Here is a 72089-nt window from a genome sequence, read left to right on the forward strand (position 1 = left end):
GCCACTGGTGGAACAGGTATCCCCGCTTCTTTCGAAGGAGGGTGGATGCTGGATTCCGGAGCCGCATCATTCTCCAGATTTGAGTCTGGTTGAGGGCCGAATTGTATACGGCCCTCCCCGCCAGTCTTCGTGGGGGTTGGTTCCCCTTGGTGTCCGGCGACGGGGGTTACGCCTTCGGGCGCCTCCTGAGCCTCTCCCCCGTCGGGAAAAGTCCTTCGGGACAACACCTCCGCATCATCCCTGTTCTTGGGGGAGTGTGCAGCTGGCGGGGAGTCGGTGGCCATCGCCTTGGAATCCGGCGAGCCTCCTGATGAGGATCGCGGAGGGCTGTTGTGGGCCGGACTACAATAACATAATCAATCGTCTCAGCACAATAAAGAGGGGAATCTTCATGGGCAGATAATGTGTTAGTACTTACAATGCGGCCCGAGACTTAGCGCGGGGGCGTTTCTCCGGACTGTCCTCGGCGTCCCATGCGGAGTTATCTGTGAGGGAGCCCTTCCCCTTTTGGGTGCCTCCGCCTCCAGAGGCGGAGGCCGCCCTCTTCTTCCTCCCCCCATCAGGGGGAGAGTCGCTCTCCTCCTCCTCATCCGCGTTGTCTTCGGCGTCAGGGGAATTGGCCTTGTCTTCAGACGTCGCGTCCGAGGTACCCTTGCGGCGGAGGCCACTCCAGGCCCCCTTGGCCTTCCCTATGGACTTCTTCTCTGGTGCCTTATAAGGTGCCGGCTCCAGCATCTTTGCTAAGTGCGGGACGACTGGCTCCTCGGGTAAGGGAGCCGAACACTGGATCTACTTCGCCTTCTTCAACCAGTACTGAAAAAGCAATGGTGATGGAAGCTTAGATATCATCCTTCAAACAAGCAAGTAAGGGATGTGTTGAAAACAACATACCTCGTTGGGAGGGTGATTTATGTCGTGACCCCGGTCCAAGCCAGTGACCGGTGGTATCTCATTGCCCTTGAAAAGCAACTTCCAGGCATCTTCGTGAGTCGTTTAGAAAAGCCTCACCATGGTATGGTGTTTCACTGGGTTGAAATCCCATAGAGGACGGCTTCGGCTCTGGCAGGGAAGGAATCGGCTCACCAACATCACTTGGATTATGTCGACAAGCTTGATGTCCTTATTGATCATACTTTGGACACGCGTTTGCAGTGCAATCAGCTCGTCTGATGAACACCAGTTTGGGCTCTTCGTGACCCAGGAGGTGAGCCGCATGGGGGCGCCGGAATTGAATTCGGCAGCCGCGGCGCAGGTGGCATCGCGGGGTTCGGTGACGTAGAACCATGGCTTCTTCCATTCCTTGACAGATTCCACGAATGTGCCAGGAGACATTGGTGAGCTTGCTCACCGTGGCAGCCCCGCACTCTATGTGATGTCCGTCCACCACCTTGGGCTTCACGGTGAAGGTTTTAAGCCATAGCCCGAAGTGGGGGTGGATGCGGAGGAAGGCCTCTCACACGACGATCAATGTCGAGATATTGAGGAAGGAGTTTAGGGATAGATCGTGGAAGTATATCCCGTAGTAGAACATTATCCCACGGACGAAGGGGTGGAGTGGAAACCCTAGCCCATGGAGGAAATGAGGGATGCACACTACCCTCTCGTTGGGCTTTGGTGTGGGGATGATTTGTCCCCCGGCTGGAAGATGATGGGCGATTTCGTTCGCCAGGTAACCGGCCGCCTGAAGCTCGGCGATGTCCTCCTCCATAACTGAAGAGGCCATCCATTTGCCTTGACCTCTGGATCCGGACATGGTTGAGTGATTTCTCGAGACCGGGAAATGAGAGCTTGGGCGTTGGAGATCAAGAACGGAGAGGCAGGAAGAAAGCGTGGGAGAAGGAATTGGAACCTTATCTCCTTATAAGGGCGGTGAATATTGAACGCCCCCCCATTCGCCTTAAAATTCGCCTGCTCCCAAGGGCTGTGTAAACGGCGTGCTTGGGTTACCCATGCCCGTATTGATGAGAATCCCGTAATAAGGGGATAAAATCTCTGCTTTGACCAGACGTGCCAATGACAACCGTGTCTCGAAACGTGGGGCGAAAAACGGTTCAAAATTATGACCAGGCAGGTCTGACGTCGCATTACTAAAGTTGTCAGCAGATTGGACTTGTGTGTTATTATATTCTCTCCGCGGTTGTGGGCGGTATGTGTTACAGGTCCGGACATGATCAATTCGTCTGGAGACTATTCGGGAGTTCGGAAGGAGGAACCCTCCTTGCAATGCCGAAGACAACACTACGCGCCGGATACCTTGTCATTGAAGCCGGGTTCAGGGGCTACTGAGGGAGTCCTGGACTAAGGGGTCCCCGGGCGTTCGGCATGTTATCTGTGGGCCGGACTAATGGGTTGTGAAGATATGAAGACCGAATACTACACCCGTGTCCAGATGGGACTCTCCTTGGCGTGGAAGGCAAGATTGGCGAACAACTATGAAGATTACATCTTATGTAACCGACTCTATGTAACCCTAGATCCCCCCGGTGCCTATATAAACCAGAGGGTGTAGTTCTAAAAGGATATACTCAATACCTTAGTCATAGACGCTAGATTTCTAGGGTTTAGCCATTACGATCTCGTGGTAGATCAACTCTTGTAATACTCGTATTCATCAATATCAATCAAGCAGGACGTAGGGTATTACCTCCATCAAGAGGGCCCGAACCTGGGTAAAACTTCGTGTCCAATATCTCCTATTACCATCAACCTTAGACGCACAGTTCGGGACCCCCTACCCGAGATCCGCCGGTTTTGACACCGACACCCACCGCTCTCTTGGATGCAACTGCACTAGTAACCAAGTGTGAATCCTGCCAGTTCCATTCAAAGAAGCTTCATCTCCCAGCCCAAGCCGTTCTAACAATGCCTCTTTCCTGGACATTTTTGGTCTGGGGGCTTGATATACTGGGCCCCTTTCCCCGCGCTATCGAGGGCTTTGAGTGCTTGTACGTCACGATCGACAAGTTCACAAAGTGGACGGAAGTGGAACCAGTGAGAAAGGTGACAGCACAATCAGCCGTCAAGTTCTTCAAGGGAATAGTCTGTTGTTTTGGTGTGCCGAATAGAGTCATCACCGACAACGACACGCAGTTCATGATCCGGACCTTCATGCAGTATATCCAAGACCTCGGTGACAAGGTTTGTTTTGCTTCTGTTGCTCATCCCAGGAGTAACGGCCAGGCTGAGAGGGCGAATGCAGAAGTGTTGCAGGGCCTCAAGACAAGAACTTTTGACAGGCTACACAAGTGCGGGAGGCGCTGGATTGATGAGTTGCCAACGGTTCTTTGGTTGATCAGAATGATACCAAATCGAGCCACTGCGCCCGACACTCTTTGCCCTGGTATATGGGGAAGAAGCAGTTCTCCCCATGGAACTCATATACAGGTAACCTCGAGTGCTCGCTTATGATGAGCTTGAGCAAGAGAAGTTGCGCCAAGATGATGCGACGCTCCTTAAGGAAGATCGTCTTCAGGATGCTGTGCGAGCTACTCACTACCAGCAAGCCTTGCGCCGCTACCATAGCCACAAGGTTCAAGCCCGAAGCCTTGAGGAAGGTGACCTTGTTCTTCGGCGAATTCAATCTGCCAAGAATTCAAACAAGTTGACACCAAAGTGGGAACACCCTTATCGGGTAATACGAGTCACCAGGCCCGGCGCAGTCCGCCAGGAGACCGAAGATGGCATTCCGGTCAGCAATTCCTGGAATATCAAACATCTTCGCAAGTTTTACCCATAAGGCGCGGTTGCCAGGAGCCCTGGCAACCCCCCTTTTGTACTAGCCTTGCTAGTGATACGTCTCCAACGTATCTACTTTTCCAAACACTTTTGCCCTTGTTTCGGACTCTTACTTGCATGATTTGAATGGAACTAACCCGGACTGATGCTGTTTTCAGTAGAATTACCATGGTGTTATTTATGTGAAGGAGCAAACATTCTCAGAATGACCTGAAACTTCACGGAGACACTTTTCAGAAAATAAGAAAAATACCTGCCAAAGATGAAGGCCAGGGGGGCCACCACCTTGCCACGAGGGTGGAGGGCGCGCCTACCCCCCTAGGGCGCCCCCTACCTCGTGGGCCCCCTGTTGCCTCTCTGAATCCAACTCCACCTCCATATATTGAGTTTCGGGGAGAAAAAAAATCAGAGAGAAGAAATCATCGCGTTTTACGATACGGAGCCACCGCCAAGCCGTAAAACCTCTTGGGAGGGCTGATCTGGAGTCCGTTCGGGGCTCCGGAGAGGGGAATCCATCACCATCATCATCATCAACCATCCTCCATCACCAATTTCATGATGCTCACCGCCGTGCGTGAGTAATTCCATTGTAGGCTTGCTGGACGATGATGGGTTGGATGGGATCGATCATGTAATTGAGTTGGTTTTGTTAGGGTTTGATCCCTAGTGTCCACTATGTTCTGAGATTGATGTTGCTATGACATTGCTATGCTTAATGCTTGTCACTAGGGCCCAAGTGCCATGATTTCAGATCTGAAACTATTATATTTTCATCAGTATATGAGTGTTCTTGATCCTATCTTGCAAGTCTATAGTCACCTATTATGTGTTATGATCCGTTAACCCCGAAGTGACAATAATCGGGATACTTACCGGTGATGACCGTAGTTTGAGGATTTCATGTATTCACTATGTGTTAATGCTTTGTTTCGGTTCTCTATTAAAAGGAGACCTTAATATCCCTTAGTTTTCATAAGGACCCCGCTGCCACGGGAGGGTAGAACAAAAGATGTCATTCAAGTTCTTTTCCATAAGCACGTATGACTATATTCGGAATACATGCCCACATTATATCAATGAACTTGAGCTAGTTCTGTGTCACCCTAGGTTATGACTGTTACATGATGAACCGCATCCGGCATAATTCTCCATCACCGATCCATTGCCTACGAGCTTTCCATATATTGTTCTTCGCTTATTTACTTTTCCGTTGCTATTGCTATCATCACTACAAAATACCAAAAACATTGCTTTTACTACTGTCACCTTTTGCTACCGTTACCACTACTATCATATTACTTTGCTACTAAACACTTTGCTGCAGATATTAAGTTTCCAGGTGTGGTTGAATTGACAGCTCAGCTGCTAATACTTGAGAATATTCTTTGGCTCCCCTTGTGTCGAATCAATAAATTTGGGTTGAATAGTCTACCCTCGAAAACTGTTGCGATCCCCTATACTTGTGGGTTATCAGCCAACAAGGCATGTAACCCTATGTACAAAGCCAGGCGTAGACCCTACGCAGTCAGGGAAAGAAAACCCTTAGTATGTACGGTTTCCCGTTGATTTCCATGTTTATGTGTATACGTATATGCATGCTTGTCCAGGATATTGTACTACTTTTTGATACCAACAAATGTTAATGGACCGCCAAGGTTCCATGCTCTCGCCCTCTCTTCTTTCCAGCCGCGGCAAGGACGCTTGATCCCGCCAAGGACCCGGCTCCAGCAAGAAGTTGAGAAGACAGCCCGGCATGACGACCCCCGGCAAACCAAACAGATAAAGTTCTCCTCTTTCCCATTCCTGTTCGTAACATGTGACTTGTGTGTTAGAAAATCTCGCCACTCTCTTTTAAACTTAGGTGCTCCCATCCCTGGCCTGAACGCTGCTTCGGTCAGAATGGTCGCAGTAGCCTTTGCTAAAAGGAGATTAATGACGGGCTGGACCCTTTGTTTGTAACCCCGCAGATGTGATTCTCCGGCAGGCGCAGAAGGCACCGGCAGGCGCAGAGGGCACCGGCAGGACAGCTTGCCGAAAGGACTCGTTTATTTGCATTAAGGGGGCATCTCACCTCTGCATGGACGTATACATGCGCGTGTTCCCATCAAGGCTAGTCTTTTTCATTGACATGCTGATACAAGTACAGATGTTACAGGACACAAGCATGGGCTCGAGAGATTACATTACTTAGAAATTAAGATTTGGCAAGTTAAAAAGAAAGATATGGTCCCCGTGATCTTCATTCTTGCCCCTATCCTCCCAGGTGTGGCAGGTGAAGGGAAAGAAGGGGCAACAGGGAATGCATCAATGTAGAGCATGGCGGGGATGACCCTCGGCAAGGCGCGTGGCCGAGGGTGGAGGGCGATGCAGATGACGATGTTGCCGCCGACGATCACCCGGAGTCGGAATCGGCATCCTCCCATCCACTACCCTCGTCGTCGCTGTCGCTGTCCTCCATGTCACTGTCGCCCGAGGAGGATGTTTCGTTGTCGGTGGAGCTCTCCGCGCAGCAACCTAAGCTGGTTCCCAAGTGCCCGAAGACCTTGACGGAGAGTAGACCTTTCTCCATTAATTTGAAATGGAGAATGATCCCCCCCACCCCCAACAGGCTATGGTCCCGGGAAAATGTCTTCCACCTACGGCGGAGATACATCACCTGAGGGGCAGGGACGTCGACGTCGACCCGCATGCCGCCATTCCCGCAGCCCCTCATGTGCAGCCTCAAGGCTTGTGGCGGGTTGAGCTCCATCTCCCGGGCGAACGGGGTGGGGAGGCGGAGGTGACCGCACACTAGCTTGTACAGCCTGATGAAGAACTTGTGTGGCTGGTCTCCGGCATGGCCCACCATTGGGGGGAGCCACCGGTGGAAGCACGGCCGGTGTGCCACCACGTCCTCCTCTCCCCCGAGTGCCACGGCGGCCTCGGCCACGCCCCCTCCATCTTTCTCTCGTAACGGGATCCGCTGTCGTGACCTCCGGAGGAGAAGGGACACGCTGTCGAGTATAAGCCCTCATCGCGGCCATTGGAGTGCCGGCGCACCCTCTCACGAAGGCGAATGGAAGAAAGGGGCCAAGCAGGAAGGATATGAATGCAGAAGGACGATGTCCCTCTCCCCTTTTTATAGAGGGGCGGGGCCGGGGCTCGGCCTCCCAACCTAAGGGTGGCTGACCCACTCGACCAATCCGGCCGATAGAGGCACAGGGAATCAGGACCGACCTGTTGCTACAATCAGCAACACCCGGCTTCCTGCCTCGGTGTTATGGCCCGTGCCCTCCGTATCTGCCACCTACCCTCCCTGAGGCATGGGGGACACATGGCGGGTAGGCCAGAAATAAGAAGACAAGTGGGGCGACTATTTTCCACCCCGTGATCATGGGGCGCGGGCGACATGAAGGCCACGACCCGAGTCCCCTTTGTAAAGGAGCTGTGCCCCTGCGGCTCCCTCTTTTCATGGGGAAGGTGCTGGCCGCCTCTTTACTATTCACCATAGGGTGACGCAAGCGTCTTGAGACCATTCCATGCATGACCACCACATCACGCACTCAATACGGTCATGGGGTAGCACAACCGGCGAAGGAGTTACTGCGGTTAAAACTCTGCCACGCGTGCCCGCGCACCATTCTGGGCCTGGCCCAACAACGCTTCGTGCTTATGTGTGGCCCAGGCCGGGGGCTCCTATCGGTGTACAAAAGTAGGGGCATTTCTGTACCCCTCTACTTGTGTACGGGCAGACGTAGCCACACCTGCGACCATGCTTGGCATGCCGAGGAAGGAAAGATACTAGGCTACAAAGGCAACATTCAAATCACAGGCATGAAGAGCAAAGGGGCAAGATGGATCTCCCCCGGCAACACCCTTGCCAGGGCAATTCGCCCCACACCAGCAAGGCCGCCACCCTTGAGCCTAAGAGCTCTGACAACACCGATAACGTCAAGACCAAGACTCGGGGGCGCCCGCGTGGTGGCAGGCAGTCTTTGTGAAGACCAAGGGCCTATGAGCCTAGATAAGAACTAGAAGACGAAGACCCCCGGATAGATCCTTGCAGGGGCCCCCGGCAAGATCCTTGCCGGTGATAGTCTTGCCAGGGATGGCCACGAGGCCCCGGCAAGACCCTTTCCAAGGGCATCTGCGGGGCAATGGCTAGGGGCGCACCCACCAACGTCTCTCTACCCCGAGGCCGTTCTGACGTGGCAACCAGCCTGCCAACTAGGCAAGCGCCTGCGTGGCAGCATGCAGCTTCTAGGCCAACTAGTCAAGCACATGCGTGGTGGCATGCATATCTTCGTGAAGACCCTGTCACCGCACCAGCTCAGCAACCAGCCAGCCAGCATGGTGCTACATGCCTCATCAGCTTGGACGCGCATTAAAGCAAGGCAAGGCAGTGACGAACGGGATGAGCTTCGTTGTCGTCCCTGATAAAGCAAGAGGGCACATCAGCAGCGCTTTAAATGCGTTTGCCCTACGGTGCCAGGTGATAAACTTGTACACTGTAGATACTTTCCACCTCCTGTGTGCCACTGTGGCGGCTCCTTTGCCATATAAAAGGAGGCCCAAGGCGTACTGGGGAAGGATTCAAACTTTGGGTGCTAGGCCTGCACCGCAGCTAGTTCAAGAGCTCAAGAACACCAAATATACACAAAAGCATGACTAGGGTTTTACGCATTGTTTGCGGCCCGAACCTGGGTAAAAATCCCGTCGCGCTAATCTTTTAGACCTGCTCTTTGCGGAGCTCCACGCCCCGCCAACCGTAGAAAGGGATTCCCTGGGATCCCATAGGTGTTGTTTCCCCCGACACTAGGTGTCTTGTGGGATCCCCATAATTCGGTTGGGGATTTTCTTCAGGCGCAATAAAGATAATTTATGGAAAAAAATCTTGTAAAAATTTCAGCGTGATCGGAGTTACGATCTTCGGGAATTTAAGAAACGGTGAAGGGCGAGAAAACAGAAACGTGAAACAGAAGAGAACAGAGAGAGACAGATGAAATCTCAGAGGGCTCTCGCCCCTCCGCCACCATGGAGGCCATGGAATAGAGGGGGAACCCACCACCCATCTAGGGTGGGGGCCAAGGAGGAATAAGAAGAAGGAGGGGGGCTCTCTCCCCCACTCTCCAGGTGGCGCCGAAATGCCGCCGGGGCAATCATCGTGTAACGACGATCTACTCCAACAACTCCATCACCTTCCCCCATCTATATTCAGCATCCACTCTCCTGCAACCGGCTGTACCCTCTACTTGAACATGGTGATTTATGCTTCATATTATTATCGAACGATGTGTTGCCATCTATGATGCTTGAGTAGATTTTTGTTGTCCAGTATTGGTGAATTGCTATCATTGGTTTAATTTGCTTGTGGTTATGTTGCTATCCTTTGCTGCCTATAATATGAGCACGCGTGTGGATCACATCATAGGGTTAGTTGTATGTTGATAGGACTATGCATTGGACGACAAGTGTGACAGAAGCTTCTTCCTCAACATAGAAATTGATGCATACGGGATTGAAGGGGGACCAATATATATCTTAATGCTATGGTTGGGTTTTACCTTAATGAACGTTAGTAGTTTTGGATGCTTGCTAATAGTTCCAATCATAAGTGCATAGAATGCCAAGTAAGGGACGACATGCTAGCTGTGGCCTCTCCCACATAAAAACTTGTTGTTTGTCTAATAACGTAGTCAATTCCTTAGGGACAATTCCGCAAATCCTACCACTATTAATCCACACTCACTATACTAATTTAATTGTACTTTAATTAGGAGAGCACCTACTTTTATTTTTATGTTATTTATTATCTTGCAAACTTATCCCTTCATACCTACAAAGTACTTCTAGTTTTATTCTTGTTCTAGGTAAAGCAAATGTTAAGTGTGCGTAGAGTTGTATCGGTGGTTGATAGAACTTGAGTAATATTTGTTCTACCGTTAGCTCCTTGTTAGGTTCGACACTCTTATTTATCAAAAAAGGCTACAAACGATCTCCTATAGTTGTGGGTTATCAGTGCCCTACCCCCAAGGTGCCCCATGTGAGCTCGTGACTCCCCCATGGACTTTCCCGACTCTGTTTTCTTCCAGATTACTTTTCGTGCATGGGAAAATTTAATTATATATACTCCTTGCTGTTTTAACCATCGCAACGCAAGTTTTCCCTCTATTCTTGTTTCGGGCTACTTTTCTAACAGATCTAGATCACCATGGCGACCCAAGTTTGTCCAAGGAAAAGTTCTACAAGAAGGTCATCAACCCTTGCCTTCCGTAGGTGATGAAACACCCTCAGACCATTGAGATGCGTGAGGGAGTGGTTCACATCGAGGACGTTCAAGGGCCCAAGAAGGACGGAAGTGAGAAGGCCAGGCTCGAAGTTGTGGAGTAGGAAATCTTAGGCTGTCAAGGGATGGAGGAGCACAGTCCTAACGCCAATCACTCCATATTACCGAGTTCGTTCACGACCACAAGTGGGACCACAAGGAAATTGGAGATGCTATTTGCAAACTCAATGTCCGAATTGATCATCTTCATGTCACAGCCCTAGAATTTGTTTGTCATTAGTTGCATTAAGGCATTCATGCATCATGTTTAAAGTTCATGAAACATGAACTGGGGATGACAAACCCTAGCACTAAATAAAATGCAATTAGGATCAAAATAAAAATATTTTCAATAAACCCAGAATGCCCTTTAGGAAAGTTCATTATTTTTGTTAAAGGTGAAAACCCCTGCCAACAATGATGCACATATTTCTAGGCCATTCTGGATTTTTGAATTAAATCCTATTGTATTTGACCTTGGGCATTTAAATACTATAAATAATTTAAATGTTCAAATAAATGTTGGAAATTGTTAAGGGTCACTGAAATAATTCAGAAAGCACCCATAATTGTTTCCAGGATTTTATAAAATGATTTGATATTTTTAAAACAAATCAAAACAAACTACAGAAAATAGAAAAACAGAATTAAATAGAAATAAGAGAGAGAGAGCAGAAGATCTACCTGGCGCCTACCTGTGCGGCCTGCTGCAGAAGCCGGCCCAGCCCACCAGGGGCTCCCCTCCTGTCGTCTTCCCCGCGCCAGTAGGCAGCGCGCGTGGCCGACGGGCGCCGCCGCTGCCTCGGCCACCTCCTGCTTGCCGCTCTCCTTCCTCGAGGCTCTAGACGCCTTCCCCGAGCGCCACGCACCTCCCTGCCTCTCTCCCTCACTCTCCCGCGCTCTCACCCCCTTCCCTGGATATCTCCCTCTCTCACCCGAGAGTCGCCGCCGACGTCGCTCGCAACCACCGCGGCCACAGCCGCTTCCTCGCTCCCTCTCTGCGTACCCGAGCTCAGCCCGGACCCCAAGCCCCTCTACGTCGACCCACCGAAGCCCGGATGCCCCAAGACGATGCCGCGGCGTTTCTTCCTGACCACGGCCGCCGGATGCCGCCGTCCGATTCATCCTCTCCGCCATCCTCCCGAGCACGCCGACCTGCTCTTCGAACTCACTGTGAGCTCCTACGCCTCCCCTCTCTCTTCCCCGCCTCGATTGCGCCCTGTAGCCTCGATCCCACCGGAGCCGGAGCTTGCTTGCCGCCGGCCATGTCGCCGCCGTAGCCACCGTTAGCTAGAGCTGCAACCGAGCACGCGGTCGTGCTCAGTGCAACCCCAGGAGGTCGTAACACCCCTCTTTGCCTCCTGTCGTGCTCCCTAACCCCGAAACCCAGTTCACCCGAACGCCGGCGCCGCCACGAGCTCCATTCCGGCGAACCCCGGCCACCCCCGCACCTCCCGTTGGTCCCCCTAGATGCGCACGGGCACGGGCTACCTCCTGGTGCCCTTGGCGCGTCGATCCGTCGCCTCTGGCGTAACTCCGGCGAGCCACCGCCACTCTGGGTCGTCGCCGTCGTCCAACCGCCGGTGAATCCGACGTGGCCGGTCATTAGGGCCTAACCACCCTGCTAACCCACGCCTAGGGCCACTGACAGGTGGGCCCTACCGTTTAATTAACCCGGCTAACAATTTAGTTAAGTTAATTAAACTCTGTTAAATCACTGTGCAGCTGACATGTGGGTCCCACAGGTCAGATTTCACCTGGACAACGCCGTTGACTTGCTGACGTCACTGTGAAGTCATGCTGACGCAGTAATAGGTTTTCTGGATTATTTTTTATTCAGGAATTTCAGAAAATGCCCTAAACTTCAATAAATCATAGAAATTCAACCGTAACTCCAAATTAAATAATTTATATATGAAAAATTATCAGAAAAATTCAAGGAATCCATCTGTACCATTTTCATGCATGTTAGAACAACTTATAGCTGCTATTTAGGACAAATAAATTAAATGGCATTTGAATAATCACATATGGAGTTTGAATTTGAATCTTGTATTCAAACCAACTTCATTTAATCTGTTGCTAGTTGCATTAGCTCAAAACACATTCATATTGCCATGTCATGAGCATGCATCATATTGTGCATTGCATTGATTGTATTTCTTCTTTGTTGCCGGTATCTGTTCCCTCCCGGTAGACGATGTTCCGACGTTGTGATCGTTGACACTGATGAAGACTCAATGTTATCTTCAGAAGTGCCAGGCAAGCAAAACCCCCTTGTTCATTCCGATACAATCCTACTCTCTCGCCCTACTCTCTTTTACTGCATTAAGACAACAACGATTCAACTGTTACTTGCTGCGGTAGCTGAACCCCTTTATCCTTTGCATGACCTGTCATTCCACAATAAATAGATGAAACCCACTAGCATGAGTAGGAGTTGTTTGGGCCCTGTTGTGCCTACTCATTCTTGCTTGTTTGTCATGCCTGCTACTGCTTAGAGTTGAGTCAGGTCTGATTCATCGGGGATGAATCAGAGGTGTGTGAACATGTCCTACTGTGTGTGAGCTAAGTGTGTGAATACGATTTGGTAAAGGTAGCGGTGAGAGGCCATGTAGGAGTACATGGTGGGTTGTCTCATTGCAGCCATCCTCAGGAACTGAGTTCTGTGTTTTTGATCCATGATTCAGCTACTACCATGCATTGGGCCCGAAACCAATGGACCCTCTCGGCTTCTTGATCACCCTTGTCCTCTGTCCAGGAGTTGCAAGTAGTTTCTGGTGTTTGTAGTATGCTGGAGGCCATGCGCAGCGCTGACCGTAGGGGTGGGCTGTGATGCGGTAGGCATGTGGCACGGTGTACCGGGCGCCCGTTTGGTGTCTCGGGAACCCTGTTCACATCGTTTGGGGCTGTGAGCGAAACTCCGGCCGGATCTCCTCATGGATGGAACCCGAATAGGCGATAAACCTGGACTAGAGACTTGAGTGTTTAGGCAGGCCGTGGCCGACACCCACGTTGGGCTTCCGCTTGAAGGTTGCCGAGTACATGTCGTGTAAACGGCGGTAAGTGGTGAGAGCGTGTGTGAAGAAGTACACCCCTGCAGGGTTAACATCATCTATTCGAATAGCCGTGTCCGCGGAAAAGGACTTCTGGGTTGCTTATATCAGTTCATAGACAAGTGAAAGTGGATACTCTAAAATACGCAAGATAAGCGTGAGTGCTATGGATGGCGTTCTCGTAGGGAGACGGGAGCGGATCCATAGTGGTGTATTGATATGGTGAATATGTGGACTCGTGTGCGCCACCTCAAAAGAGTTACTTGCAGTCGTAGTTCAGGATAGCCACCGAGTCAAAGCTGGCTTGCTGCAGTTAAACCCCACCATCCCCTTGTTGAAAATGATGCATATGTAGTTAGTTCTGATGTAAGTCTTGCTGGGTACATTTGTACTCACGTTTGCCTATTTTATGTTTTTGCAGAGAGACCTCAGTCTCGCTAGTAGTTCCATATGGTCTTCGACGTTTAGCTTGTTACCTCAGCTACGATCTTGTGCCCCCGGCAGGATCTGGTAGATAGTCAGGCTTCTCAGCCATTTTCATTTATAGATGTCTGTACTCAGACATGATAGCTTCCGCTTGTGCTTTGATTTGTATGCTCTGAATGTTGGGTCATGAGACTCATGTTTGTAATATCTCGCTCCTCAGAGCCTATTGAATAAATACTTGAGTCATAGAGTCATGTTGTGATGCCATGTTGTATTTGCACATATCGAGCATATTGTGTGTATGTTATTGAAATGCTTGGTATGTGTGGGATCTGGCTATCTAGTTGTTTATCTTTAGTAGCCTCTCTTACCGGGAAATGTCTCCTAGTGTTTCCACCGAGCCATGGTAGCTTGCTACTGCTCCAGAACACTTAGGCTGGCTGGCATGTGTCCTTCTTCGTTCCTGTGTCTGTCCCTTCGGGGAAATGTCACACGATGAATACCGGAGTCCTGTTAGCCCGCTACAGCCCGGTTCACCGGAGTCCTGTTAGCCCAGTGCTACAGCCTAGATTCACTCGCTGATGACCGACACGTTCGATGCTGGGTCATGGATGCCTGTCCCTGTAAGTTAGTGCCACTTTGGGTTTACGACTAGCCATGTCAGCCCGGGCTCCTTATCATATGGATGCTAGCGACACTATCATATACGTGTGCCAAAAGGCGCAAACGGTCCCGGGCAAAGGTAAGGCGACACCCGTGGGAATACCGTGTGTGAGGCCGCAAAGTGATATGAGGTGTTACATGCTAGATCGATGTGGCATTGAGTCAGGGTCCTGACAGCGTTGGTATCAGAGCTTGACTGCCTGTAGGATTACCAAGCCAAACTGGTCGAAGTTGAGTCTAGAAATTCTTAGTTATATAAGGGAATTGATTGTGGGATGGAACGTAAGGCTCTTTTTACTCCTTATACCTTATGCCCTTCTGATCTGAGTCATCTTATCTTTTCTACGGGGTTAAGGAACTAGGCTATCTCTTCTTTCTATCAGGATCACGTGTTACTAATCCGTAGACTTATAAGATTGTTGGATTTAAGCCTCGGTTCAGTTTATACTACCTCTGTATGTTAACTGTTGATCTCGAAACCTTGATATTGTGCTTCTGAGTGGTTATGCCACCATTTTTGTGAATGTCTCAAATCTTTTTGAGCATTTATAGCCGTTATGCTGTCCGAGTCATCCCAGGTTTCTAAATAGTCTGATGCATTTGCAAAATCCTTTCCCTCTGGTTTCGATGTTCCTTTATGCCAGCTCAATCACACTAATTGTTGAGTTGAGGTATTCTATTGCCTTGACATTTATGTTGGAGTTACTATTATGACCCTAGGTGTCTCAGGGGATCATCTAGTAGTCTAGCCATGTTTTGTGTCCTAGTGTGATGATTCTGGCCTTTATTCTCGAAAGCATTCCATGATGCTACTTAGTAGTAGGTATTCTACTCCTGGGTTTTGAACCCGAGATTCACTCCACTTACTTCATGTTGATAGTGTTTGCTAGTTCCTTTAGGATATTAGTAACCTTTGCGATAATCCTCGAGGTTCATGATACATCCTTTTTCCAATTACCATGAACCATTCTTGGCAGGAGTTCTTCTGAACCAAAAGATGACAACAAGAGTGCTCTCGATGAGTTCTCCATGCTATGTTGTGACTCTGCCAGCTCAACCTTTCTGCATGGGTTATCCGGAAGAATTATGTTGAACTTGGTTCGACATACTAATCTATGCATCCACAACTCAAAAAGTTATATGTTCCTTTGAGTTGTCCCTCTTTAGTTGTCTACTGACCTTCGTCTATCAATTGATAGTCAAGAGTATGCGTGCGTTCGTTTATCGATGCCTACTACTCTTGTGGTCCGTCAAGCCATTCTATTGCGGAATGACTAGGAGAAAGAAACTCCAGTACCTCTTCCATATCTAGGATTGGGTCGAAACAATTGTACTCCGCAGATCAAAATGCCAATCCAGCTTTTGCTCTGTTCTACCTTGGAGTATTACCATCTTTTATATCGGGATTGTTATACGAATTGCACACCATCCTATGAACTCTTGGTACAGTGATACTTCTTGCCATCATTGTTCATTCCTCGGTTCCTGTGTTATTGTAACCAGAATGCCGACAAGTGAATCGTGGCGTGTGAAATCAATACTGCTAGCAACTCTGTTGCTTGGTAGTTAAATGGACGATAACCTCATTCTTAGCGTGTTGATTATTGAATCGTCACCCTAAGACTGATTGTGCTACCTAGTCCTTGTTCTCGGTGCACTCCTCGATCGATGAGTTAGGATTATTTCAAATCTTCGCTCTATTGATCATATCGTCTTGCCTCAAAAAGCAAGATTGTTCTCGAGCTTAGTAACATACCGGTGGTTCGTGATTTTCCGAATATTTTCTCGGAAGTATTACCAGGTTGTCCCCTGACTGCTATGTTGAGCTCGTGATCAAGTCAGTTTCTTGTGAACCACCCTTTCTCCAAGAATCTGTGTTGGATATCCCGGAGCTAGTTGGTTAAGCTAGACAACAACTTGGAGAATTGGAAGATAAAAGCTTGCCTAACTTAGTTCGTTCCAAAGGGATATTCTTGTGTAGTGTGTGCTGAAGAAAGATGATATCTTCATCGATTGGTCCCTGTGATCAGTTGCTGGACCTATTGTCTTATCAATCCTTTGATTTGAGTGTGGGCTATCGTCAAATCAAACCAGAACCAACGATGCTCGTAATGCTGTCTTATTCATGGTTGATCCCTCGAGCATACACCATTACATCTTTGGTCTGACCAATGCTATCACCGTGTTCACTTAACTATGGAATTCCTTTTAAAAGGAAACCTAGATGAATTGTTGTTGAGCCCATTGACAACATCCTTATCTCCTCCATGATTTTGTTGAACATTAAGCTAGTGTTGGAAACTTTTGAAAGCATTTGTTCATGCTAGCTCATGAAGCATATGTTTGGATGAAGGTAGTGACTTCCTTTAATTCATGTGCATCTGATGCAAGTTGCCGCCGTGGATTCGAGAAAGTCAATGTTGCTTTCTTTGGAATCATTCCAAATCAGTCATGCACACGTGCGAAGAATTCTGTAGTTTGAAGACTTGCAACATTCAATCTATATGTATCCCTAGCACACGAAGCCACTGATTGATTTGTTCAAGGAGAAGGAGTTCCTTGATAAGAGCTAATCCGGACTTATGTAAGGACTTCGATACCCTCGTTGATGGTTCCCCCTCCTGAACTCGGTAGTGTTTTATTATAAGACTACTTTGTGGTCATGCTTGTCTTGGACAACGTGTTCACATGTTTGTAGCAGAACCAGCTCATGTTTTGGAGCTTACTATCGTAGTTCATTTCCCGAGAATCTCGCAACGTTATCTCGTCGAATTGTGTTGCAAACTTTCATTTATCTTTCTAGACTTGATGAGTCTAGAATATTCTGACACCAACCAGATCTGAATCTCAGGCAGATGTGATGGTTGGAACATTTTCCAAGAACTATAATATTGGTCTCGCGATAACCGGTAAAGTGGATGTCGTGGCCAACACACCCCGCCGGAAGACCTGTTATTATAATATCTTGATTGAGGAAGTTGGCCACCTCCCCATAAGGATTTCGTAGGGTTTTACTCCAATAAGCTACTCCTTATGGATTTTTGTGTTCCCGAAGTCCGACCTTTTTACTTGATGTTTTAGATATCAAACCATATCTATGAATGGGTTACACTAGCATGTCAAGGAGAACATTAGAAGCCGAGTGCTAAATGTCTCTCGGTCGATCATGCAGATTTTGGTTCCTTGGCCTCGCTAAGGTGAAATCTGAGAAAGTGTTATCCTCCTTTGCATCTGCATCGTCCATCGCTATTCATCATGGTAGTATGTTGTGTTGTCAGCACCCTTGACACGGATGTTGGTAAAATCTTGATGATTATGGAAATGCTCAAGTTCTTGAGAGCACGCACAAGCGCTAGGTGTTATCATCGACACTAACTGGAGTGCTCTCAGTTTCCTCGGCAATGCTATAACCATTCCAATAGTGGAATAACTCTCTATTGTTGAGCCTCTCCCCAGTTACCAGAATCATTCCCAGCATTTGCATTTTGTTCCCAGCTTGCACCGCCAATGTGCCATTCTACCATGGGTCTCATCCATTTCCGATGATAAACAAAATCATCTATGACGTTGTCTTCAACAAGGTAATCCACATCATCCAAGTCCGAGTATGCCATTCTACCAACCCCCTCCAAACGATCGCTCGAGAATTGCCTTAGGCTGGTATAAAGAGTTTCAATGATCTCTGAATCAAAGGTAATTCTTTTTGCCATTTAAGGGGATGATTCTACGAGTCACCTTCCCTAAGGTGCATCATTATGGTATCATGGCAACTCAACTCCTCGCAACGTTGGCAATCGTTTACCACCTTCTTAGGTGTGGAATTGTTGTCTACCTAGTGAACCTTCGTCATCTGCTTCACTCCATTCCTCTAGATGTGTGCTTCGTCTCTTAGCTCGAGAGATGTTGCTATGTCTCATTCCGTGGATTAATTCCGAGTTGTTTGACCTTCGGGAAGAACAATTCTTTTAGGGTCTTTCCTTTCCTCTCGTTGTCATGTTAGTTGGAGTTCTTGGAGCAAGACATCAAGATAATGATGGTGATCGAATCAACGCTTTGATAAAGTGCACCCTGGATCGTGAAGATTGTGCTAGTTTGCGTTCCCCCTTCACCTTACCCTACGCTTGAATCTCGGGACGAGATTTTTTGTTTAGTGGGGGTGAGTTGTCACAGCCCTAGAATTTGTTTGTCATTAGTTGCATTAAGGCATTCATGCATCATGTTTAAAGTTCATGAAACTTGAACTGGGGATGACAAACCCTAGCAATAAATAAAATGCAATTAGGATCAAAATAAAAATATTTTCAATAAACCCAGAATGCCCTTTAGGAAAGTTCATTATTTTTGTTAAAGGTGAAAACCCCTGCCAACAATGATGCACATATTTCTAGGCCATTCTGGATTTTTGAATTAAATCCTATTGTATTTGACCTTGGGCATTTAAATACTATAAATAATTTAAATGTTCAAATAAATGTTGGAAATTGTTAAGGGTCACTGAAATAATTCAGAAAGCACCCATAATTGTTTCCAGGATTTTATAAAATGATTTGATATTTTTAAATCGAATCAAAACAAACTACAGAAAATAGAAAAACAGAATTAAATAGAAATAAGAGAGAGAGAGAGCAGAAGATCTACCTGGTGCCTACCTGTGCGGCCTGCTGCAGAAGCCGGCCCAGCCCACCAGGGGCTCCCCTCCTGTCGTCTTCCCCGCGCCAGTAGGCAGCGCGCGTGGCCGACGGGCGCCGACGCTGCCTCGGCCACCTCCTGCTTGCCGCTCTCCTTCCTCGACGCTCTGGACGCCTTCCCCGAGCGCCACGCACCTCCCTGCCTCTCTCCCTCACTCTCCCGCGCTCTCACCCCCTTCCCTGGATCTCTCCCTCTCTCACCCGAGAGTCGCCGCCGACGTCGCTCGCAACCACCGCGGCCACATCCACTTCCTCGCTCCCTCTCTGCGTACCCGAGCTCAGCCCAGACCCCAAGCCCCTCTACGTCGACCCACCGAAGCCCGGATGCCCCAAGACGATGCCGCGGCGTTTCTTCCCGACCACGGCCGCCGGATGCCGTCGTCCGATTCATCCTCTCCGCCATCCCCCCGAGCACGCCGACCTGCTCTTCGAACTCACTGTGAGCTCCTACGCCTCCCCTCTCTCTTCCCCGCCTCGATTGCGCCCTGTAGCCTCGATCCCACCGGAGCCGGAGCTTGCTTGCCGCCGGCCATGTCGCCGCCGTAGCCACCGTTAGCTAGAGCTGCAACCGAGCACGCGGTCGTGCTCAGTGCAACCCCAGGAGGTCGTAACACCCCTCTTTGCCTCCTGTCGTGCTCCCTAACCCCGAAACCCAGTTCACCCGAACGCCGGCGCCGCCGCGAACTCCATTCCGGCGAACCCCAGCCACCCCCGCACCTCCCGTTGGTCCCCCTAGATGCGCACGGGCACGGGCTACCTCCTGGTGCCCTTGGCGCGTCGATCCGTCGCCTCTGGCGTAACTCCGGCGAGCCACCGCCGCTCTGGGTCGTCGCCGTCGTCCAACCGCCGGCGAATCCGACGTGGCCGGTCATTAGGGCCTAACCACCCTGCTAACCCACGCCTAGGGCCACTGACAGGTGGGCCCTACCGTTTAATTAACCCGGCTAACAATTTAGTTAAGTTAATTAAACTCTGTTAAATCACTGTGCAGCTGACATGTGGGTCCCACAGGTCAGATTTGACCTGGACAACGCCGTTGACTTGCTGACGTCACTGTGAAGTCATGCTGACGCAGTAATAGGTTTTCTGGATTATTTTTATTCAGGAATTTCAGAAAATGCCCTAAACTTCAATAAATCATAGAAATTCAACCGTAACTCCAAATTAAATAATTTATATATGAAAAATTATCAGAAAAATTCAAGGAATCCATCTGTACCATTTTCATGCATGTTAGAACAACTTATAGCTGCTGTTTAGCACAAATCAATTAAATGGCATTTGAATAATCACATATGGAGTTTGAATTTGAATCTTGTATTCAAACCAACTTCATTTAATCTGTTGCTAGTTGCATTAGCTCAAAACACATTCATATTGCCATGTCATGAGCATGCATCATATTGTGCATTGCATTGATTGTATTTCTTCTTTGTTGCCAGTATATGTTCCCTCCCGGTAGACGATGTTCCGACGTTGTGATTGTTGACACTGATGAAGACTCAATGTTATCTTCACAAGTGCCAGGCAAGCAAAACCCCCTTGTTCATTCCGATACAATCCTACTCTCTCGCCCTGCTCTCTTTTACTGCATTAAGACAACAACGATTCAACTGTTACTTGTTGCGGTAGCTGAACCCCTTTATCCTTTGCATGACCTGTCATTCCACAGTAAATAGATGAAACCCACTAGCATGAGTAGGAGTTGTTTGAGCCCTGTTGTGCCTACTCATTCTTGCTTGTTTGTCATGCCTGCTACTGCTTAGAGTTGAGTCAGGTCTGATTCATCGGGGATGAATCAGAGGTGTGTGAACATGTCCTACTGTGTGTGAGCTAAGTGTGTGAATACGATTTGGTAAAGGTAGCGGTGAGAGGCCATGTAGGAGTACATGGTGGGTTGTCTCATTGCAGCCGTCCTCAGGAACTGAGTTCTGTGTTTGTGATCCATGATTCAGCTACTACCATGCATTGGGCCCGAAACCAATGGACCCTCTCGGCTTCTTGATCACCCTTGTCCTCTGTCCAGGAGTTGCAAGTAGTTTCTGGTGTTTGTAGTATGCTGGAGGCCGTGCGCAGCGCTGATCGTAGGGGTGGGCTGTGATGCGATAGGCACGTGGCACAGTGTACCGGGCGCCCGTTTGGTGTCTCGAGAACCCTGTTCACATCGTTTGGGGCTGTGAGCGAAACTCTGGCCGGATCTCCTCATGGATGGAACCCGAATAGGCGATAAACCTGGACTAGAGACTTGAGTGTTTAGGCAGGCCGTGGCCGACACCCACGTTGGGCTTCCGCTTGAAGGTTGCCGAGTACATGTCGTGTAAACGGCGGTAAGTGGTGAGAGCGTGTGTGAAGAAGTACACCCCTGCAGGGTTAACATCATCTATTCGAATAGCCGTGTCCGCGGAAAAGGACTTCTGGGTTGTTTATATCAGTTCATAGACAAGTGAAAGTGGATACTCTAAAATACGCAAGATAAGCGTGAGTGCTATGGATGGCGTTCTCGTAGGGAGACGGGAGCGGATCCATAGTGGTGTATTGATATGGTGAATATGTGGACTCGTGTGCGCCACCTCAAAAGAGTTACTTGCAGTCGTAGTTCAGGATAGCCACCAAGTCAAAGCTGGCTTGCTGCAGTTAAACCCCACCATCCCCTTGATGAAAATGATGCATATGTAGTTAGTTCTGATGTAAGTCTTGCTGGGTACATTTGTACTCATGTTTGCCTATTTTATGTTTTTGCAGAGAGACCTCAGTCTCGCTAGTAGTTCCGTATGGTCTTCGACGTTTAGCTTGTTACCTCAGCTACGATCTTGTGCCCCCGGCAGGATCTGGTAGATAGTCAGGCTTCTCAGCCCTTTTCATTTATAGATGTCTGTACTCAGACATGATAGCTTCCGCCTGTGCTTTGATTTGTATGCTCTGAATGTTGGGTCATGAGACTCATGTTTGTAATATCTCGCTCCTCAGAGCCTATTGAATAAATACTTGAGTCATAGAGTCATGTTGTGATGCCATGTTGTATTTTCACATATCGAGCATATTGTGTGTATGTTATTGAAATGCTTGGTATGTGTGGGATCTGGCTATCTAGTTGTTTATCTTTAGTAGCCTCTCTTACCGGGAAATGTCTCCTAGTGTTTCCACCGAGCCATGGTAGCTTGCTACTGCTCCGGAACACTTAGGCTGGCCGGCATGTGTCCTTCTTCTTTCCTGTGTCTGTCCCTTCGGGGAAATGTCATGCGATGAATACCGGAGTCCTGTTAGCCCGCTACAGCCCGGTTCACCGGAGTCCTGTTAGCCCAGTGCTACAGCCTGGATTCACTCGCTGATGACCGACACGTTCGATGCTGGGTCATGGATGCCTGTCCCTGTAAGTTAGTGCCACTTTGGGTTTACGACTAGCCATGTCAGCCCGGGCTCCTTATCATATGGATGCTAGCGACACTATCATATACGTGTGCCAAAAGGCGCAAACGGTCCCGGGCAAAGGTAAGGCGACACCCGTGGGAATACCGTGCGTGAGGCTGCAAAGTGATATGAGGTGTTACATGCTAGATCGATGTGGCATTGAGTCGGGGTCCTGACACTTCAGGCCCAAGTTTTTGACCTACAAAACTAAAATTGTGAGTATGAGTCTAGATTTAAAGTCGTGAGCTTGGATGCAACTGTTAGGATCCCAGAGACGCATTCATCCTTTGATGATGGGGAGAATATGCCTTCAAAGACAGAGGACAAGCCTACTACCTCATCACCGAAGAAAGACACTTGAGTACACGGGTATGTGCACCACCCTTGGCTTGTTCCAAGATTGGGGGAGGTGCCCCAATATCGTATCACCATCACTTTTACCATCGTTATCTATCTTACTTTGGTCCTTAGTTATTTCGTGATTTCGAAGAATAAAGTTTTAGTATGATTTAGTTTGAGTGCTTGCTTCATGATCTATCTATGTAATCGAGTGTCAGAGTTATATAATAAAGAGTAGTTTGAGTTTGTTGCTTTAGTTTCTTTATTCTTGCAATGAAAACAATAGAAAGTCATACACTAATGCCATGGGGAGTAATGACTTCCAATAAAATAAGTATAGTTGATAAAATTTGTTGGGAGTTAACAAACATAGCATTGGTTGTTGATGCATGAAAGTGCTAGTTATCGACTACAGGGGGGTGAATAGGCAATTTTTATGAAAGTCTTCAAAACACGAGGTCTTTGAAGACAAACAGTAGAAATGAACCTATTGATATGCAACGGAACGTAGACTACACTAGACAAGCCATAGTCAAGTAAGTAATGTAGTGAAAGCAAGAAGACTATCATCAGCTAGGTAGTATGGATCAAGATGGAAGATAGTATGAAGCCAATAGTAAATAGTCTTCACTTAGTGAAGTCAATCAGATCAGACAAGTAGGCAATGACTTCACGAAGACAAACTTGAAAGTAAAGGGAAGTGGAAGATAGAACCAGTTGCTTGGTGAAGACAAGGATTTGGTAGACCAGTTCCAGTTGCTGTGACAACTGTGCATCTGGTTAGGGAGGTTGAGATTTAACTCAGAAGACCGCGTCTTCACTTTATTCCCCTTGAGATAAGGACACCCAGTCCTCACCTAATCACTCTGGTAAGTCTTCAAGGTAGACTTCCAAACCTTCACACAATTCGTTCATCGGCGATCCACAATGACTCTTGGATGCTCAGAACGCGACGCCTAACTAGCTGGAGGATTCACAGTACCCAAGTGTAACAAGTCTTCTGGTCACGCAGACAGAAAGACTTCAGTGATGCCTAACACTCTTTGGCTCTGGGTGTTTTGGGCTTTGTCCCCGCAAGGATCTCTTTCTCAAATGCTTCGAAGGTGGGTTGCCCTCAAATGATAAAAGTCCTGCACCAACTCTGGGTAGCCACCAATTTATGGTGTAGGGATTGGGCTATTTATAGCCAGGAGGCAACCCGACCTAATTTGTCCAAAATGACCCTGGGTCACTAAGGAAACGACACGTGTCCAATGGTCGGATCTTAAACACATGCGACAGCTTGACTTCTGCTACAAGTAAAGCTGACTCATCTAGCACTAGATAAGGTTTGCTCTCATTGTCTTCTCTCGAAGACATAGGATTTTAGTTGAGCATCACATTAGTCAATCTGACTTTGTTCACTTGGACCCCACTTAACAGTAAGGTGGTTCCTATGACTCAACAAAGAAGAAAAGGAAACTACGAAACAACTATGTCTTCGCACTCCATAGTGTTCAAGTGAATGTCTTCACATGTCATAATCTTCATCATGAATGTCTTCACGAACCACCATTGTCTTCAATGTCTTCACACATTTTTAGTGGTCATCTCTAGTAGGTAAACCGAATCAATAAGGGACTACTACCTTTGTTATCCTGCAATTCTCACAAACACATTAGTCCCAGAACCAAGTTTGTCGTCAATACTCCAAAACCAACTAGGGGTGGCACTAGATGCACTTACATTGCAATTCATTAAAAGTGATAAAGAAAGAGAGGTCTCAGATATAAATATACCATCTTGGAATATTTTATGATTGTAAGCCCCAACAAATATTTTATGCTAGATCAAATAGTTGGCGTTGGACAAGGAAGACAATGTAATGAGTTATGTTTGCTTATATTCACATAGAAGTTATACTGTCATGGATCCTCTAACATGTGGTGCTTGCCTATAATCCTTTGCTAGCCAAAATTCGTACTAAGTAGAGATACTACTTGTGCGTCCAAAAACCCTTGAACCTAGTTTCTTGCCATGAGAGTCCACCATATCTACCTATGGATTGAATAAGATCCTTAAAGTAAGTTGTCATCGATGCATAAAGCAATAAAAATTGCTCCTAAATATGTATGATCGTTTATTGTAAGGGGAAATAAGCTTTAGACAAACTTTTGATGGTAAAGAAATAAAAGCGACAGACTACATAATAAAGGTTGCTATCACAAGGGGCAATATAAAGTGACGTTCCTTTCCATTAAGAGCTTACACGTCCAAAAATAAAAAGCGCATGAAAAATGCTGCTTCCCTCCACGGAGGGTGTATATTTTACTTTTTGGTATTTAATTTTATGCAAGAGTCAATAATGTTCATCCTTATTGCATTCTTAATTATTTTGTACTTGGCAAGTGATACGTCTCCAATGTATATATAATTTTTGATTGTTCCATGCTATTATATTATCTGTTTTGGATGATAACGGGCTTTATTTTACACTTTTATATTATTTTTGGGACTAACATATTAACCGGAGGCCCGGCCCAAATTGATTTTTTTTGCCTATTTCAGTGTTACGTAGAAAAGGAATATCAAACAGAGTCCAAACGGAATGAAACCTTCGGGAACATGATCTTAGGGAAACATGATCCAGAGGACTTGGAGTGGACGTCAAGCAATCAATGAGGCGGCCACGAGGCAGGGGGCGCACCTACCCCCTGGGCGCGCCCTCCACCCTCGTGGGCCCCTAGTTGCTCCACCGACCTACTGCTTCCTCCTATATATATTGACATACCCCGAAAACATCCAGGAGCACCATGAAACCCTATTTCCACTGCCTCAACCTTCTGTACCCAAGAGATCCCATCTTGGGGCCTTTTTCGAAGCTCCGCCGGAGGGGGCATCGATCACGGAGGGCCTCTACATCAACTCCATGGCCTCTCCGGTGATGTATGAGTAGTTTACCTTAGACCTTCGGGTCCATAGCTAGTAGCTATATGGCTTCTTCTCTCTCTTGGGATCTTCTTTTTGCGGCGTGTTTGTCGAGATCCGATGAATTGTGGGTTTATGATCAAGTTTATCTATGAACAATATTTGAATCTTCTCTGAATTATTTTATGTATGATTGGTTTATCTTTGCAAGTCTCTTCGAATTATCAGTTTGGTTTGGCCTACTAGATTGGTCTTTCTAGCAATGGGAGAAGTGCTTAGCTTTGGGTTCAATCTTGCGGTGCTCGATCCTAGTGACAGAAAGGGAAACAACATGTATTGTATTGTTGCCATCGAGGATAAAAAGATGGGGTTTACATCATATTGCATGATTTTATCCCTCTACATCATGTCATCTTGCTTAAGGCGTTACTATGTTCTTATGAACTTAATACAATAGATGCATGTTGGATAGAAGTCGATGTGTGGAGTAATAGTAGTAGATGCAGAATCGTTTCGGTCTACTTGTCACGGACGTGATGCCTATATACATGATCACACCTAGATATTCTCATAATTATTCGGTTTTATATCAATTGCTCGACAGTAATTTGTTCACCCACCGTAATACTTATGCTATCTTGAGAGAAGCCACTAGTGAAACCTATGGCCCTCGGGTCTATCTTCCATCATATTAATCTACCGTTATTTTCATTACTGTTTATTTTGCACTCTTTACTTTCAATCTATATCATAAAAATACCAAAAATACTTATCTTATTATTATCATCTCTATCAGATCTCACTCTTGCAAGTGGCCGTGAAGGGATTGACAACCCCTTTATCGCGTTGGTTGCGAGGTTCTTTTTTGTTTGTGTAGGTACGAGGTGACTCATGCGTGGTCTCCTACTGGATTGATACCTTGCTTCTCGAAAACTGAGGGAAATACTTACGCTGCTTTACTACACCACCCTTTCCTCTTCAAGGGAAAACCAACACAGTGCTCAAGAGGTAGCAAGAAGGATTTCTGGCGCCGTTGCCGGGGAGATCTACGCCAAGTCAAGACATACCAAGTACCCATCACAACTCTTATCCTTCGCATTACATTATTTGCCATTTGCCTCTCGTTTTCCTCTCCCCCACTTCACCCTTGCCATTTTATTCGCCCTCTTTTTCCGTTCCCCTTCTCTTTTCCAATTTGCCTTTTTTGCTTTTTCGCTTGTTTGCTTGTGTGTTGGGTTGCTTGCTTGTCACGATGGCTCAAGATAATACTAAATTGTGTGACTTTGTCAATACCAACAATAATGATTTTATTAGCACTCCGATTGCTCCTCTTACCAATGCTGAATCTTGTGAAATAAATACTGCTTTGCTGAATCTTGTCATGAAAGATCTGTTTTCTGGCCTTCCTATTGAAGATGCCGCTACCCATCCAAACAACTTTGTTGGTTTGTGTGATATAAAAAAGAAGAAATGTGTGGACAACGATATCAAACTTAAGCTATTTCCGTTTTCGCTTAGAGATCGCGCTAAAGCTTGGTTTTCGTCTTTGCCTAAAAATAGTATTGATTCATGGATTAAGTGCAAAGATGCTTTTATCTCTAAGGATTTTCCTCCCGCTAAGATCATCTCTCCTAGAAACGATATTATGAATTTTAAGCAACTTGATCATGAACATGTTGCACAATCTTGGGAGAGGATGAAATTAATGATACGTAATTGCCCAACACATGGTTTGAATTTATGGATGATTATACAAAAAATTTATGCCGGATTGAATTTTGCTTCTAGAAATCTTTTAGATTCGGTCGCGGGAGGCACTTTTATGTAGATCACTTTAGGAGAAGCTACCAAACTCTTAGATAATATTATGGTTAATTATTCACAATGGCACACTGAAAGATCTACTAGTAAAAAGGCGCATGCAATTGAAGAGATTAATGTTTTGAGTGGAAAGATGGATGAACTTATGAAATTGTTTGCTAATAAGAGTGCTCCTACTGATCCTAATGATATGCCTTTGTCTACTTTGATTGAGAATAATAATGAATCTATAGATGTGAATTTTGTTGGTAGGAACAATTTTGGTAATAACGCGTATAGAGGTAATTTTAATTCTAGGCCGTTTCCTAGTAATTCCTCTAATAATTATGGTAATTCCGAGAAAAATTATTATGGAAATTATAATAAGATGCCCTCTTATTTTGAATCTAGTATTAAATAATTTATTACCTTGCAAAAGAGTTTCAATGCTTTGATTGAAGAAAAATTGCTTAAGATTGACGAGTTAGCTAGGAACGTGGATATAATTTCTCTTGATGTTGATTCTTTGAAACTTAGATCTATTCCACCTAAGCATGATATCAATGAGTCTCTCAAAGCCATGAGAATTTCCATTGATGAGTGCAAAGAAAGAACCGCTAGGATGCGTGCTAAGAAAGATTGCTTTGTGAAAGCATGTTCTTCTAGTTTTCATGACAATAAAGATGAAGATCTAAGAGTAATTGATGTGTCCCCTATTAAATATTTGTTTTGCAATATGAATCTTGATAATGATGGGACTAGAGATGAGTCAACTTTAGTTAGAAGGCGTCCCAAAAATTCAGAGTTTTTAGATCTTGATGCAAAAGTTGATAAAAGTGGGATTGAAGAGGTCAAAACTTTAAATAGCAATGAACCCACTATCTTAGATTTCAAGGAATTTAATTATGATAATTGCTCTTTGATAGATTGTATTTCCTTGTTGCAATCCGTGCTAAATTCTCCTCATTCTTATGTCAAAATAAAGCTTTTACTAAACATATTGTTGATGCTTTGACGCAATCTTATGAAGAAAAACTTGATTTGGAAGTTTCTATCCCTACAAAACTTTATGATGAGTGGGAACCTACAATAAAAAATAAAATTAAAGATCATGAATGCTATGCTCTGTGTGATTTGGGTGCAAGTGTTTTCACGATTCCAAAAACTTTGTGTGATTTGCTAGGTTTTCGTGAATTTGATGATTGTTCTCTAAACTTGCACCTTGCGGATTCCACCATTAAGAAACCTATGGGAAGAATTAATGATGTTCTTATTGTTGCAAATAGGAACTATGTGCCTATAGATTTCATTGTTCTTGATATAGATTGCAATCCTTCATGTCCTATTATTCTTGGTAGACCTTTCCTTAGAATGATTGGTGCAATTATTGATATGAAGGAAGGGAATATTAGATTCCAATTTCCGTTAAGGAAGGGCATGGAACACTTTCCTATAAATAAAATTAAATTACCTTATGAATCTATTATGAGAGCCACTTATGGATTGCATACCAAAGATGACAATACCTAGATCTATCCTCGTTTTTATGCCTAGCTAGGGGCGTTAAACAATAGCTCTTATTGGGACGCAACCCAATTTTATTTTTATTCCTTGATTTTTGATCCTGTTTAGTAATATATAATTTATCTAGCCTCTGTTTTTGTTGTGTTTTTGTGTTTAATTAGTGTTTGTGCAAAGTATAACCGCTGGGAAGACTTGGGGAAAGTCTTTTTGATCTTGCTGTAAAAAACAGAAACTTTAGCGCTCACGAGAATCACTGCCATGTTTTATTGGAGAGTAGTATTTAGTTCATTCGTTTTGCAGATGATTAATAAATAAATTCCTAAAGTGCTAAAATTATTTTAGAATTTTTAGAGTTCCAGAAGTGGTCGAAACCTACAGATTACTACAGACTGTTCTGTTTTTGACGGATTCTGTTTTTCGTGTGTTGTTTGCTTATTTTGATGAATCTATGGTTAGAAGTAGAGTTTATAAACCATAGAAAAGCTGGAATACAGTAGGTTTAACACCAATATAAATAAATAAGGATTTCATTACTGTACCTTGAAGTGGTGGTTTGTTTTTTACTAACTGAGCTCACGAAGATTTTCTTTTAAGTTTTGTGTTGTGAAGTTTTCAAGTTTTGGGTAAAGATTTGATGGATTATGGAACAAGGAGTGGCAAGAGCCTAAGCTTGGGGATTACCATGGCACCCCAAGGTAAAATACAAGGACACCAAAAAGGCTAAGCTTGGGGATGCCCCAGAAGGCATCCCCTCTTTTGTCTTTGTTCATCGGTAACTTTACTTGGAGCTATATTTTTATTCGCCAAATGATATGTGTTTTGCTTGGAGCGTCTTGTATGATTTGAGTATTTGCTTTTTAGTTTACCACAATCATCCTTGCTGTACACACCTTTTGAGAGGGATACACATGAATTGGAATTTATTAGAATACTCTATGTGCTTCACTTGTATCTTTTGAGCTATATAGTTTTTTGCTCTAGTACTTCACTTATATCTTTTAGAGCACGGTGGTGGTTTTATTTTATAGAAATAATTGATCTCTCATGCCTCACTTATATTATTTTGAGAGTCCTTTAGAACAACATGGCAATTTGCTTTTAGGCATAATGAAAAACCTTCATAAAAGTGCATTGAATACTAAGAGAAGTTTGATACTTGATGATTGTTTTGAGATATGGAGATAGTGATATCAAAGTTGTGCTAGTTGAGTAGTTGTGAATTTGAGGAATACTTGTGTTGAAGTTTGCAAGTCCCATAGCATTGAAGTATGGTAAAAGTTGTGTAACAAATTTGAAACATGAGGTGTTATTTGATTGTCTTCCTTATGAGTGGCGGTCGGGGACGAGCGATGGTCTTTTCCTACCAATCTATCCCCCTAGGAGCATGTGCGTAATATTTGGGTTTTGATGACTTGTAGATTTTTGCAATAAGTATGTGAGTTCTTTATGACTAATGTTGAGTCCATGGATTATACGCACTCTCACCCATCCATCATTGCTAGCCTCTTTGGTACTGTGCATTGCCCTTTATCACCTTGAGAGTTGGTGCAAACTTCGCCGGTGCATCCAAACCCCGTGATACGATACGCTCTATCACACATAAACCTCCTTATATCTTCCTCAAAACAGCCACCATACCTACCTATTATGGAATTTCCATAACCATTCCGAGATATATTGCCATGCAACTTTCCAACGTTCCATTTATTATGACACGCATCATCATTGTCATATTGCCTTGCATGATCATGTAGTTGACATCGTATTTGTGGCAAAGCCGCCATTCATAATTCTTTCATACATGTCAGTCATGAGTCATTGCACAACCAGTACTCCGCCGGAGGCATTCATATAGAGTCATATCTTGTTCTAGTATCGAGTTGTAATCATTGAGTTGTAAATAAATAGAAGTGTGATGATCATCAGTAACAAAGCATTGTCCCATAAAAGAAGGCCAAATAATAAAAAAGTCCCAAAAAAATAAAAATAAATAAGGGGGCAATGCTACTATCCTTTTTTCCACACTTGTGCTTCAAAGTATCACCATGATCTTTATGATAGAGAGTCTCTTGTTTTTTCATTTTCATATACTAGTGGGATTTTTTCATTATAGAACATGGCTTGTATATTCCAACAATGGGCCTCCTCAAGTGCCCTAGGTCTTCGTGAGCAAGCAAGTTGGATGCACACTCACAGTTTCTTTTGTTGAGCTTTCATACATTTATAGCTCTAGTGCATCCATTGCATGGCAATCCCTACTCCTTGCATTTAGCTGCATCGATGTGAGACTTTCTCCTTTTTTGTCTTCTCCACATAACCCCCTTCATTATATTCTATTCCACCTATAGTGCTATATCCATGGCTCACGCTCATGTATTGCGTGAAAGTTGAAAAAGTTTGAGATTACTAAAGTATGAAACCATTGCTTGGCTTGTCATCGGGGTTGTGCATGATGAGAGCATTCTTGTGTGATGAAAATGGAGCATGACCAAACTATATGATTTTGTAGGGATGAACTTTCTTTGGCCATGTTATTTGAGAAGACATGATTGCTTAGTTAGTATGCTTGAAGTATTATTATTTTTATGTCAATATTAAACTTTTATCTTGAATCTCTCGGATCTGAACATTCATGCCACAATAAAGAAAAAAATACATTGAGAAATATGTTAGGAAGCATTCCACATCAAAAATTTTGTTTTTATCATTTACCAACTCGAGGGCGAGCATGAATTAAGCTTGGGGATGCTTGATACGTCTCCAACGTATCTATAATTTTTGATTGTTCCATGTTATTATATTATTTGTTTTGGATGATAACGGGCTTTATGTTACACTTTTATATTACTTTTGGGACTAACCTATTAACCGGAGGCCCAACCCAAATTGCTATCTTTTGCCTATTTTAGTGTTTCATAGAAAAGGAATATCAAACGGAGTCCAAATGGAATGAAACCTTTTGGAACGTGATTTTTGGAACAAACGTGATCCAGAGGACTTAGAGTGGACGTCAAGCAATCAACGAGGCGGCCACGAGGCAGGGGGGCGCACCTACCCCCCTGGGCGCGCTCTCCACCCTTGTGGGCCCCTCGTTGCTCCACCGACCTACTTCTTCCTCCTATATATATTGACATACCCCAAAAACATCTAGGAGCACCACGAAACCCTATTTCCACTGCCGCGACCTTTTGTACCCAAGAGATCCCATCTTGGGGCCTTTGCCGAAGCTCCATCGGAGGGGGCATCGATCACGGAGGGCCTCTACATCAACTCCATGGCCTCTCCGGTGATGTGTGAGTATTTTACCTCAGACCTTCGGGTCCATAGCTAGTAGCTATATGGCTTCTTCTCTCTCTTTGGATCTCAATACAAAGTTCTCCTTGATTCTCTTGGACATCTATTCGATGTAACTCTTCTTTTTGTGGTGTGTTTGTCGAGATCCGATGAATTGTGGGTTTATGATCATGTTTACCTATGAACAATATTTGAATCTTCTCTGAATTCTTTTATGTATGATTGGTTTATCTATGCAAGTCTCTTCAAATTATCAGTTTGGTTTGGCCTAATAGATTGATCTTTCTTGCAATGGGAGAAGTGCTTAGCTTTGGGTTCAATCTTGCGGTGCTCTATCCCAATGACAGAAAGGGAAATGACACGTATTGTATTGTTGCCATTGAGGATAAAAAGATGGGGTTTACATCATATTGCATGAGTTTATCCCTCTACATCATGTCATCTTGGTTAAGGCGTTAATCTGTTCTTATGAACTTAATACTCTAGATGCATGATGGATAGCGGTCGATGTGTGGAGTAATAGTAGTAGACGTAGATTCGTTTTGGTCTACTTGTCACGGACGTGATGCCTATATACATGATCATACCTAGATATTCTCATAATTATTCGCTTTTCTCTCAATTGCTCAACAGTAATTTGTTCACCCACTGTAATACTTATGCTATCTTGAGAGAAGCCACTAGTGAAACCTATGCCCCCGGGTCTATCTTCCATCATATTAATCTACGGTTATTTCCATTACTATTTATTTTGCAATCTTTACTTTCAATCTATACCATAGAAATACCAAAAATACTTATCTTATTATTACCATCTCTACCAGATCTCACTCTTTTAAGTGGCCATGAAGGGATAGACAACCCCTTTATCGCGTTGGTTGCGAGGTTCTTATTTGTTTGTGTAGGTACGAGGTGACTCGCGCGTGGTCTCCTACTGGATTGATACCTTGGTTCTCAAAAACTAAGGGAAATACTTACGATGCTTTACTGAACCACCCTTTCCTCTTCAAGGGAAAACCAACGCAGTGCTCAAGAGGTAGCAACAAGCATCATGTGGTGAGGAAATATGTAGACATATATATGTAGTTGCATGTAGGTAATCAAGAGTTATTATTTTTGACATTATCCCCGCAGTAAATAAGTTGGGAGGTGAAAATTATAAACCCCCATCTTCCTATGTGTTTGACTTAAACTTTTGCTCCATAAATATGTCATGAGTGTCAGCAGTCATAGACGACTAAATGATAGTTGAGTATGTGAATTTGCTAAACAAAGATCTTACATATACTCTTTCTGGAAATATGATAAATTGCAATTGCTTCAACTGAGATCATAGTTTGTTAGTTTCCAGTGAAGCATATGGTTCATACTTTGGCTTGTGAATGATTGTCACTTTATCATGAGAAGTTTTACGATAATATATTGCTGTTATGATAATGATCATGATGCTTTGATGTTCGTATTTTGTTTATCGACACCTCTCTCTAAACAAGTGGTCATGATTATCGAGTTCGGCTTTTGCTCGAGGACAAGCGAGGTCTACGCTTGGGGAGTTGATACATCCATTTTAGACCATATTTTCCTACTATTATTTATTATGTTTTGTGTCATTATTTCACTTTATGATGTTATTCTTATGCCTTTTCTCTCTTATATTGCAAGTTTCATATGAAAGTGGGAGATTGCCGGCAGATGGAATTATGGACCTAAAAAAGCTACAACAAAGATAAATATTCTCCACAATTCAAATGACCTGAAAAATTATGGAGAATAATTTTGGAATATATAAAAAATATCGGCAGAAGAATTACCAGCAGGGGGCCACCAGGGAGTCATGAGCTTAGACGGCGCCCCCCTTGGGCGCGCCCTATGAGATTGTGGGGCCCCCAACAAGCCTATGATACCCATCTTCTTCTATATGAGGCTATTTGCCCTAGAAAAAATAGAAAAAATACTTTCAAGATGAAGCACCACCATCTCGAGGCGGAACCTAGGCAGGAGCATTTTGCTCTCCGCTGGAGCGATTCCGTCAGGGAAACTTCCCTTCAAGAAGGGGAAATCGAAGCCATCGACATCACCAATGATCCTCTCATAGTGGGAGGACCAACCTTCATCAAAATATTCACTAGGACCATCTCCTCTCAAACCCTAGTTCATCTCTCGTACTCAATCTTTGTCCCAAAACCTTAGGTTGGTACCTGTGGGTTGCTAATAGTGTTGATTACATCTTGTAGTTGATGCTAGTTGGTTTATTTGTGGAAGATTAAGTGTTTAGATACTCAAGCATATTCTATACACCTCTGATCTTTAACATAAATATGATTTGTGAGTAGTTACTTTTGTTCTTGAGGACATGAGAGAAGTCTTATAATAAGTAATCATGTGAAGTTGGTATTTGTTAGATATTTTGATAATATGTATGTTGTTCCTCCTTTAGTGGTGTCATGTGAACATCGACCACGTGACACTTCACCATACTTGGGCGTAAGGGAAGGCATTGTGAGTAATAAGTAGATGAGGGGTTGCGAGAGTGACAGAAGCTTAAACCCTAGTTGATGGGTTATTCCGTAAGGGGCTGATTTGGATCCATATATCTCATATGCCATGGTTAGATTTATCTTAATTCTTATTTCATAGTTGTCGACACTTGCGAGAGGGGTAATCATTAGAGGGTTGCTTGTTCAAGTAGGAACAACACCCTAGCATCGGTCCACCCACAGTTTTTTAGATTACTCTTTACTTACGTTAGATTGTACGGAGAGCGAAGAGTAACATGATCAAGATTGTGAGTTTGAAGAATCATCAATACTAGGCAAGTTCCACTTTGACCATGCTACCTAGTATTTTCATGCCTTGTAGATTGCCATGATAGGTGTGTCAGTTTAGGATGCTAAATTCTGTACAACTTAGTAGTTGACAACTTAGGCCCAAACTTATCTAACTTGTAACCATCGAATAGTTGCTTAGCTATTATGATGTGGATTGGGAAACACCACTATTCTTCAGTTAAAAAACCTCATGCTTTACTACTTAACTACAACTAAATTAATGAAGCGGTATGGGTGGACTGGCTTTGATTGGGTCATCGGAGTGTAGTCATTGGTGGGTAATGCCACCCAGGAATCAAAGGGGTATTATGAGTTTAAAGTTGAGTAGTTCCATGTGTAACCGTGAGACAATATGGGCTTTGTCAAGTAAGTTGTGGGAACCCTCGTGGGCATGATCAACAGCTGTAGGTGTATAGCTTGGACTGGGTCTGTCATTTAGAGAGGCTACTAACTACCAAAAGTCTCGTCTTGATCTACTTAGCTACTTCACAAGTGAAGTTTAGTAGCAGGAAAGTGTGAACGGGAATCATGGGTAAAGTACACAAATCTCTGCAGAGTGTATCAAACCGATCATGATTTGTTGTGTCCCCGATAACGAACAATTTTGAACAACACATCGTCCAATTGTCAGCTTGATTGTATCATCTCTTCTAATAAAATGTGTTGGGTTGAACCAAAGGGGAGTGTGGACCAATCCAAATGCATGGCATGATACTAGGAGGATTATCTTGAAGTGCTTAGGGAAACTTTGTGATGCGGAAGCCCACATGATCACTTGCATTTATGGACAATTGCGTGATACGATTTGTCTAAGACTAATGTGTGATATGGTGTGTCCAGCTATTAGAGTAGACCACTACTAAGAATAAATAGGGAAAAACTATTTTCTTCAAAGAGCATTGAGCCCCACTAGCGAAAGTGCATGTAGGTGAACATGATTCCATTGAATTGTGGTCTAGCCAACACATTCAATGTATTCACCTTTGTGGTTGCAATGTATCATGTTGCAGGTTTATTGTATCGAAGGAAAGGTAAGAAGTAGGGTTACGATGCTATATTCAACTGTTGCCTATTAGTGGATGCATTCCACAAGACCAAAATATTAACTCCACTGCATGATTGTATACTAAGCTAGCCCATGAGCTAAGCAGGTGTGTATTGTAAAGCATTGGATCGACAATGTAATACTATGACTGTTGGGGAACGTAGCATGCATTTTAAAAATTTCCTATGCTCACGCAGATCTATCAAGGAGATGCATAGCAACGAGGGGGGGAGAGTGTGTCCATGTACCCTCGTAGACCAAAAGCGGAAGCGTTTGGTTAACACGGTTGATGTAGTCGAACGTCTTCACGATCCAACCGATCTAGTACCGAACGTACGACACCTCCGAGTTCAGCCCACGTTCAACTCGATGACGTCCCTCAAACTCTTGATCCAGCATAGGGGCGAGGGAGAGTTTCGTCAGCACGACGGCATGGTGGCAGTGATGGTGATGTGATCCGCGTAGGGCTTCGTCTAAGCACTACGACTCTATGACCAGAGGAGTAAACTATGGAGGGGGGCACCCACACGGCTAAGAGAATAACTGTTGTGACTTTGGGGTGCCCCATGCTACCGTATATAAAGGAGGAGGGGAGGAAGCGGCCGGCCTAGAGGGGCGCTCCATGGGGGGAGTCCTACTAGGACTCCTAGACCTATTAGGATTCCCATTTCCCTTTTCGGAGTGGGAAAGGGGGGAAGGGAGAGGAGGTAGGAGAGGAAAAGGGGGGGGGGCGCCGCCCCCTCCCCTAGTCCAATTCGGACTCCCAAGGGGGGGGGGTGCGCGGACACCCCTTTTGGGTTGTCCCCTCTCTCTCCCGTGGCCCATGAGGCCAATGACTTCCCCTGGGAGGTTCCGGTAACCCCTCGGTACTCCGAAAAATACCCGAACCACTCGAAACCATTCCGGTGTCCAAATACCATCTTCCAATATATCAATCTCTACCTCTAGACCATTTCGAGACTCCTCATCATGTTCGTTATCTCATCCGGGACTCCGAACAATCTTTGGTCACCAAAACACATAACTCATAATACTAATCGTCATCGAATGTTAAGCATGTGGACCCTACGGGTTCGAGAACTATGTAGACATGACCGAGACACATCTCCATTCAACAACCAATAGCGGAACCTGGATGCTCATATTGGTTCCTACATATTCTACGAAGATCTTTATCGGTCAAACCGCAATGACAACATATGTTATTCCCTTTGTCATCGGTATGTTACTTGCCCGAGATTCGATCGTCGGTATCCTCATACCTAGTTCTATCTCATTACCGGAAAGTCTCTTTAATCATTCCGTAATGCATCATCCCGCAACTAACTCATTAGTCACATTGATTGCAAGGCTTATCGTGATGTGCATTACCGAGAGGGCCTAGAGATACCTCTCCGATACTCGGAGTGACAAATCCTAGTCTCGATCTATGCCAACCCAACAAACACCTTAGGAGACACCTGTAGAGCATCTTTATAATCACCCATTAATGTTGTGACGTTTGATAGCACACAAGGTGTTCCTCTAGTATTCGGGAGTTACATAATCTCATAGTCAAAGGAATATGTATAAGTCTGAAGAAAGCAATAGTAATAAAACTTAACTATCATTATGCTAAGCTAACAGATGGATCTTGTCCATCACATCATTATCTAATGATGTGATCCCGTTCATCAAATAACAACACACGTCTATGGTCAGGAAACTTAACCATCTTTGATGAACGAGCTAGTCAAGTAGAGGCATACTAGGGACACTTTATTTTGTCTAGCATGAATAATAAACATTTATCATGATATAAGGAAATATAAAATAACAACTTTATTATTGCCTCTAGGGCATATTTCCTTCAGTCTCCCACTTGCACTAGAGTCAATAATCTAGTTCACATCGCCATGTGATTTAACACCAATAGTTCACAACTTTGTGTGACTAACACCCGTAGTTCACATCTCCATGTCACCAACACTCAAAGGGTTTACTAGATTCAATACTCTAGTTCACATCGCTATGTGATGAACACCCAAACAGTACTAAGGTGTGATCATGTTTTGCTTGTGAGAGAAGTTTTAGTCAACGGGTCTGCCACATTTAGATCTGTATGTATTTTGCAAATTTCTATGTCTACAATGCTCGGCATGGAGCTACTCTAGCTAATTGCTCCCACGTTCAATACGTATCTAGATTGAGACTTAGAGTAATCTACATTAGCATCAAAGCTTTCATCGATGTAATTCTTTACGACGAACTCTTTATCACCTCCATAACGGATACACATTTCCTTAGTCCTCTTAGGTAACTAAGGACAATTTTGACCGTTCTTCAGTGATCTACTCCTGGATCACTATTGTACCCCCTTGCAAAACTGTTGGTAAGGTACACAATATGTCTGGTAGAGAGCATGGCATACTTTATAGAACCTATGGTTGAGGCATAGGGAATGAATTTCATTCTCTCTCTATCTTCTGCAGTAGCCGGGCATTGAGTCTGAATCAACTTCACACCTTGTAACACGGGCAAGAACCCTTTCTTTGCTTGATCCATTTTGAACTTCTTCAAAACTTTATCAAGGTATGTGCTTTGTGAAAGCCCAATATATAAGCAGCTTCACCGAGGTCTTTCATTGAAAAATCCTATTCAAGCATCCTTTTATGCTATCCAGAAATTCTGTATTATTTCCAATCAACAATATGTCATCCGCATATAATATTAGAAATGCTACAGAAATGCCACTAACTTTCTTGTAAATACAAGGTTCTCCAAAAGTCTGTATCAAACCATATGCTTTGATCACACTATCGAAGCGTATATTCCAACTCCGAGAGGCTTGCACCAGTCCATAAATGGATCGCTGGAGCTTGCACACTTTGTTAGTCCCATTAGGATTGACAAAACCTTCTGGTTGCATCATATACAACTCTTCTTTAAGAAATCCATTAAGGAATGCAGTTTTTTACATGCGTTTGCTAGATTTCATAAAGTGTGGCAATTGCTAACATGATTCGGACACACTTACGCACTGCTATGAGTGAGAAAATCTCATCGTAGTCAAAACCTTGAACTTGTCAAAAACCTTTTGCGACAAGTCGAGCTTTGTAGATAGCAACACTACCATCAGGATCTGTCTTCCTCTTGAAGATCCATTTATTCTCAATGGCCCGCCGATCATCGGGCAAGTCAATCAAAGTCCACACTTTGTTCTCATACATGGATCCCATCTTAGATTTCATGGCCTCAAGTCATTTCACGGAATCTAGGCTCATCTTCGCTTCCTCATAGTTCATAGGTTCGTCATGGTCTTGTAACATGACTTCCAGAAGAGGATTACCGTACCACTCTAGTGCGGAATGTACTTTGGTTAACCTATGAGGTTCGGTAGTAACTTGCTCTGAAGTTTCATGATCATCATCATTACCTTCCTCACTAATTGGTGTCGGCATCACTGGAACTGATTTCTGTGATGAACTACTTTCCAATTCGAGAGAAGGTACAACTACCTCATCAAGTTCTAGTTTCCTCGCACTCACTTCTTTCGAGAGAAACTCCTTCTCCAGAAAGGATCCATTCTTAGCAACGAATATCTTGCCTTCGGATCTGTGATAGACGGTGTACCGAACAATATCCTTTGGGTATCCTATGAAGATGCATATCTCTGATTTGGGTTCGAGCTTATCAGGTTGAAGTTTTTTCACATAAGCACCGCAGCCCCAAACTTTAAGAAATGATAGCTTAGGTTTCTTGCCAAACCACAGTTCATACGGTGTCGTCTCAATGGATTTAGATGGTGCCCTATTTAACGTGAATGCAGCTGTCTCTAATGCATAACCCCAAAACGGTAGTGGTAAATCGGTAAGAGACATCATAGATCGCACTATATCCAATAAAGTATGGTTACGACGTTCGGACAAACTATTACATTGTGGTGTTCCAGGTGGCATGAGTTGTGAATCTATTCCACATTGTTTTAAATGAAGGGAAAACTCGTAACTCAAATATTCGCCTCCGCGATCAGATCGTAGAAACTTTATTTTATTAGTACGATGATTCTCCACTTCACTCTGAAATTCTTTGAACTTTTGAAATGTTCATACTTGTGTTTCATTAAGTAGATATACCCATATCTGCTCAAATCATCTGTGAAGGTCGGAAAATAACGATACTCGCCGTAAGCCTCAACACTCATCGGACCACATACATCGGTATGTATTATTTCCAATAAGTCGGCGGCTCACTCCATTGTTTCGAAGAACAGAGTCTTAGTCATTGTGCCCATGAGGCATGGTTCGCAAGCATCAAGTGATTCCAAAAGTCCATCCACATGGAGTTTCTTCATTCGCTTTACACCAATATGACCTAAATGGCAGTGCCACAAATATGTTGCACTATCATTATCAACTTTGCATCTTTTTGCATCAATATTATGAATATATGTATCACTATGACCGAGATTCAATAAACTATTTATATTGAGTGTATGACCATAGAAGGTTTTATTCATGTAAACAAAACGACAATTATTCTCTGACTTAAATGAATAACCGTATCGCAACAAACATGGTCCAATCATATTCACAACGCAAACACCAAATACCATTTATTTTAGGTCCAACACCAATCCCAAAGGTGGAGGGAGTGTGTCGGAGTAAATGACCACGGGTAGCCTCATCAGCTCCCCATGGTATTTCAAGACATCGGGGTCGACTGCACCCCTCACACCTCCCGGAAAAATGACTGCCTTCTTGGGCCGGCTGGTCCAAGCGGCTGGCTGCTAGAAGGAGGCAGAATACGAGAAGGCGGGTACGAGGCGGCCCACTTCTAGCAGGCGGCCCCTCGTGTGCTCAAAGTTTGCACCCACATAACTGTTACGGGATGGGGCGTGGCTATACTGCAACCTGCCACCCCCGAATCTAGGGTTGATCGTGGCTACAGTACGGGTGTACCCGGCGGGGTACTGTAGCCACGCTGCCCATGACATCACCTACTACATAGGGAGCTTCGCTCCCACGACGGTCTGTCGGTACGGCCCACAGGCGGCGGGCCCTACCTGTCGGCGAGCCCCAAAAGGTAGCTAAACCCCTGCAGGCGGCAAAGGGGGCAGGCCGCCTCCTAGCAGGCGCCCCCTCAAGGTTTGTGCGTCATTAACCGGAAGAGATGGGGAATGGCTAAAGTGAATGCCCACCAGGCGGCGGTACTGTAGCCATGCTTCCCCCGACAAAACATCCATCTTTAGTAGCAAGGCTATAGTATAGAGTGATTAACCAGACCCGCAAGCGGCAGACATGGCCTGTCGGCCGAGTACACGACAGTCGATGGGACCCACCAAGCAGGGGGCCCAGCAGCCGGCGGAGAAGCCGACGTCTAGAGAGATTGACATCCGGGTTCCACACCCAATCGGATTAGCATTGTACCCCTGGGGGTAGGCCTATATAAACCCCCCAGGTCACCCATGTAAAGGATTTAGAACCATAGATGACACACACCCACATAGAGAGCGCAAAGTTGGGCTAGCCTTGTTCTTCGTCCTCCTCTAGCCAAACAGCTCAAGGAGCAAGCTTGTAGCTACCTCCGGATGGCATCTGCATCGACACACTGCGCGGCGCAGAAGCCGCTTGTGCCGCGAACAGTCTCGCCGACCTCATCGGTGGGATCCGTCTCTCCGACAAGCCTGCGCCTGACGTGGGAGCAGCCCGCTCTGAAAGCTGCCTCATTGACCTCCTTGGCAGCGTCGACATCGCCAACGAGCCCGCCTTCTACATAGAGTCTGTTGGCTCCACCGACCTAATGCTCATCGACTTTGGCATGGCATCTCTCGATTCCTTCGCTGCCAGCGTGGTGGTCATCGACGACCTGCTCCCTCCTACGACTAGCAACGCCAGCACCAGCACCGTCACGGAGGTGCTGGTCATCAGCCACAATGGAGCCTCCAATGGGGCTGCTCGTGACTCGCTGTAGGCAGCAGTGTGGGGGTTATCCGCGCCCGTTGCGGAGAACATGGACGGAACGATGCTAGAAGTCTTCCGCGTCTCGCTCCTCGAGAGCGCCCCGAAGCTGGCAGCCATGAGGCGCCTCAACGAAGCCTACCATCACGAAATCGATCGTGCCATCTGCGGCACGCCGGCTCCTGGTGAACCGAGCCAGATGGGCACCATTCGGCAGCATGGTGCGGCTGTTGCCAGCATGCTGGGAGCTGACCACCCCATCTACGCCACACATTTGGAGAATCTGCATGCTTCCCAGGCGACAATAGACAAACTAGATCACCTGGAGGGTGACGAGCGACGCTGCATGATGGAGCGCGTCCAGCAGCTCCTCGACGTGGTCGCATAGCAAGAAGCTGGCCACCGTCTGGCGGAACCTGGCCTGCATGCGGAGAACCTCCCCTCCCCCCTGCCGAGAACACGGTGCGACCTCCCGGACGCCAACAAGGGTCGCACGCGATTGAAGAGACCCAGAGCCGGCTGCTAGCCGCAGCCGGACACGCATCACCATCGAGTGCGACCAAGATGGCCGCCCTCGAGCAATCGAATAGTATGGCGATCGTCCGCCTCCCCCGCGCAGGGAGAGGCGTGTATCCCCGCTGGCCGTTGAGCACCCGACTCTCGGAGACCGGCTAGGCCCCCGTGAATCGGAGAAAACAACGCCCGCCATCAGGTCGACCGACTGGCTCGATCCCTCATAGTAGAAGAAGAAGATGCAATCAGCCCGCCTTGTTTCGACCCCCGCATTCGCGACGAGACCTTCCCCAAAGGGTTCTCACTCCCTCTAGACACTCCCATGTACAACGGGTCCGTGAGGCCGGAAGATTGGTTGGTTGACTACTCCACTGCCATCAACATAGCAAATGGCAACAAGCGCGTTGCCGTGAAGTACGTTCCGCTCATGCTCCAGGGCACGACCCGGACATGGCTGAACAGCCTCAAGCCCTACATCGTCAATAGCTGGCTGGACTTCATCAAAGTCTTCGTCCGCAACTTCACCAGCACCTACAAGCGACCGCCCAAGCCCCACCAGCTCTCTCTGTGCATCCAAGGCCCGACCGAGTGCACCCGCGAGTACTTGACGTGGTGCACGAGGTGCAAGCCATAGAGTACTTCACTGTCGGGTGCCGGGAGGGCACCCTACTCAAGCACCGACTCCTCTGCAACGAGCCGGCTACACTCGACGAACTGCTGATCATAGTAGACAAATACGCCACTGCCGACTCCTCCATGAAGTCGGAGCTCCGAGTAGATGCGTGTGGGAAAGTGCTCCCTCCGGCTCCATAGATGTCGGCTGGTGACAACAATCGGCAACATCAATAGAATGACAACAAGCGCAAGGCACAACACCCGGCTTCTACCAGCTGGCAAGTGGCAACAGTTGAAGATCAACAGCCGGAGGGTCAGCCCGGCCCCAAGCGTCAGAAGGGCGGCAAGCCCGCTTGGTTGCCCGCCTTCTCCTATGAGTAAACCCTTGGTGCTCCCTCCAAGTTGCACAACAATGCAAAGCCATCCAAGCACACAATCTGGATGTGCCATTGGCTCACCCGAATTGCCAAGGGCGAACGACTGCCACCTCCACCTGCCGGCCAGCCGGCTCCGCCTCCTCATCAGCCGGCGGTCCGCCTGTTGCCGACATCCAACATGAGTTCCCCGAAGAACGTGGAGCCTACGTCATCTTCACCAGTATGGCCGACGGCAGGCACAGCTGGCATCAGCAGCACTGCGAGGTGAATGCTATAACTTCCGAAGCCCCAGAGTTCATGTACTGGTCCGAAAGGCCCATCAGCTGGAGCCGCGCTGATCACCCAGAGGTGATGCCTTCTCTGAGTTCCTACGCCCTCATACTGGATGCCACCTTTTCAAGAGATAGGTGAGCTGCTCGCTTCTCCCGAGTCCTGATAGATGGCGGTAGCAGCATCAACATCCTCTTCCGTGACACCATGGAGAAACTACACATCAAAGAGAAGCAACTCCTGCCCAGTCGGACTGTCTTCCATGGCACTGTACCCGGCCTTTCCTGCTCACCTATCAGCAAGATCAAGATAGACGTCCTCTTCGGAGACAAAGATCACTTCTGCCAAGAGCCAATCTGGTTCGAGGTGGTTGACCTCGAGAGCCCCTAGCATGCGCTCCTTGGGCGGCCGGCTCTGGCCAAGTTCATGGCAGTGCCGCACTATGGCTACCTCAAGATGAAGATGCCAGGAACCAAGGGCATTATCACTATAGCCGGTGACTACAAGAAGTCGGTCGCCTGTGCTACTGCTAGTAACCGGCTGGCCGAGTCCATCATGATTGCTGCCGAGAAGAAGCTCCTTGACTAGGTTGTGGCCATGGCTAGCAAGCAGCCAGACCTGTCGCCAGACCCCATGGAGTCAGAAGCACAAGGTTCCTTCCAACCGGCCAAAGAAACAAAGAAGATCCCCTTAGACCCCGACAACCCAGAGAGGCACGCTATCGTGGGGACCAACCTCGATAGCAAATAGGAAAGCGAGCTTGTCGATTTCCTCTGTGAGAATCGGGACATCTTCGCATGGTCTCACAAAGACATGCTGGGTGTTCCGATGGATTTCACCGAGCACAAGCTACATGTCAGATCAGATGCAAAGCCAGTCAAGTAGCCCCTCCGCCACCTGTTAGAAGAAAAGAGAATGATTGTTGGTGAAGAGATCGCCCGGCTGCTAGCAGCCGGCTTAATCATAGAAGTGTTCTTTCCAGAGTGGCTTGTCAATCCAGTCCTTGTACTGAAGAAGAACAACAAGTGGTGCATGTGTATTGATTACACTAGCCTCAACAAAGCATGCCCCGAAAATCCATTTGCTCTGCCCCGGATTGATCAAGTGATAGACTCCACAGTCGGATGCGAGTTGCTGTGTTTCCGTGATGCTTACTTCGGCTACCACCAGATCAAGCTGAACATAGCCGATCGGCTGAAGACCGCCTTCATCACACCATTTGGAGCCTTCTACTAGCTGACCATGACATTCAGCTTGACAAATGCCGGTGCCACTTTTCAGCATTGCATGCAGAAGTGCCTCCTCAAGCAACTCGGCAGAAATGCCCACGTCTATGTAGACAAGATAGTGGTGAAGACGAAGAAGTGTGGCACCCTCTTGGAATACCTAAAGGAGACTTTTGACAATCTGCGCTGTTTTCAAATCAAGCTCAACCCAGAGAAGTGTGTCTTCGGAGTCCCAGCCGGCCAGCTCCTTGGTTTCCTTGTCTCAGAACGCGACATCAAGTGCAACCCTGTGAAGATCAAGGGCATTGAGCGGATGGAGAGGCCCACCCCACTGCGAGAGGTCCAGAAGTTAATCGGCTGCTTGGCGTCCATCAGCCGTTTCATCGGCTGGCTGGGCGAGAAGGCTCTTCACCTCTACCAGTTAGTGAAGAAAACCACTCACTTCGAGTGGAACGGCAAGGTGGACGAGGCCTTCCTCCAGCTCAAGAAAATGTTGACTACGTCGCCTGTCCTGGCGGCTCTGGCTGCTAAGGAGCCCTTGTTCCTCTACATCGCCACCACCAGCCTGGTAGTCAGCACTGTCATTGTGGTAGAGCGCCCAGAAGACGGCAGGGCACAGCCGGTCCAGTGGCCCGTGTACTACTTGAGTGAGGTGTTGTCGGCCTCCAAACAGAATTACCCTCACTACCAAAAGATGTGCTACGGCGTGTACTTTGCCGCCAAGAAGGTCAAGAAACATTTCCAAGAGCACTCCATCATGGTCGTTTGCACTGCCCCGCTTGCTGAGATCATAGGCAACAGAGATGCATCAGGCCGGGTGGCCAAATGGGCAATCGAGCTGGCCCCTTACACCATCTTCTACCAGCCACTCACCGCCATCAAGTCCCAAGCACTGGCCGACTTCCTCGTCGATTGGGCCAAGACCCAGTACCTACCGCCAGCTCCAGACTCCACCCATTGGCAGATGCACTTTGATGGATCGAAGATGCACACCGGCCTGGGAGCCGGCATCGTCCTCACATCTCCCAAAGGCGACAAGCTCAGATACATGCTGCAAATTCACTTTGCCACCTCCTACAATGTGGCCGAGTACGAGGCGCTCATACACGGACTCCGACTGGCCAAGCAGATTGGCATCCGCCATATTCTGTGCTACGATGACTCGGACTTGGTGGTCCAGCAGTCATCTAGCGACTAGGACGCCAAGGATGCAAACATGGCGAGCTACCGTTTCCTCATCGAGCAGATTAGTGGATACTTTGATGGGTGCGAGTTCCTTCACGTGCCACGGTCCAATAACGAGCAAGCTGATGCCCTGGCACGGATCGGCTCCATCCGCCAAGCGATACCAGCCGTCGTCTCCCTCTAGTGCCTCCGCAAGCCATCTATCAAGCCTTCACCGGAATAAGAGTCCATCTTCGTACCAGCTGCTCCCGGAATAGCTGGATCCGACTCGGCGGCTGTAGCAGCCAGCCTGGGGACTTTGGTAGGCGGCTCGGGGACTACAACAGTCGCACTCGGCCCAGGGACTTCAGAACCCGACCCGGGGGCTACAGCAGGTGGCCCGGGAACTTCGGCAGGCAATTCGGGGCCTGCAGCAGTCACACCCGACCCGGGTACTTCAGAACCCAGCCTGGGGGTTGCAGCAGACGGCCCGGGGACTTCGACAACGCAGCCAGTGGCGGCCGGCTCCAACCCGCCGCCTCCCAACCCAACAACCCTAGTACTAGTGGCCGTGATGACAGTGGTTGAAGCACCATCATGGGTGCAGCCCATCCTCCTTTTCCTGCTAAGCGGAGAGCTACCAGCCGATGAGATCCTGGCCAGGCAAGTGCAACGCCATGCAGCAGCATACACGCTAGTAAAAAGAGAGCTCGTCCGACGCAGTGTGACTAGCATATTCCAGCGTTGTGTAGAGCCGGAGAAGGGCAGAGCAATCCTCAAAGATATTCATCATGGCGAGTGTGACCACCATGCGGCCTCCAAATACCTTGTCGCGAAAGCTTTCTGCCACAATTTCTTCTGCCCGACTGCTTTGGATGATGCCAAAGACTTGGTCAAGAAGTGCAACGGATGCCAACGTTTCAGCTCCAACAACACCTGCTGGCTTCTACACTCAAGACCATCACCCTCACTTGGCCATTTGCCGTCTGGGGACTGGACATGGTGGGCCCATTCAAAACAGCACGCGGCAGCATGACCCATCTACTGGTCGCCATGGATAAATTCACCAAGTGGATTGAAGCGAAGCCAATCAAGAAACTGAATGGTCCGACTGATGTGACCTTCATTGTAGATATCACTATCCGGTATGGTGTGCCGGACAGCATCATCACCGACAACGGCACAAACATTGCCAAAGGAACCTTGGCCCGTTTCTGCGCGACGCAAGGCGTCCAACTAGACTTAGCGTTTGTTGCCCATCCGCAGTCAAACGGCCAAGTTGAGCGAGCAAACGACCTCATCTTGTCCGGCATCAAGCCCCGACTGGTCGAGCCACCAGAGCGCTCGGCCGGCTGCCAGATCGACGAGCTGCGGGATGTCCTCTGGAGTATCCGAACCACGCCGAACAAATCAACCGGCTTCACTCATTTCTTCCTTGTGTACAGGGCCGAGGCCGTCATCCCAACTGACATCTAGTTTGACTCACCTCGCGTCACCGTGTACACGGAGGCGGGAGCAAAGGAAGCACGAGAAGATGGCGTCAACCTGCTGCAAGAAGGCCGGCTGCTAGCACTCAGTCGGTCCGACTGGTAATATTATTCCTATGAGTGTGTTATTCTTTTCTTCCTTCCGCCTGGTACCGGGTCCGACCAGTCGTCCCAGGCGCTCGCCACCTTGTCCTATGCTGATAATACCTGCAGTCGGACAAGTAGTGTGCCGACATTTAAACCCTCTCTTGCTATAAGCCACAACTCGCAGAGCGACTGTCCAGCTGGCAAGAGCTAAAGGCGGCAAAAGGTGTCTGAGGGAGTCTTGGATTAGGGGGTCCTCGGACAGCTGGACTATATACTTTGGCCGGACTGTTGGACTATGAAGATACAAGATTGAAGGCTTCGCCCCGTGTCCGGTTGTGACTCTCCTTTGCGTGGAAGACAAGCTTGGCGATTCGGATATGTAGATCTCCTTCTCTGTAACCGACTCTGTGTAACCCTAGCCCCCTCCGGTGTCTATATAAACCGTAGGGTTTAGTCCGTAAGACAAGAACAATCATAATCATAGGCTTGCTTCTAGGGTTTAGCCTCTACGATCTCGTGGTAGATCAACTCTTGTAATACTCATATCATCAAGATCAATCAAGCAGGAAGTAGGGTATTACCTCCATCGAGAGGGCCTGAACCTGGGTAAACATTGTGTCCCCCGCCTCCTATTACCATCAGCCTTAGACGCACAGTTCAGGACCCCCTACCCGAGATCCGCCGGTTTTGACACCGACATTGGTGCTTTCATTGAGAGTTGAAATGTGCTGTCATGATAAAGGCTTGATGGCTCGTTCGATCATTGGCAACGATGCGATCCAGGGTGAGGTTTTTCTCCCCGGACAGATCTTCGTATTCGGCGGCTTCATAATGCGGGCCAACTCGCTTGGCCATCTGGAGCAGATCGATAGCTATGCCCCTGGCCATCAGGTCACATTTGGAAGCTTGGACTATACTGCCGACATCCGCAGAGAGTTGATCTTCGACGGATTCGAGCCCATGTCAGGTGCGCCGCACAGTCACGACGAGTGTGACTTAGCTCTACCGTCGGACGGTATTCGGGAGATCACACCTGCAGCTACTCCGGCCCTCAACCCGGAGCAGATCATGCCGTCCAAGGATGGGTGGATGGACCCCGCCATGGAAGCCGAACACTCAGCGGCAATAGAGCTGAATACTGACTTCACCTCCTATGAGACCTGTGTCATCGGACCCTTGGATTCGTCCCCGGCCACAGGCTCCGAACCGCTTGCGTCCGTGCCAATTGAATCTGATTGGGAACCGATCATGGAGTTTACCTCCGTGGATATCTTTCAGCCCTCGCCCTTGGGTGACGTGTTAAATTCATTGAGGTCTCTCTCCTTGTCAGGAGACCTTTGGCCGAACTATGTCTGGCTTGAGTGGGAAGCGGACGACGAAGAAATTCATTCCCCACCCACCACCCACTTAATAGCCGACATGCTTGATTTCGGCTCCGAAGACATCAACGGTATGGACGACGATGCAGGAGAAGAACAGGAACCACCGCCCACAGGGCGCTGGACAACCACCTCATCAAATGATATATGGTGGACACCCCCAAAGAAAGCGATGGCAATAAGGCAACAGAGGGTAATCCCCTCGAGAAGCAATCTAAGCACTGGCGTCATCGACCACGCTCTAAGCCCCACCATAGAAAAACCAGCGATATCGGCACAAGAGACAATAATGCTACGGATGGTGCCGAAGACGAAGACAATCCCCTCCATCCAGGCTTCGAGCGGGAGGATGGGCAAGCCAGCCCTAAGGAACAGGCGACAAACGGAGAATCAGAGGATGACAATTACATGCCCCTCTACGAAGACGAGGTGAGCCTCAGCGATGAAGAATTCATCGTGCCTGAGGATGCCGTCGAGCGGGAGCGCTTCAAGCGCCGGCTTATAGCCACAGCAAAAAGCCTGAAGAAAAAGTAGCAGCAGCTTCAAGATGATCAAGATCTGCTAGTGGATAGATGGACCAAGGTCCTGGCAGCCGAGGAATACGAACTCGAGTGCCCAACCAAAAGTTAGCCAAAGCGCAGGTTGCTACCCCAACTCGAGGAGGAAGCATTAAAGCCTACACTACCAGCGTATGATGCGGCTGACCAGCCACCCCATGGCTGAGACGAAGCGGGGTATCAGCCCGAAGTCCAGCCCGCACCCCGTCGCCAGTCAAACAAAAACACCAAGGCCTGGGGCTACACGCAGGACCTGCGAGACATATTGGAAAACAAAACAGGACATACAAGATCGGTCTACGGATCACGGGGGCGCGCCCAATGCGTGACGACCACCGTCACACCGGATATACTAAAAGCAAATCCGGCCGGGCCAAATACCGTAGACAAGACTCGTATGAACTGCCTCGTGATATAGCCCGGCACAGAGGTGCCGCACACCCCCTATACTTCACTGATGAAGTAATGGATCATGAATTCCCAGAAGGGTTTAAACCCATGAACATTGAATCATATGATGGTACTACAGACCCCGCGGTATGGATAGAGGATTTCTTCCTCGACATTCACATGGCCCGCGGGGATGATCTACACGCCATCAAGTATCTCCCACTAAAACTCAAAGGGCCGGCTCGGCATTGGCTGAATAGCTTGCCGGCAAACTCCATCGGAAGTTGGGAGAACCTGGCAGACACATTTCTAGACAACTTCCAGGGCAGTTATGTGCGACCACCAGATGCTGATGATTTAAGTCACATAACCCAATAGCCCGGAGAGTCGGCCAGGAAATTCTGGACTCAGTTCCTGACTAAAAAGAAGAAAATTGTCGAATGTCCGGATGCCAAAGCCCTAGTGGCCTTTATACATAACATCCGTGACGAGTGGCTTTCCCGATATCTCGGCCAAGAGAAGCCAAAATCCATGGTGGCCCTTACGACACTCATGACCCGCTTTTGCGCGGGCGAGGATAGCTGGTTGGCCCGTAGCAACAACACAGAAAGCAATCCTGGCACATCAGAGGCCAGAGGTAGCAATGGCAAACCCCGACGCAACAAACACAAGCGTCGATAAAATGGTGGTAACGCCGAAGACACAACAATCAATGCCGGATTCAGTGGCTCTAAGTCCAGTTAGCGGAAAAGGCCATTCAAAAATGACAATTCGGGCCCGTCCAGTCTGGACCGCATATTCGACCGTGCATGCCAAAAACATTGCACCCCAGGAACACCGGCCAATCATACCAACAGAGAATGCTGGGTCTTCAAACAAGCCGGCAGGTTAGGTGCAGAAAACAAGGAGAAGGGGCCTCAAAGCGATGATGGCGATGAGGAGCCCAGATCACTGAATACAGGAGGGCAAAAGAAATTTCCCCCGCAAATCCAAACGGTGAACATGGTAAACACCATCCACACTCCCAACCAGGAACAGATGTGCACCCTTAGTGATGTTGACTTAACGGAACCATTCGCCCCACAATATAAACTAGGGCCGATCACCTTCAACCGCACGGATCGTCCGATTAATACCAATCAGGGCAATTCAGCCGCACTAGTCCTCGACCCAATAATTGACGTGTTCCACCTCAAATGAGTCATTATGGACGGAGGCAGCAGTCAAAACCTACTATACCAGGACACAGTGCACAAGATGGGTATCAATCATTCGATGATCAAGCCCACTAAAGCCACCTTTAAAGGTATTACACAAGGTGTGGAGGCCAGCTGTATAGGCTCCATCGCCCTTGAGGTAGTCTTCGAATCACCCAACAATTACCGTGTCGAAGAGTTAATCTTCGACATCGTCCCCTTTCGTAGTGATTATCAGGCACTACTCAGACGAACCGTGTTCGCTTGATTCAACGCGGTGCCACATTATGCCTACCGTAAGCTCAAGATGCCCGGTCCGCGCGGCGTCATCACGGTTAATGGCAAGCCCGAACTCCCCCTTGGTGCCAAAGAGTATACCGCTGCTTTAACAACAGAAGCAATGAGTGGCACCTTTCAATTGAACCTCGAGTTGACGGCCAAGCTCCCGGACACCGCCAAAGGACTCCAAACTACTTCGCGGCAGGATAGCCCGGCTCGTCCAGAGCTCAATTAAACACTCCAGCAAAACCCAGGACAGGCCACATACTGCGGCTCAACTGCTCTGTGGCACACAAACATTTCTTACATTTTCTTTATAGGTTCATTTTTGCCCAGGCCAGGACTGGCAATATGGAAACAGCTCGAACACGCAAGGGAACCCTTAGATATTCCCCTCGATGACCATCCGACTGCACTCTAGATCTGCACACAGCTTCTTCCCGCCTGGTCTCAGTATCTTCCGCAGTCACTTTCTCTTTTTATTACATTACATGTACTCATACGCGTCGACGTATTATTCAAATACAACATGTGGATTTATATGACGCTTTTCTGCCATTATCTCTTACTGAAACTCTTTTGTCAAATGGCATCCGTACACCGCGATATGCCTTAATATGCTAGGGGCTTCGTTTTACCCATAATACGGCAATAAAGTCCAAACACCTTCATGGTAGTTCAGCACCCCGAACTTATAGCATTATATGCATCAGCTCTGAATCATGTCTTGGGTCAAATATTGGGTTCGCCCGGCTCCCATGTTTTGCTTCCTTACGTTCCGCTATATCGGCTAAGGCGGCACATGGAGAACTAATGCGATTGTGTCCCGGTTCTTCCGGACGAGCACCTCAGTAGAGAAAGCCAAAAACTGACTGTCATGATACGGCGAGAGCTGGTCAGCTATTCAAGAGGTTGTAAAATCTTTAAAGATTCCTCCTGCATAATGCCATAACCAATGCAGCATGCGATGGATCGGCTTTTCTTCCAATCAGGTGCTTATAGAGCCCCTCGTGCGGTCTTCCGAACACCAGGGGCTGTGCCTACCTTCCTTTTCTAAAGATCCTATGGCTAAGTGAGAGTGATAAAGCCTTATAGTCTGATTGCCTAGTTCGTCGTGCTGAAAACCTCCTTCGAAGGACCCGAAACTAGGATAAAGAGTGATCAGGTTTATCCCGAACACCCCCGTACTTCCTACATGGGGGCAGAAGCCGACGGCTGGCCAACTCTCAGGATTAATATATAAAACGGCCGCGCAGGAGGATAAACTTTGATATAACATGCAATAAATAATAGAAATGACTTTGTTCAACATTACAAAGGACAACATGATTGTATTCATGGAAATATAATATCCTTGGTGCATTGCTCCACCGCAAGGAAGGATCCCTTCAGGACACTTTCATAATATAACTCAGGCTTGCGGTGCTCCTTTCTGTCTAGCGGTCCCTCTCGGTCACCAGCTTTTCAGCATCCATCTTCCACAGTGCAACTTTGCGCGGGCAAAGGCCATTCGCGCACCCTCTATACAGACCGACCGCTTGACGACATCCAGTCGAGGGCAGGCACTCGCAAGCCGCTTCAAGAGCCCGAAGTAGCTGCTTGGAATCGGCTCAGTGGGCCATAGCTGGATAATCAAATCCTTCATGGCTAGCTTGGCTACGTTGTGCAGTTCGATCAACTTCTTCAGTTGATCGGCAAAAGGCACCGAACAATTCAGTGCCAGGTACTGTGACCAGAAGAGCTTATCCGCAGTGTTCCTTTCTTTGGCTCGGTAGAATTGTGCGGCATCAGATATGCTGCATGGGAGCTCCGCAAATACCCCTGTAGAAATCCGAACTAAAGATTAGAAACATGATTTTCTCCCCAAATACTTGCCTTACATGGAACAAGCCTTACCCGGCGCGATCTTCCTCGCCTCTTGGATCTCCTACAGGGCACCTTGGGTTTCCCCATGGGCATCGCATGTGGCCTTATGAGCCTTGGTAAGTTCGGATTCTTTCTCTGTTAGACTCTGCTCCAAGGCCTCGCATCTTTTCACGACCTCTTGAAGCTCTTGCTCAGCTTCAATAACCCTGGCCTCGTGCTTCTCACGAAGAGCCTGCTCTGTGGCTGCCTCTCTCTCGGCCTCCGCAACAGCCTTCTTAAGAGCCTCGACTTCGGTCTTCGCCCCTAGCGCAAATCATAAAACATATTTCAAATTCATTCGCACTAAACGTGAGCAAGGTTTGTGCATACCTTGTTTATCCTCCAACTGCCTTTTCAACTGGCCCAATTCTTCTGTGGCCTGTTCCAGACTTTGATTTAGTCTGGAGACCTCCGCAGTATGAGAGGTGTCAGTCGCTATAGACGCCTGTTTATAAAAGAAGAGAAGTGAATGTCATCAAGTGAGTCTCCTGCGAACATAGATTTGATCCTCTGTCCGGTTCTTTATCTAACCGAACAATGTATCAAGGGCTACTATCTATACTATGACACTCTTTGAAACCTCATAAAACATACCTCAAAGCCTCTTATAAGGATAATACAGGCTTTATTCAGTCCACTCTCCACAGACTAAATCTTCTCAATCACCGCACCCATAAGGGCACGGTGTTTATCCACGATGGAGGCGTTTTCAGCGCCGCCAATAAAGTATCCAACACCTCTGGTTGGACAGAGGTTGCCGGTGGAACAAGTACACACCCTCTAGCCGAGGGAGCCCCCCTTCTTGATTCTGGAACCATATTGGTCTCCGGAATTGCGTCCGGCTAGGGCCCGAATTCAAGATGGCTCCCGCCGACGACGCCCATGGGAGCCTTCTCTCCCATGTGTCTGACCCCTGAAGTTTGACCTCATGGCGCCACCTTTGCAATCGCCCCCCCTCCTTGGCCTGGGTCCTCCTGGAACGAAGCCTCAGTGTCATTCACATGTTTGGGGGAAGGGGCCTTCAGGGGTGTCCCGCTCTCCATAGCATCCGAGCCTAGCAAATCATCCGACTTGGATTGCTCGGCGCAGGACCTCGCCGGACTGCAAAAAGTATGGCCCAGATTAAAATATTATGCCATGATGAGTCTGGATGCATAAACGTGCTCGGATTTTATATACTCACGAGTTCACCAGGGGCTGAGCCCTGGGATCCCATTCCGGGCTGCTATCAGCAGCAGTGGACTTCTTTGGAATACAATTTTTTCCCTTCTTAGGCGACTCGGCCTCCAAGGATGTGGAGGCTGTCCTTTTCTTTCCTCCCCCCGCTGGGGATTCATCTTCCTCCTCCTCGTCATCCTCTTCGGAGGAAGATAGGCATTGGAGTCTTCGGATATCGTGTCCAAGGTGCCACGATGACGGAGGACGCCCTGGTCTTCTTGGCCTCTCTCTCGGCCTTCTTCTACGGCGCCTTATGGGGTGCCGGGAACAATATCTTCGTTAGAAGCAGGTCGGTCGGTTCTTTAGGTAGCGGGGCCAGACAGTAGATCCGCCCCGCCTTCTTCGTCCAGCCTTAGGAGATTTGTGGAAAACACATTAAGCGTTTCTGTTGGATTATGCGAATAAAACTTATAATGGCTTACCGAACTTGCGGGGCGGGATAGGTGGAACCCGCGGTCCTCGGCTTAGTCCGGCCATTATTTGCTGGACTTAAAAAGCACCTTCCAGTTGTCTTTGTGTGAGGAGCCAAAGAGCTCTCGCAGGGTTTGGTGCTTGGCCGGGTCGAATTCCCATAAATTGCAAGCCCGGTGTTGACAAGGAAGGATCCGGCGAACTAACATCACCTGGACTACATTGACAAGTTTGATATTGTCGTCTTCCATATCCTTGACGCGCATCTGGAGCACCGACAGCTCGTCAGACGAAGACCAATCCAGGCCCATCTTGGGCCAGGATATAAGCTACAGGGGGGCTCCGAATCGGAATTCAGGAGCAGCGGCCCATTTCGTTCCACGCGGCTCAGTGATGTAAAACCACTGCTGCTGCCACCCTTTGATGAAATCATTGAAAGTACCTGTTGGCCATGTGATGTTGGGCATCTTGCTCACCATGGCGCCTCCGCACTCGGCGTGCTCACCGCCCACTACCTTGGGCATCACATTAAAGATCTTCAGCCATAAGCCGAAGTGTGGCAAGATGCGGAGAAAGGCCTCGCACACGACGATGAACATTGAGATGTTGAGGAAGGAATTGGGGGATAGATCATGAAAATTGATCCCATAGTAATACATGATGCCACGAACGAATGGGTGGATTGGAAACCCCAGCCCACGGAGAAAATGAGGGAGGAAAACAACCCTCTCGCAGGGTTCCGGAGTAGCGACGATCTGTCCTGCAGTCGGGAGACGGTGGCTGATTTTCTGGGCCAGGTACCCGGCCTCCCGAAGCTTTTTGATATCCTTCTCCTGGACGGTAGAGGCCATCCACTTGCCTCCTGCTCCGGAATCAGAAATTTTTGGAAGGCCTTTGCGGGCGGAGAGGACGAATGCTTGGGCGCTGGGGCTCGAGTGAAGGGGAATGGATAAGCAGAAGAAGAAGACGTGGGTGAAAAAGGGGAGTCCTTATTTCCTTATAAAGGCGACAGGGATCCATCGCCTCCCCACTTTCCCGGTAAACTCGCTTATTCCCCAAGCGTCGCGCTGAAGACGCGGTAGGATTGCCCATACCCGTGTTGATCAGAATCCCGAGATAGGGGGACATGATCTCTTCTTCGATAAGACATGCCCATAAAACCGCCTCGCAACATGCGCAGTAGCTGGCTAGGGAGAACGGTTCGAATAAAGACCGGGCCATGGTGTGGTGTCACGTTAGGAAAAGTTGTCAGCGGATTAGATTTCCGGAATATTGTACTTGATGTCTACTACACAACCTTCTTCTTGTAGACGTTGTTGGGCCTCCAAGTGCAGAGGTTTGTAGGATCGTAGCAAATTTCCCTCAAGTGGATGACCTAAGGTTTATCAATCCGTAGGAGGCGTAGGATGAAGATGGTCTCTCTCAAGCAACCCTGCAACCAAATAACAAAGAGTCTCTTGTGTCTCCAACACACCCAATACAATGGTAAATTGTATAGGTGCACTAGTTCGGCGAAGAGATGGTGATACAAGTGGTATATGGATGGTAGATAAAGGTTTTTGTAATCTGAAAATATAAAAACAGCAAGGTAACTAATGATAAAAGTGAGCGTAAACGGTATTGCAATGCGTTGAAACAAGGCCTAGGGTTCATACTTTCACTAGTGTAAGTTCTCTCAACAATAATAACATGCAACAAAGAGTTCCCTCAACATGCCTAGGGTTCATACATTCACTAGTGCAAGTTCCCTCAACATGCAACAAAGAGTCATTCCAAAGTCACTAATAGCGGAGAACAAACGAAGAGCTTATGGTAGGGTACGAAACCACCTAAAGTTATTCTTTCCAATCAATCCGTTGGGCCTATAAGTGTCACAAACAGCCCTAGAGTTCGTACTAGAATAACACCTTAAGACACAAATCAACCAAAACCCTAATGTCACCTAGATACTCCAATGTCACCTCAAGTATCCGTGCATATGATTATACGATATGCATCACACAATCTCAGATTCTTCTATTCAACCAACACATAGAACCTCAAAGAGTGCCCCAAAGTTTCTACCGGAGAAGAACGACAAAAACGTGTGCCAACCCCTATGCATAGGTTCATGGGCGGAACCCGCAAGTTGATCACCAAAACATACATCAAGTGAATCACGTGATATCCCATTGTCACCACAGATACGCACGACAACACATACATCAAGTGTTCTCAAATCTTTAAAGACTCAATCCGATAAGATAACTTCAAAGGGAAAACTCAATCCATTACAAGAGAGTAGAGGGGGAGAAACATCATAAGATCCAACTATAATAGCAAAGCTCACGATACATCAAGATCATGCCACCTCAAGAACACGAGAGAGAGAGAGAGAGATCAAACACATAGCTACTGGTACATACCCTCAGCCCCGAGGGAGAACTACTCCCTCCTTGTCATGGAGAGCGCTGGGATGATGAAGATGGCCACCGGAGAGGGTTTCCCCCTCCGGCAGGGTGCCAGAACAGGTCTAGATTGACTTTCGGTGGCTACGGAGGCTTCTGGCGGCGGATCACCCGATCTATTATGCTCCCTGATAGTTTTAGGGTATATGGATATATATATAGGCGGAAGAAATACATCAGGGGAGCCACGAGGGGCCCATGAGGGTGGAGGGCACGCCCCCTGCCTCGTGCTCTCCTCTTTGACCCCCTCACGTGCACTCCAAGTCTCCTGTATTGCTTTCTTTCCAAAAATAACTTCCCCAAAGGTTTCATTCCATTTGGACTCCGTTTCATATTCCTTTTCTGCGAAACACTAAAACAAGGGAAAAACAGAAACTGGCACTGGCACTAGGCTCTGGTTAGTACTTTAGTCCCAAAAAATAATATAAAAGTGTATAATAAAGCCCATAAACATCCAAAGTTGGTAATATAATAGCATGGAACAATAAAAAATTATAGATACGTTGGAGACATATCAGTACTCTCTACGGTGGTATGTGGAATTTTTTTTGCAGATCCGGACACGATCCTTGTGTTCAAAATCTTCTATGGAGTATTCAGAGAAGGAACCCTCCTTGCAATGCCGAGGACAATCTGCGCGCCGTACTCATCGTCATTGAAGCCTGGTTCAGGGCCTACTCAGGGAGTCCTGGATTAGGGGGTCCTCGGACAGCCGGACTATATACTTTGGCCGGACAGTTGGAGTATGAGATACAAGATTGAAGGCTTCGCCCCGTGTCTGGGTGGGACTCTGCTTTGCGTGGAAGGCAAGCTTGGCGATTCGGATGTGTAGATCTCCTTCTTTGTAACAGACTATGTGTAACCCTAGCCCCCTCCGTTGTCTATATAAACCGGAGGGTTTAGTCCGTAGGACAAGAACATTCATAATCATAGGCTAGCTTCTAGGGTTTAGCCTCTACGATCTCGTGGTAGATCAACTCTTGTAATACTCATATCATCAAGATCAATCAAGCAGGAAGTAGGGTATTACCTCCATCGAGAGGGCCCAAACCTGGGTAAACATTGTGCCCCCCGCCTCCTGTTACCATCAGCCTTAGACACACACTTTGGGACCCCCTACCCGAGATCTGCCGGTTTTGACCCCGACGGTGTCCACACGAAAAATGTCTAAGGAAAAAATCGGCATAGGCCAAGCCGTCTCCTTACCTCACACTCCGGCTGCTGGGCAGCCGACAGGCCGGCTTCTCACTTGAATTGCTACGTTCTAGGCGGCCAAAGTACTTGTCTATCCTAAAAAATGGCCAAGTCCCTGACCCAGCCACACACTGCAGAGCGGCTGTCAGGCTGGAATGGCGGCACCCAAAGGGAAGACGACAAAGGAAAAAGCCAAGACAGAACAGAAGAGCAAGGTAAAGTGGAACCCGGCAAAGCACAGACTTGTGCGAATAAATTAATTACATAAAGGCCCTTGGCCAGTATTCAACAGAGTTTGAAAATTTACCCCTAGCGGGTGGAATTGCGTGAAACTAACTTGTCCGAAAGATTATAAGAATAGGAAAAGATAAGATAAATTGTCCGTCTAGGCCAACGGAGCAGCACGCGGGTCTGGCAGGTTGGCGGAGGTAGCGGCGCCGGATGGTGGAGCGGCCAACTGTGAGGTCTCAGCCTGATCAGCTCCGGAAGTACTCGGCGTGGAAACACGCGGCTCGTTGATTGAGACTTGGTCGGGTTGAGGCCGTTGTCCGCTTCGTCGACTGGTCAATCGAATTCGCTGTCCTCGTCCTCCTCGTCTTCACCATCGTCGCTGCAGGCGATCTCCTCCGCCGAGTCCTCCCATACTCCGGGTTCAATCCGAACCAGTTGGGCAACACTTCAGCGCCCTCCTCATTCAGCTCAGGGATGAGCATGGTGATGTCGGCATAGTTGCGATCGCCGCCACGCATTGAGCAAGGTCGCGGCTCCCCACCGCCAGCTCTGGGGTGGCCTCCTGTCGGTAGGTGGCCATCTGGGCCAGGTCTAGACCCGGGTACCATGCCTTGGTGAACTCCAAGGCCCTCTGAGCGCCAGCCCGGGCCGTGGCGCCCTTCCAAGCCTCGAAGCGGTCGACTGCTACCTCTAGCCAGTCGGTGGTCCGGCAGGGGGTGCATGGGATCTAGGCATCCGGCAAGAGGGCAGTCAGGACCTGAGACCCGACACACTGTAGATGGCGGAGCATCCGATGAGCCGGCTGCAGGCGCGCCTGGACGGCGAGAAGCTGCTCGCCAAGAGTCGAGGTCGTGTTGGGTGTGAAGGAAATATGCCCTAGAGGCAATAATAATGTTATTATTTATTTCCTTATATCATGATAAATGTTTATTATTAATGCTAGAATTGTATTAACCGGAAACTTAGTACATGTGTGAATACATAGACAAACAAAGTGTCACTAGTATGCCTCTACTTGACTAGCTAGTTGAATCGAAGATGGTTAATTTTCCTAGCCATAGAAATTAGTTGTCATTTGATTAATGGGATAACATCATTATATAATGATGTGATTGACTTGACCCATTCCGTTAGCTTAGCATGATGATCATTTAGTTTGTTGCTACTACTTTTTTCATGACTTATACATGTTCCTCTAACTATGAGATTATGCAACCCCCGAACACCGGAGGAACACTTTGTGTGCTACCAAACATCACAACGTAACTGGGTGATTGTAAAGGTGCTCTACAGGTATCTCCAATGGTACTTGTTGAGTTAGAATATATTGAGATTAGGATTTGTCACTCCGATTGTTCGAGAGGTATCTCTGGGCCCTCTCGGTAATGCACATCACTATAAGCCTTGCAAGCATTGTGAGTAATGAGTTAGTTGCGGGATGATGCATTACGGAACGAGTAAAGACACTTGCCGGTAACGAGATTGAACTAGGTATAAGGATACCGACGATCGAATCTCGGGCAAGTAACATACCGATGACAAAGGGAACAACATATGTTGTTATAAGGTTTGACCGATAAAGATATTCGTAGAATATGTAGGAACCAATATGAGCATCCAAGTTTCGCTATTGGTTATTAACCAGACACGAGTCTCGGTCATGGCTACATAGTTCTAAAACCCGTAGGGTCCGCACGCTTAAAGTTCGGTGACGATCGGTAATATGAGTTTATGTGTTTTGATGTGCTGAAGGTAGTTCGGAGTCTCGGATATGATCACAGACATGACGAGGAGTCTCGAAATGGTCGAGACATAAAGATCGATATATTGGAAGCCTATATTTGGACATCCGAATAGTTCCGGGTGAAATCGGGATTTTATCGGAGTACCGAGAGGTTACCGGAACCCCCCGTTAAATGTATGGGCCTTATTGAGCCATAGTGGAGTGAGAGAGGAGACCAGGGCAGGCCGCGCGCCCCCTCTCCCTCTGGTCCGAATTGGACTAGGAGGGGGCGGCGCCCCCCTTTCCTTCCTCCCTCTCTCCCCCTTCCTTCTCTCCTAGTCCAACTAGGGAAAGGGGGGAATCCTACTCCTGGTGGGACTAGGACTCCTCCTAGAGCGCCCTGTTAGGGCCGGCGGCCTCCCCCTTGCTCCTTTATATACGGGTGTAGGGGCACCCCAAAACACACAAGTTGATCACTTGATCTTTTAGTCGTGTGCGGTGCCCCCCTCCACCAAAATCCACCTCGGTCATATCGTAGCGGTGCTTAGGAAAAGCCCTGCATCAGTAGCATCATCATCACCATCATCATGCCGTCGTGATGATGGAACTCTCCCTCAAAGCTCTGCTGGATCGGAGTTTGCGGGACGTCACCGAGCTGAACGTGTGCTGAACTCGGAGATGCCGTACGTTCGATACTTCGATTGGTCGGGTCGTGAAGACGTACGACTACATCAACCGCGTTCTCATAATGCTTCCCCTTACGGTCTACGAGGGTACATGGACGAAACTCTCCCATCTCGTTGCTATGCATCACTATGATCTTGGTGTGTGCGTACGAATTTTTTTGAAATTACTGTGTTCCCCAACAGTGGCATCCGAGCCAGGTTTATGCGTAGATGTTATATGCATGAGTAGAACACAAAGGGGTTGTGGGCGTGGGTATACACATATTGCTTGCCGTTACTAGTTGATTCTTGATTCGGTGGTATTGTTGGATGAAGCGGCCCAAACCAACATTACGCGCACTCTTACGCCAGACTGGTTCTACCGCCGTGCTTCGCACACAGGTGGCTGGTGGGTGTCTGTTTCCCCAACTTTAGTTGAATCGGATTCAATTAACATGGTTCTTTCTGAAGATCAAAAAGCAATCACTATACTACTTTGTCGTTTTTGATGCGTAGGTAAGAACGGTTCTTGCTCAACTCGTAGCGGCCACGTAAAACTTGGAACAACAAAGTAGAGGACGTCTAACTTGTTTTTGCAGGGCATGTTGTGATGTGATATGGTCAAGACGTGATGTGCTATAAGTTGTTGTATGAGACGATCATGTTTTGTTGAAGTTATCGGCAACTGGCAAAAGCCTTATGGTTGTCCCTTTATTGCATAAGATGCAAGCGCCAAATAATTGCTTTACTTTATCACTATGCGATAGCAATAGTTGCAACAGAAATAGTTGGCGAGACGACCATATGATGACACATTGATAGAGATCAAGATGATGGAGATCATGGTGTCATGTCGGTGATGATAGAGATCATGACGGTACTTTGGAGATGGAGATCAAAGGCGCAAGATGATCATGGCCATATCATGTCACATATTTTGATTGCATGTGATGTTTATCCTTTATGTATCTTATTTTCTTAGTTTTGCCGTAGCAATATAAGATGATCTCTCACTAAATTTCAAGGTATAAGTGTTCTCCCTGAGTATGCACCATTGAGAAAGTTCTTCGTGCTGAGAGACCACGTGATGATCGGGTGTGATAGGCTCTACGTTCACATACAACGGGTTTAAGCCAGTTTTGCACACGCGTAATACTCAGGTTAAACTTGACGAGCCTAGCATATGCAGATATGGCCTCGGAAAACTAGAGACCGAAAGGTCGAGCATGAATCATATAGTAGATATGATCAACATAGTGATGTTCACCATTGAAAACTACTCCATCTCACGTGATGATCATACATGGTTTAGTTGATTTGGATCACATGATCATTTAGATGACTAGAGGGATGTCTCTCTAAGTGGGAATTCTTAAGTAATATGATTAATCGAACTTTAATTTATCATGAACTTAGTCCTGATAGTATTTGCATAACTATGTTGTAGATCAATAGCTCGCGATGTAGCTCCCTGTTTATTTTTGATATGTTCCTAGAGAAAAACTATGTTGAAAGATGATAGTAGCAATGATGCAGACTAGGTCCATGATCTGAGGATTATCCTCATTGCTGCATAGAAGAATTATGATGACTACTTGATAGTTTAGTGCACCATGCTTTACGGATTAGAACCAAGACTTCAAAAACGTTTTGAACGCCACAGAGCATATAAGATGTTCTAAGAGTTGAAATTGGTATTTCATACTCATGCCCGTGTCGAGAGGTAGAAGACCTCTGATAGTACTTTGCCTACAAGATGGAGGAGAATAGCTCAACTAGTGAGCATGTGCTCAGATTGTCTGGGTACTACAATTGCTTGAATCAAGTGGGAGTTAATCTTCGAGATAAGATAGTAATTGACAAAAGTTCTCTAGTCACTATCACCAAGTTACTAGAACTTCATGATGAACTATAATATGCAAGGGATGATGAAAAACAATTCCCAAGCTCTTCGCAATGCTAAAATCGGCGAAGGTAGAAATCAAGAAAAGCATCAAGTGTTGATGGTTGACAAGACCACTAGTTTCAATAAAAAGGGCAAAGGGAAGAGGGGAACTCAAGAAGAACGGCAAGCAAGTTGCTGCTCAAGTGAAGAAGCCCAAGTTTGGACCTAAGTCTGAGACTAAGTGCTTCTGCTGCAAAGGGACTGGTCACTAGAAGTGGAACTTCCCCAAGTATTTGGCGGATAAGAATGATTGCAAAGTGAACAAAGGTATATTTGATATACATATTATTGATGTGTACTTCACTAGTGTTTATAGAAACCCCTCAGTATTTGATACTAGTTCAGTTTCTAAGATTAGTAACTCGAAACGGGAGTTGCAGAATGAACATAGAGTAATTAAGGGTGAAGTGACGATGTGTGTTGGAAGTGGTTCCAAGATAGATATGATCATAATCACACACTCCCTATACTTTCGGGATTAGTGTTGAACCTAAATAAATGTTAATTGGTGTTTGCGTTGAGCATAAATATGATTTGATCATGTTTATTGCAATATGGTTATTCATTTAAAGTGAGAGGATAATTTTTGTTCCATTTACATGAATAAAACCTTCGATGGTCATACACCCAATGAAAATAGTTTGTTGCATCTCGATCATAGTGATACACATATTCATAATATTGAAGCCAAAGGATGTAAAGATAATAATGATAGTGCACCTTATTTGTGGCACTGCCTTTAGGCCATATTGGTGTAAAGTGCATGAAGAAACTCCATGCTGATGGACTTTTGGAATCACTTGATTATGAATCATTTGATGCTTGCGAACCATGCCTCATGGGAAAGATGACAAAAACTCGGTTCTCCGGAACAATGGAGCGAGCTACTGACTTATTGGAAATAATACATGCTGATGTATGCGGTCCGATGAGTGTTAAGGCTCGCGGAGGGTTTCATTATTTTCTGACATTCACAAATGATTTAAGCATATATGGGTATATCTGCTTAATGAAACACAAGTCTCAAACAGTTGAAAAGTTTAAAGAATTTCAGAGCGAAGTTGAGAATCATCATAACAAGAAAATAAAGTTTCTACGATCTGATCGTAGAGCCAAATATTTGAGTTACGAGTTTGGCCTTCAATTAAAACAATGTGGAATAGTTTCACAAACTCATGCCACCTGGAACACCACAACATAATGGTGTGTTCGGACGTCATAATTGTACTTTATTGGATATAGTGCAATCTATGATGTCTCTTACCGATTTACCACTATCATTTTGGGGTTATGCATTGGAGACAGCTGCATTCACGTTAAATAGGGCACCATCTAAATCCATTGAGACGACATCGTATGAACTATGGTTTGCCAAGAAACCGAAGCTGTCATTTCTTAAAGTTTGGGGTTGGGATGCTTATGTGAAAAAGTTTCAAACTAATAAGCTCGAACCCAAATCGGAGAAGTGCGTCTTCATAGGATACCCAAAAGAAACTGTTGGTACACCTTCTATCACAGATCTGAAGGCAAGATATTTTGTTTGTAAGAATGGATCCTTTCTAGGGAAGGAGTTTCTCTCAAAAGAAGTGGGTGGGAGGAAAGTAGAACTTGATGAGGTAATTGTACCTTCTCCCGAATTGGAAAGTAGATCGTCACAGAAATCATTTCCAGTGATTCCTACACCAATTAGTGAGGAAGCTAATGACGATGATCATGAGACTTCAAATCAAGTTACTACCGAATCTCGTAGGTCAACCAGACTACGGTTTGCACCAGAGTGGTACGGTAATCTTGTTCTGGAAGTCATGTTACTAGACCATGACGAACCTACGAACTATGAGGAAGCGATGATGAGCCCAGATTCCGCAAAATGGCTTGAGGCCATGAAATCTGAGATGGGATCCATGTATGAGAACAAAGTATGGACTTTCATTGACTTGCCCGTTGATCGGTGAGTCATTAAGAATAAAGGGATCTTGAAGAGGAAGATAGACACTAATAGTAGTGTTACTATCTACAAAGCTCGAATTGTCGCAAAATGTTTTCAACAAGTTCAAGGTGTTGACTATGATGAGATTTTCTCACACATATTGATGCTTAAAAGTCTGTCTGAATCATGTTATCATTTGCCGCATTTTATGAAATCTGGCAAATGGATGTCAAAACTGCATTCCTTAATGAATTTCTTAAAGAAGATTTGTATATGATGCAACCAGAAGGTTTTGTCGATCCTAAATGTGCTAACAAAGTATGAGAACTCCAGCAATCCATCTATGGACTAGTGCAAGCATCTCGGAGTTGGAATATACGCTTTGATGAGTTGATCAAAGCATATGTTTTATACAGACAGGTGGTGAAGACTGTATTTACAAGAAAGTGAGTGGGAGCACTACAACATTTCTGATAAGTATATGTGAATGACATATTGTTGATCAGAAATAATGTAGAATTTTCTAGAAAGCATAAATGAGTATTTGAAAGGAGTCTTTCAAAGAAAGACCTCAATGAAGCTACTTACACATTGAGCATCAAGATCTATAGAGATAGATCAAGACGCTTGATAAGTTTTTTCAATGAGTACATACCTTGACAAGATTTTGAAGTAGTTCAAAATCGGACAGTCAAAGAAGGAATTCTTGCCTGTGTTGAAAGGTGTGAAGTTGAGTAAATACTCAAAACCCGACCACAGCAGAAAATAGAAAGAGAATGAAAAGTCATTCCCTATGCCTCAGTCATAGATTCTATAAAGTATGCTATGCTGTTTACCAGTCCTATTGTATACCTTAACATGATTCTGGCAAGGGAGTACAATAGTGATCTAGGAGTAGATCACTGGACAGTGGTCAAAATTATCCTTAGAGGACTAATGAAATATTTCTCGGTTATGGAGGTGATAAAAGAGTTCGTCGTAAAGAGTTACATTGATGCAAGATTTTTACATCGATCTAGATGACTCTAAGTCTCAATCTGGATACATATTGAAAGTGGGAGCAATTAGCTAGAGTAGCTCTGTGCAGAGCATTGTAGACATTGAATTCTGCGAAATACATATGGATCTGAATGTTGCAGACCCATAGACAAACTTCTCTCACAAGCAAAACATGATCACTCTTTGGGTGTTAATCACAAAGCGATGTGAACTAGATTATTGACTCTAGTAAACCCTTTGGGTATTAGTCACATGGAGATGTGAACTAATCGCATAAAGATGTGAACTAGATTATTGACTGTAGTGCAACTGGGAGACTGAAGGAAATATGCCCTAGAGGCAATAATAAAGTTATTATTTATTTCCTTATATCATGAAAAATATTTATTATTCATGCTAGAATTGTATTAACCGGAAACTTAGTACATGTGTGAATACATAGACAAATAGAGTATCGATGGGAAACGACACCTATGGGATCACAAGAATCCTTACTGCGGTTGCGGGGCGCGGGGTTGAGAGAAGAGCGGGTCTAACAGAGAGCATGCGGTTCGTTGATCCAGGTTCGGACCGCGAGGATGCGTAAAACCCTCGTCCTGCTTTGGTGAATGTATTCTGAGTTCTTGAACTAGCTACGGGGTGTAACGAGCTCCAAAAAGCTGAATCCCTCTCCTCGTCCCCTTGGGCCTCCTTTTATAGAAAAAGGGGTTGCCACAGTGGCACACAGGAGGTGGAAAGGCAACAGTGTTGTGAGGTTATCCTGGTATTACAGGACAAAGCGCATTAAATGCGAGGCTTAGGTGTCCCTCCACTTTATCGGGGGCGGGGGCGAGGCCTGTCCCGTCCGTTGCTGCTCCTCCAAGCTTCGACACGCGCCCTGGCCAGCGATGCATGCGGCGCCATGTAGATAGGCAGGCAGCTGAGGTGGCGCGGTGGTGGAGTCTCCACGAAGGGCTGCATGTCGCGACGCAGGTGCCTGCCCAGCTGGTTGGGTCGGCAGCTGCATGCGAACGACGGCGGAGACTTGGCTGGTGTGGGCCTGACGGTACCCCTGCTGGTGCGCTTGGCGAGGGCCTTGCCAGGTGGCCCGGCAAGAGTCTTGCCGTGGCGTGCAGGCGTCCCCGACAAGGATCTTGCCGGGGGTCTTGTGGGTTTCTTCGGTGAGGATGGCTGCCTTCCTATCCTCATTTGACCTTGACTATTCTTTGTCTTCACGAAGATCTGCATGCCACCACAGAGGTGCCTCCCGAGCCCTGTCCAATGCATTTGTCGAGTATTGGTGGGATCGAGGGTGGCTCGCTCGGCTGGCGTGGGCGAGCTACCCCGGCAAGGGTCCTTGCCATGGAAAACAGCTTTGCCCATCTGATCTTTGTGGCCTTGGTCCTTGTCGTTGCTTTGTTTCGTCTTGGTCTTCAATCTTACCTTGGCTTACCTCCCTTGATCTGCTTGTTATGGTCACGGGCGCCCGTGCACGGGTAAAGGGGTAAAAAATGTGCCCCTAGTTTTATACATCGACAGGAGCCCCCGGGCCTGGGACACACATAAGCGCGACACGTTGTTGGGTTAAGCCCAAAACGGTGCACGGGCAGGCGGGGCGGTTTTTACTGCGGTAAGGTTTTTCACGCGCTGTGCTTCCCACGACCCGCGCATGCGGTGTGGGGTGGAGAGGCGTGCGTGACATGGGCAGCATGCGTGGGGCGATTTCCACACGCAGGCGTCACATCGTGGTAAATGGGCAGCGCGACCTGCGGCTTCCCCATAAAAAGGGATAACCGCGGGTGCACTGTTCCTTTGACCCTTCGCACGACCCCCATCTCGAAAACCTCCGCGTGTCTCCTCTTCTTCTCCAAGCTTCGCCTCCGCTCGCTGCCGTTGTGCTTCTGCTGCCCTACGCTCCTCCCTCCTCCTTCATCCACCATGGCGCCAAAATCCACCAGGGGCAAGGGGGTGGCCAAGGATGCTAGGCTGTGGAGCCGCCAGAGTGCGTGCTGTCGGGGCAACGGACGCAGTCCGCCTTCTTCTTCCCCTCGAGGGTCGACCTGTTGGAGCTTAGGGACCTCTTCAGGCCCCTGTGGAGAGTGAAGACGGGGGGGGGGGGAATTCGGGGCACAAAGCCCCGCGCGTCATCCCCGCCGCCTGCGCCGACCCTGCCCCAAATTGGTACCCCTTCTTTGTTGATTACCTTTCTTGCGTGCTCTGCCCTCCCTTCTCCTATTTCTTCAGTGACATCATGCACACCTTCGGCTTCCATCTCTTGGATTTTACTCCGAATGCGGTGGCGTGCATGGTCCTTTTTGCGCAGCTTTGCGGGGGCTTTGCCGGAGTACACCCCAGCACGGCGCTCATCCGGCACTATTTCTTCCCTCGGATCCAGCCGGGGGGTGCCGTCTCTGGTTGCGTCACTTGGAGCCCAAGATCCAAGGGGGTGTACCCGGACGGTGCCATGAAGGAGAGGTGGGAGGAATGGAGGGGCCGGTGTTGCTGGATTGAAGAGAAGGACCCGCCGGCCTTCTGCAAAGTTCGCCAGGTGCTGCCGATTCGCGGACGCGATTGGAGCGACGTTGATGCCGCCGACGGGAGGCTCATGGTTGCCACCACCAGGATTCTCCGGCATACCCAGGCCGGGCTCACCCTTGAAATGATCATGGCGGATTTCATCCGCCGCCTGATTGCTCCGTTGCATAACAAGGGGAGGCCAGCCTGGCTCTTCACGAACCCCGCTGACATCATGCGACTCCGCCCCGGCCTCGACCACAACTTTTACGGTGCTGGTGCACGCCCATTTCTGGCAGCAGCTCTTCTAGCTTGACGTGGGCTGCGACAGCGAGGTTGAGCGGACCGGCAAGGTTGCGAGGGCCACCGCAAAGGCCGGCAAGGTCCTCAAGGGGCCGTTGTTCAAGCTGCCAATGGGGGTGGTCCTGTTGTGCAACAATTTGCGTCAATCCAAGATCATTGCCATGATGCCGAACTGCAACGCGCATGGCCCTGACCCAAGTTGGAAGGAGTCGGAGGACCTCGAAGTGCAGTAGTTCTTTGACACCATGCACGAGGGTTACGTCGATGCTGATGCCGAGCAACTGCTTGTCATGGACACCACCCAGGCGGAGCTGGACTACATCGCCACCAGGGCGAGGGAGGCACAGCTTGCCAGGGAGGCCGGCAGCGCCAGCGGTGTGGAGGATGAGGCCGCGACGGCTGCGGAGGACGAGGAGCTCGCCCGGTGGGCGGCGGCCGCCGGGGGAGCCAGCAGCGCCGACACCGAGGCTCCTCTGGTCGAGGGTGTGACTGGCGAGTCGTCGTCGGAGGAGGACGATGCCGCAGATCCGACGCCACCTAGAGGGAGGGGGCGAGTCTTGCGATGGGCTAGTTCTGGCGAGCCGGTCTGGTCCCGTAGGGCTGCGCATCCGCAGCTGACCTCAGAGGGGTCCCGGCCCCACACGAGGGCCGCGGCGGCGAAGGAGCCAGCGAAGGTCGCGGTGAAGACGAAGACGGCCGCTCCTTCTTCATCCAAGCGTGCCCAGACGCCGCCTCACTCCCCTCCTCCGGCGAACATCAGCGCGGGGATCACCTTTGATTATGGATCCCTTAGTCCGAGGAGGAAGAGGAAGGCAGCAGAGGAGGAGGAGGACGATGAGTAAGCATCCGGTTCCTCCCCATTATTTCTTCCTCCCCAACCTGCGTTACAGATCGTGACTTGTCTTCATCTTTGCAGGGACACGGAGATGCTGTCCCAAAGAGCAAAAAGGGCCAAGGCGTCGGCGGGTGGCCAGCCCCCGGCTGGTACTTCGAGGGCGCCCTTGGTGGTATTGAGCAGCCCGGACATCAGCCCCCGACAAAGCCCCCAGCGTAAGTTCATCATTCTTCTCTCTTCGACATGTGTCTGGGGCACGACACTTTGGTGCTGACCTTGCCAGGTGTGCAGGAGGGGAGCGGCAGCAGGAGGAGTGTGGGAGTCCTGGATTAGGGGGTCTCCGGACAGTCGGACTATCTCCATTGGTCGGACTGCTAGACTATGAAGATACAAGATTGAAGACTTCGTCTCGTGTTCGGATGGGACTCTACTTGGCATGGAAGGCAAGCTAGGTAATACGGATATGTGTATCTCCTCCTTTGTAACCGAACTTCTGTAACCCTAACCCTCTCCGGTGTATATATAAACCATAGGGTTTCAGTCCATAGGACAACATACGATCATACCATAGGCTAGCTTCTAGGGTTTAGCCTCTCTGATCTCGTGGTAGATCTACTCTTGTACTACCCATATCATCAATATTAATCAAGCAGGACGTAGGGTTTTACCTCCATCAAGAGGGCCCGAACCTGGGTAAAACATCATGTTCCCTGCCTCCTGTTACCATCCGCCTTAGACACACAGTTCGGGACCCCCTACCCGAGATCCGCGGTTTTGACACCGACATTGGTGCTTTCATTGAGAGTTCCTCTGTGTCGTTGCCGTTAGGCTTTATGGCTCCTACTATCATCGATAGCGATGCATTCCGGGGTGAGACTTTTCTCCCTGGACAGATCTTCGTGTTCGGCGGCTTTACACTGCGGGCCAATTCGCTTGGCCATCTGGAGCAGATTGAAAGTTACGCCCCTGGCCACCAGGTCAGGTTTGAAAGCTTAAACTACATGGCCGATGTCCGTGGAGACTTGATCTTCGACGGATTCAAGCCTCTGCCTTGTGCGTCACGCGGTCACGATGAGTATGATTTAGCTCTATCATCGGACAGTGTCCAGGAGATTGCACATGCAGCCGCTCCGAGCCTCAATTCTAAGCCAGTTGCGCCGTCCATGGATGGGTGGATGGACCCCGCCACGGAAGCCTTACCCTTAGCGGCGATCGAGCCGAAAATCGACCTTACCTTGCACGAGAGCCGTGTTGTTAAACTGCCGGATCCTTCCCCAGCCACGGACTCCGAGCCGCCTGTGCCCGTTCCTATCGAACCCGATTGGGCGCCGATCATGGAGTTTACCTCCGCAGATATTTTTCAGCACTCGCCCTTGGGTGACATACCGAACTCATTAAGGTCTCTCTCCTTGCCAGGAGGATCCTGGACGAACTATGTCCGGCAGGACTGGAATGCGGACGACGAAGAAATTCGCGGCCCACCCACCACCCACTTAGTAGCCACTGTCGATGACTTAACCGACATGCTCGACTTCGACTTCGAAGACATTAACGGTATGGATGACGATGCGGGAGACGAAGAGGAACCACTGCCCACAAGGCACTGGACAGCCACTTCACCACATGACGACGAGGAACGGAAGGACGCAACAAAGGGTTGTCCCCTCGAGAAGCAGTCAAAGTGGCGGCGTAAGCGCCGCCCCAAATCCTGCCTCAGTAGAAACAACGACTATACAGGCCCAGCGTTAGAGCAGGGTAAACCATTGCCGGACCACGGTAACATGGAGAATCAAACCGAATAACCCGATTCTGTCAAAGATAATAGTCCGGATGACATAACACCGGACAGACACCCGGAGCAACAGAATGCCCATCAAAGGCTTGTTGCCACCGCGAGGAGTCTAAAAAAGCAGAACCAAAGGCTCAAGGCTTCGCAAGACACACTCCAAATCAGATGGGGCAAAGTACTCAACACAGCAGCGAAGTATGGCGGTAATCGCCCCACCAAGAGCTACCTGAAGCGGAAGTTGCTACCTGAATTCGATGAGGAGGCCTTATATCCCCCACAACCAAAAATTAAAACGGCCACCTGGCCGGATAGACAACCTCACGGCCAACATAGAGCGGCAAGCAATGCCGCACATAAGACAATACGCGATCCACACGAGGGCTCGCATCAAAAGGACCGTGTAACCAAATCCATCTATGGACCACGTAGGCGCGCTCCAGCATACGATGCAACACAACAAACATCCGAACACTACGGTACACCCAGATACACGGGTGCCGCACAC

This window comes from Triticum aestivum, chromosome 2A (genome assembly GCF_018294505.1).
Source record: "Triticum aestivum cultivar Chinese Spring chromosome 2A, IWGSC CS RefSeq v2.1, whole genome shotgun sequence".
Taxonomy (NCBI): Eukaryota; Viridiplantae; Streptophyta; class Magnoliopsida; order Poales; family Poaceae; genus Triticum; species Triticum aestivum.